This window comes from Grus americana, chromosome 7, assembly GCF_028858705.1.
Source record: "Grus americana isolate bGruAme1 chromosome 7, bGruAme1.mat, whole genome shotgun sequence".
In the NCBI taxonomy this organism is placed as follows: Eukaryota; Metazoa; Chordata; class Aves; order Gruiformes; family Gruidae; genus Grus; species Grus americana.
Window position 1 is genome coordinate 2,220,134 of NC_072858.1, and position 72,089 is coordinate 2,292,222.

The following is a 72,089-nucleotide window of genomic DNA, read 5'->3' on the forward strand; positions in this document are numbered from 1 at the left end:
TGATTTACTTTTACATTGTGCTAGGTTTGTTTAAACTATTCAAGGGTCTCACTCATGGCATACATAGTAATTCTGCCTATAGGCTTGGAAGAGGGAAACCAAAGTCAAACAAGCTTCGTAGCGGAAGTTGTACGACTGGCAAAGGCTGGGCTAGCCGATGTCGTTCTGGCTGTGTAGGTGGAGACTGCAGCAACATTGCGGGTCAGATGCCTAAAGTCTATTTTATACTTGATGAGCTGCAGGAATGAGATCCTAGCATAAGTGTATTGTATTTAGTCATAATGCAATGAGGGATTTTGGAGATAGCGGAATAAACAAATTTCTCTTAATGCAACTGTTTTGATCCCTTCTGCAAACATGCTGGGGTCAAGCTTATGGCTGGATCCTTTTCTGGGGCTCTGATGGGCCGGGCTCCTGTGTTTTGCACCACATTTCTCATAAACAGGCTAGAAAGTCCCTCGAGTGGTCATTTACTATACTGTGGACTATTTCCTTGTGTTTCTTATTGGCGTAGAGGAACATGAGCTGTAGGATGAAAGATCTTGGAGAAAAAAAATTCCCATTGAGCTTCCTGCTAAGAATGATTCAAGTTTTGAGGAGGAAACATTTTTATCCTAGTAGGATCATCCATCCCTGGGGTCTAGTAAATACTTTAGGAATTTCTGGGCCAAGTCATTCTGCTTTCTGGGTATGCATTAAGGTATTAGCTTCTGTTACTGTTGGTATGAATATTCCTTATACATCTTCCTGAAAAATTCCCCTTAAAGAAAATAAATGATGTCTTACATTCAAAGTTCTTAAGTGAGCATGGCTGGCATGACGGATTTAGCTTGTCTTACATGAAAAAAATAGTAGGAAATAAAGTGGTATTCAAAAATGGGATTTGTTTGCCTTCAGAATTGTAGCTCTAGTTTTCTCCAAAGAATCGGAGCTGAGCAGGTGTTGCTTAGGTAGGAAAATTTCACTTAAAGATCTCTGAACTGTCCCAAACTGAAGTCCATTCTCATCCATAACGTAATTTAGCCCTTGACAGATATATAGAGCTCTTGTAGCTTTCTGTTCTTCACAAAATCTCCTGAGCTTCAAGTCTCACTGACCAGATGGGTTGTAATTTGGCCTCTGACATGGTGCAGTCCTGCTGGAGGGTGAAAATTACCTGAACTGGCCAACGCCGAGGTCACACTCCCGTCTCCTTGAAGTCATTTTCTTTTTCTCAGGCTCCTGCCTCACGTTTCCCAGCACGCGGATCTCTGTTTTCTGCATTTTGAATAGTGCACAGTAGCGAGATATGGAATACTTATCCCCTCAGAAGTCAGATATTATATTTAAATGTCTTAAGCCTCTGCTGAATATCAGTCATAGGATTGATTTAGCCTTAGCCATATCTGACTCCACAAGTAAGATGCTGAGATTGCCCTGTGTAGTGTAGATTGAAATACTTTGTAGTATGTCAAGTGTCAGAAACAGCAATGCGTGGCATATAAATGTGCTTAATTAAGGAGAGCCTTGAGTGCTTTTCCAGACTGAGACCTCACGACAGAAAAAAATATTCATGCATATTTTCCATGCCTTAATTTTTTGGGGTAAAATAAAAGTGGAATATAGATATTTTAGAACTCCATCCACTCGCCACCTCCCCTAAAGCTGTTACTTCCTCAGACCCTTATTCCTGAGCAGATGGTGTGAACACACTTAGGATGAAGTGTAGGAAGTTTTACTCTTGTAAATAACAAAAACTACAGAAATTTTTGTGATAGCATTTTGCCTTCCTTCTCTACTTTAATTGAACCATGTTCTCCTTGCTGCTCAGACAGCTATCTGAGCTCCAGAACAAAATGGGGAGGAAAAAATATAATGTGCATCTAATTCTGGGAATTACTGCCTTTTCTTCAGTTGGTTGAGAAGAAAGGATTGCACCTGTTTTCCTCTCCAGGAAAACTTTCTTTGCTGGCTCATCCACACAGCCCCAGCACGATATCCCTGTGGCACGGCTGTACCGATAACCGCCAGGTCAGCAGCATGTCTTGCAATGAACAAAATTTATCCTTTCACCTTCACATCCCCCTCTACTCTTGTACACAGCTTAACTTTTTTTTTTTTCAGCAGAAGTAATTTTTTTCAGGTACAAAAAGGAGCCTTTCGTTTTCCCCATCTTAAGAAAAAAGTTAGAAAAAATACGCTTTCCTTACTGAAAGGCAATATTTTGCTTTTAGCACTACTTTATGTGCAGCGTTTTTTAGCTCCTCTAATCTTAAATTCAGTACATGAATGGATGGATAATTTCCTCCCTGTCAGTTTTTTCATGCTTCTGAATTATTTACTACTCCTGCAACTTGTAGCTGCGAGTCCACTTATTTCTCGTTGAGCTGTAGCCGTGCGAGAAGCTCCCCTTCGCCCGCTGTCCTGGGGGGCTGCCTCTGTGCTGCTGGGGCAGGCGAAACCCGTGGTGCTGGGCGCCCTCAGAGGGGTGCCCAGGCAGGACCCCCCCTCCCCAGCGTCCTGCAGAAGTGAGTCCTTAAGTAACACAGCCTGAATCTGGCTAATTTGTCTTCATCATTCATATCCCCCAAATCCTGAATCATTTTGGTTGCCCTCCACTGCACCTTTTCAATCTCCACAATGTTCTGCCTGTAATATAGTGACCAGAATTGCACACAATATTTCAAATATACTCCAACTAATGTCTTATATAAAGTAGTGCCAGAATAACTTGCACTGATTTATAATCCTTACAAATATATATATTTGTTTAGCTGCTGTTGTTGGTTTTTTTTATTGCTGCCAAACATTGAACATATGTCTGGTGGTCTGAAGGCCTGTTAAAGACAACGAATGAATCACATTTTCTACATGACAAAAGAAAACACCTTTATTTTTTATCATTGTCTAGCTTGAGTGGTGATATAAGATAAATTGAAACAACAAAAGGAAAAGAGAGTTTAGGAAAGTCAAGTAATAAGGTATCAGGTTATAAATGAAGTCTTCCAGTGATTGAAGTTAAAAACTATCCACAGGCACTTCACGCTTCTTAAAAAACAAATAAATCGCCCAAGAGGGTGGTGGTAACAACGTCCTGTTCAAAGTACGGAAGCCTACCCCACCCTTTGGGGACGATGCCAAGAATATGATAGCACGTAAATGGGAATTTTTCGCTGGTTGTGGCTGCAGGAACACACAGTGCAATGTGTGATGCTAATGCACAGAGTGACTCTTTTTTTTTTGGGGTGTTGATGGTGCTCTGTTTGTGATGTTGTTGGGAGCTATGGCTTCTTAATGGAAGTGAATCGCCAGCAGTTGCCTTGCATCTGTCGAGTAAGATTCTGATTTTGGAGTCCTATTATTAATATTCTGAAGTAATGCATTTCAATGGTGTTATTTAGAGTAAGGAAGAATTGTGAGCAAATATTTTAATTTCTGTGGTTCATAGAAGAGGAAGCTGTACATTACCAGACAATCTTACTGTAAAACATGCTAAAACATCTCCCATTCCCAAACAAACCAGACCAAGAATTACCATTTTTTAGAAGATGTGAAAACAAACTTGCAAAAACTGAAAACCAGTAGGGTCAAGGTGAAATTACTCTGAGAGGGTGCTGGGAATGGCAGGCCACAGAAGACCTGCAAGTATTTTCTCTTAATTGATACAGCAAGGTTTGAACTCTGCTTGTTTCCAGTTTAAGAAGAAGTTTTTGATGGCTTCCACCTGAACCAGTCTGCGCTATATAGTGCAGGTGACCTGCATTAATGGCCTCATTTTCCCAAGACAATGCAATGCTATTAATGTATTGTACCAGGTTTTACCTTGGCTAGTGGCCATTATTGCCAATAAATAATGGCTTGTGTTACATCAACTCCTGCTAAGGTCTTGGGACATGAAATTCATGTGTGCTACCAATGTAGATCGAACGTAACCTTGACATTAATCAGACAGGTGGAATTTAAGGCTTCCCCAGGTTTTCCAGTGCCACTCTGGTAACAAATCATGAAGTTCTTCTGCAGTTTGCTGGTGAGGTTCAATATAAAACCCCCCACGCCTTTCTTTTCCCCTTATTGTGTGGGTTTTTTAACATACATTCGGTCTATTAATATGACCATTACAGTGTTTACAAATATCTCTGCGTTCCTAGTGCTCTCCTGCATCCTAAATGGGCTCCTGTTTTCCGAGAGCAAACAACAAATGGAGCAGACCTTTGAAGAAACCCACCCTCGATTAATAGTTAATGATGGCTCAGGAGAAGGAACAAAGCCCGTACGATGTGAACACGGATTAGCCCTTTTATAAACACGGCCAAACAGTTTGTAGGAGCGCCGATGCCCGGGAGCAGCCTGCTGTGCCCTCCTGCTGAGACCAAGGCCGGGCAGCGGGCTCGGCGCAGGGGGCCAGGAGCCCCCGGGGTCTGCGCCCCGTCTGCCCCCCTCTCCCAGAAAGCAAAGAGCTGGTTGGTGCAGGAGCATCCCCTGCCGACCAGCGCCGGGCAATAATTGCCTCTGCCAAGGACCCAGCATTAACCCTCCTTCCTCTCCCTGACCGCAGAAACACCGAGCTTGGCCAAGGCTGATGCCCAGCACGGGGTGCTCAGCCCCACACAGCTCATGGGTTGCATTTGGGTTCATCTTACAAAACCGTTAGTCTGCTTTTCCCCCAAAACACTTGGGTCTCGTCCTCTTGCCTGGCGCCTGGGCACATCTTCCTGATGGTGTTGATGGAGGTCGAAGCAGAGGCAGCGTTTTGGAGGTGAAAAGCTTCACATCCCCCTACCCACTTCCAGAGCCATCCTTTCTCACACAGAATATTTTAACTTTAGGACTTCAAATATTTCTATTAATAAATTACTATGCATCATGTTAAATTAGCATTGCCATTACTAAAAGATTAATAGCGACAATGCGTTGTGGCACTCCATTGCTTCAGGGTAATTTTCTTTTGTTCATGCTTTGGCATAATATTGTATAGCAGAGCGGCAGAACTACGAAGCATAAATTTAGCCACAGCCCCTCAGCAGAAGAGGTAATCCTAATCACAGCAGAGGGTTAGCAATTAGCTCCCGCTGCCGCTCTGCAACGAGCACGCTGCAGCCTTCTGCGAAGGTTGCCTTCAAACTGGGATGCATCAGGGCTAATGCCGACCGATATCCCTCACACTTCGCGGATAACAAGATAGATCCCGACGTTTATATGTTTTTATTTACTAAGTGCTCGGGAGGAATAAACAACGATAATTTGCATGTGAAGCCTTTTTATTTTAGACCGTGAATAATTGGTGGGTTAGCGATGGTGTATACACTTAAGTGTACATCACGCCAACAGCAATCTTCCCTTTCATAAATTCTCCATCCTAACTGGAGTTTACAAGGGAAGAAATTACTCTCATGCTCATGTCCCTTTCCATTGCGCTTGTAAAAAGGAGTAACTTTTTTTCCCTCTGCCTCCTCGGGTAGGGACACGACAACAAAGCAATTAAGCGACGTGTCTTAGTGGATGCAATTTCAGATAAAGGGTGGGAGTATATCATGTGGCATCATTTTGTCTAAAAGATATGCACAAGGATTTCGTACCTGCAGTTTAATGATGGGCAGGGAGTCGAAAAGCATCTAAATCTCATTTTGAGACACAAGCTTTTTTATTTTTTACTGTTTTAACAAATGACTTTCACAAGTGAAATTATTGCGTTATCATCTATTTGACTTCATGCTGAATATATCCAGGAAAACATCTCCATGATGGCTCTGTTTCCTGCTTAAATATCAAGTATTGGTATTTTTAATGTTTTTGTAAACATTATATATTTTAATACTTGAGAAAATGTATCTCATAAATAAGCTTTATTATCTGTCAAAAAGGATGAAAATATAACTTTACATTTCTGTTTTAAAGTAATTTTAGTGCCTATTAGCTATAAAGTAACAGTTATATATAATTTAGAGTATGTAGTCACTCGAAACAACTTGACATTTTCACACAAACACAGAACCTTAATAATAGTCTTGGGATTTCATTGGAAGTATACACCACTACAGGATATTAAAATAACTTATGGTGCACTGTAATTCTTGTTTTGTATTTGTCCAAGTAGTTTTGAAGCATGCTATAAAGTAGAAAAATAAAAACCTAAGCTCCAAAGTCAGCTAAGCTGCATTCTTAAAGTTATAGCAGTCTTTTCATATTAAGTATGATTAAACCAGCTGACATTTCTAGTTGTCATCTTTCTCTTCTTCTTTCCTATTAATATGCTGTGCTTAAAATGTAAATGCTCTGCGCGCTGCATTTTTTATTTAAAGCCCTTTCAATTGTTTGCTTAAAATAATGATGCTGATTGTATGCATTCAGGGATCATAATAATAGCATGAAAACAGTAATTTACTTGTTGATCTCTGCGTAAACTCCAGATTTGTGCAATGAAAGACTTTGCCACACTCACGCACAGCGGAATGCTGCCTTCTGGAACTCAGATAGCTCCAAAAGTCCAGTGACACGTGTGCCTATTGTTCTGCATCCAAGGTCAAATTAAAACCATGATGGCAATGGTTGGAGATTCACCAGTATGACTATTTTTTTCTTGCAATGCTGTGGAAAGAAAAAATATCTGAAAGTTTTTCATAGATTTTTTTTTTTTAAATAACCCTACAGACTTTATTGTGATTAAAATTTGCCCAAGATTTAACTTGTGCTTTTAATTGTAATTGAAGTGGCATGTGGGTAGGGATTAGGTGAGTGTGCAGATGTGCACAAAAATTAATATGAACTTGGAGGAATAGCCTCGTCGCCATAAAAGGGCTGACCAAATGTTCACAGATGGAATTTGAGTGGACCCTTATTGAATAAGCTAGTAGGGCCCACTTGGGTCATTTCTACATCAATCCCGTGTAGTCTCTTTAGAAAAGGCACTGTCCAGGCCTTTTCTACAATAATTATTCTCATGCCTGATCCATTAATTTTTTAATATGGATCGGGGTTGCTCAGTGACAGCACCACCACTACCAACAAGAAAAGAATTTAAAATGCAGTTTGAAGAAGATTGTGTGTGGCTATGTTGAGATTTTTTTTTAACCTTCCTTTCTACGATGTAGTTAGACACAGAAATCAACCATATTAGTCTTTCAGGCAAATGGAATCCAGAAAATCTTGCATATAACTAAATAAAGGTCTTGCACTGTCAAGAAACTTTCAAAACCTGGTGATCACTGGGGAATTTGAAATAAGGAGAGAATCTGGTGATGTGAAAGGAAATAACTTTAAAATACTACCCCATATAATCAGTTTCTTTCTTCCTTTGCCTTCTGTCCCACCCCAATGTTTACCTCATTCTTATTTTGATGTTGCTTTTAAACTGTTGAATTTATATGCATATGAAAAAACCCCAGCCCGTAAGTTTTTCTCTTTATACCGTTCTTCCCAGGAGTCCCACTGAATTTGTACACAGCAGAAGATAGCAGAAATGAAATGTAGTCATTAAACTGTGAAATATGGAAATATTTCTAACAACATAGTAAAGCTGATAAAGACTAATTTCGACAAAACAGGTTTTCAACAATACGTTGGAGTATAGAAGCACCTGTTACATGGATTTAGGATGGATGTCATTACCATGCTTGGGTATAGTCAAGGGAAATTAAGGAACCCTTGAGCCTCCCTGCGCTGCGCTGGGCTCCCATCACCAAAGCCGTGTTTCGTAGAGGTGTATGGGTCACCCTTTCCCATGGAGGGCTCAGACGTCTGAAGTTTTTTGCTAAAGGACTCGTTTCCTCCATGGTCTACCACAACTCTTCTTTGGCCCGACCATAAACATTTCATCTCTGTCATAACACTCGTGTCTGAGGCCTCACCTAAGCCTTGAGAGCTTCCTGAGCTTCCTAAGGGTTAATATGAGTCTGTGTATAGAATAAAAGCAAACAGTAACTGCTCCGAAGAGTTCCTGTCAGTTAGTGTAAAGCCTTGTTTGGGATTTTCAAAACCAGGTTGTCCTGGCTTGTCTCTGCTACCATATAGGTTCTACTGCTGAATCAGTCATCACTTCTTTCTTCAGCTGATTAGAGCTGGAGCCCTTTATTTCAAATTGTCTTATTGCTTGAATTTGTTAGTTTGAATAAAATATTGTTGTGGTCCAGAGCAATTCTGACATGGACTCTGGCCCATTTCTAGTTCTGTAGAATTTAATCTCACTGCTGTATGTTTCCATAAATTGAAAGGGTCTGGTCAAATTAACAAGAAGATTGGCTAATAATAATGTATATATTTGATAGAGATGCGGTGCTTTTTGCGTTGTTACATCCCCAAAGACTCCTGCAAGCTACTGCATCTCTAGGAGTCCTTTCACCCATTCCCCAGGTGGGAGCCAGCCGTGGTCCAGCCATGCAGAGCCACACAACAGAACCACTTGGGAAAAGAAATGAAGAGAGTTTCTGGACCCTGTTGAAACTGCATGGGAGGTTTGGACAAGCAGAAGGTGTGTGCCTTCCCAGACACTTGGTGCCAGGGAACCGTACCGCTCTGTCACGTGAAATCTGCATGGGCTCCTCCAATGACCTGAAGATGGCAATTCTTATCGTACAGCCTAGGACGTGGCGTCAGCACGCAGGGCATGGTGTTGCCAGCCAGCGCTGTGAGGGAGGGAGAAGAGGTTCCTGCTGCATAAAAAGCATGATTTGCTGAAATGCTTTGTATCTTCTTCGTGATTTTTCTATTGAGACTCGTTACGCTAAATCTTATAAAGACATCCAGTCCCCTTCTGCTTTCTTTTTGATCATTGGTTTCTCCTCAACCTCTGTTTCTGCACCTTCTCCCTTCATTTGCTGATGTACTTGCAACAGCCTTCTCTGTATTAGCATGAGTAGTGGATGAACAAAGTAACTCAAGTTCTGAGTTTGAAGGGGATAACAGGACATGTGTGGTTAAGTGTCTCTCAAACAGGTGGTGGAGAAGAGGTTGTGCAGAAGAAATGGACTGTAAGAAGGCCACAGCTGAGGATTAACAGTTGCTTGAAGTAAATGGCTAAAGATCCTTCCTGTTAAATTTCATTGGCTTGATTTCCATGTTATTTGTGCAAACATCTTTCGGTTGAGTTCAGTAAAGTTAGCTTTGATTTATATTTCTGCAAGCAGGATTCAGTGTCATATTTCGTGCAGAGTTTCTGTGTCCTCCTGTGTGCATCCATTCTGTAAAACCAGAAAAGAAACTCGTTGCAAGAGGACCAGACAGGTATTTTGTCTCAGCAGTGAGCTTTCTTTCGTACAGTAATAAAGCCGATGGCTAATTTACTGTACAGAGTTGTGTGCACTTTTGCCATCCCACACCTTGGATATCGTGTGGGTTTGGTAGCAAGGTAAGATTTTGGCAAGAAGAATAACCATTGTTTTAAATGTGCCCAGCTTTTGTTTGTTTGCTTGTTTTTCATGGCCTTCATAGATTTAGAAGTAGAATTAGATTTATTTAAGAAGAAGAAACTTTAGTGTTGGTAATGCCAGTTGTTTGGTTCAGATTGGGAGATTCACTTAATCAGGTCAACTTGAGAATACCAGGTAACAGCTGGAAGAACAAAAACGGGACTCCGTATGACATTGCAACAATTTACCTCCCTGAAAGTCAGAAATTGCCCATTTGCTGTGGCAGGGGAGAAGAGATGGATACTTCCCTTTCTGACTCCCTAGGCTATTTTTTTTTTTTTTTCTTGCTAATCTTACTGATGATGTGGAGGGAGGAGTGGTATTTGTGTTATCAAGGATTGGGTTAGATTTTTGAAGGTCTAGGTGTTTGGTATAGCCCACCAAACTCTGTGAGAGCTACAGGCACCCAGTATTTCTGAAATAGCAGCTCCTGGTTGCATTTTATGGGGAATGTGTGGTAATATTATCTATTAAAGTTCAGGTTCTGGTACCGTAACTCAGATTGACTGGTACCATTCTATAGAGGTAGTATCATAAATAGCAATCTAGCTAGTGAAATTTGGATGCAACTCAGTACTGATTTTTTTCTTTTGCTTTGCTTCACTCCTTTTCTTTACTTCATGCCTTTTTTATAGCTTATAGTTGAGTTTTTATGGTATTGTTGGGCATTTTTACATGCTCAAATATGTGGAAATTTATAAATAAATAAAGCAATTCTGGAATTGAAAAACACAATAATATGAATCACCTGGCTGTGAAAAAGGTATGTAATCAAAAACTTGCTTTGCCTCTATCTGTCTGGGGTGTAATTTCAAAATGTTTAAAAAACATTTTTTATTTTTTTTTAACTGGGTCTCATCTAAATAGCTGAGCAGGAGGGAAAAGCATTAGAATATTGATCAAATAAATAGGCAGAAGGAATAGAAAATTAAAGTGCCGAATGTCAGCAGGAGCGTGATAAGAGAGCCCATGTCTCTGTAGCTAGGGTTTTGTAGCTCCTAAAGGCAGCAGGTAGATAAAGGAGCGCGTGGAACCAGGAGGAGTTCCCCGTGGGACTGCAGATGACATTGTAACAGATGACTCCAGATGACAATGTAAGAGGAGGAATGGAAAGAAATTATATTAACAAACTGTTGTCGATGGTTATAATAAGATTTGAACTGCTGAATAACCGAACCTGAAAGACCAACATATTTTTCAAGATGGTTTAGAAGGATCCCACGATTGAGTATGTCAAAAGCTGCAATTATGTCAAGAAGTATTACAAAGGATGGATTCCCAACATCAGATACAATAAGTGTATTATTACAAATCCTGATGAGCAGATGAAAAAAACCGCTGATGAAAAAAAACCCCACAAAACTGCAGTGAAACTTTTATAATAAATTATATCCTTAAAATGTGTTTCTTATGACTCTTCCTCTCTCCTAATAGTGATAGAAAAAATAGAATTAGACCTGCTTTACTGATTACTAGAACATACAGGGATTAAAAAAATCCATTTAATAGAGTTACTTTTTTATAGTTTTCGATAGTCATAGTGGATAATAATACCTTTATCATATTTTCCCTATGTGAACCTAGCAGAGGAAAGATTTTCTCAGAAAACTATCAGATATTGGCTCCAAGGGGTGTGCTGTTGGATAAGGATTTTGTTTCCCAAATTCTAAGACTGAGAGAGAAGCACATGAAACCATGGATTTTTTTTTTTTTTTTTTGGTGGGAAGAGGTTCTATAATAAGCCTATCAGTTTTCTGGCATAAATTTGTCAGGGGAATAAATGTGTCTAATACATATTTTTGATGATTGATAATGGTATTCCAAGTGTGCTAAATAAGGAAGCAAGACATTTTCTTTCTATGTTTAAATGATGGGAAAAATAGCCTGAGTGCTATAAAATGACAAAGACATTACTAGTCCAGAGATTTTTGAAGTTCTGAAAATTTTAGGTACATTTAATAGACTTGCTAGTTTTGTCAACAAAGACATCAATGTGCTTAATATTAGTAAATAATTTTTTTCTTTGTGTGACTCACACTTGCCATATGTAAATACTAAGAGGTTCAAACACGAAACCTCCACAACTCCATTCCCAAAGTGAAATAGAAAAGCCAGTTCTAAACCATCATAAATCCGATATTCGGGTCTTGTTTTGCCAAACACGCATGTTGTTTACGTGGTTGGGTTTGCTGCCACGTGCACTTTGCTGCTCCTCCTCCACACCTTCCAGTAGGGAGCAAGGGGCTGGAAAAGTCTGTTCGAGGTCCAAAGGAGTGCCTGTGGCTAGAAATGGGGAAAGGTTTTGTTTTGAAACTGTTTGGTGGGTTTTTCAGAAGTAGCTTAGCGCCATGCTAATGAAAATGGTTTCATGAAAAATGAAAGTTAGGTGTGCGATCACTGCTGAAGATATGCCGAACACCTACTGGCAATGTGCATCTTTAAATACCGTCAGACCCTTGCTTTATTTGTCCCTTAATTTATCATATGTGTTGGTCCCCCTTTTGCCCCTTTTGTTTGAAAATATCTTTCTGCTGAACTTGCAGCTTTCGTGGCTGTTTTGACAGTCGCAGTACTTGAAGCAGCTCCAATAAATAAAATTTGCAAGAGCACTGGATGAAAAAAAATCTATCTTAATTAGATGCTTATTGAAATCTAGCACAAACTGTATATGAAACACAATTTCAAAACTGAAACAAATATTTTTATATTTATATATACTCACTAATATATATACCTAATGCCAATGTCATGCACAGCTTTTCTAAAGCAAATGGAAAAATGGAGATTGCTGCTGACCTCAGAGCTTTTATACAATAAGTTTCTCAGATGATTGTAAAAATCTATAGTAGAGTCATTTTGCAGCAGCGCATAACTTTTTGTTCATTGAACTTTGTGTGCAAAGAATGACGGTGTAGAGGAGGGGGACATCTGCACGGATACAGGAATGTGCTCACTGTTTGCAGTCTTCTATTTTTGTCGCTGGTGTCCTGTTTTATGCAGCAAGATTCTTTTTCTTAGTGTCTGATATGATGTGATATGCAATATAATATTCAGTATTGAATTCCAAGACTTGGTGTTCATATTGTTTGTCATCCATGTTCTTATCCTGTGAAGAATCTAATAAGGGAAAAGGCCTGAAAACTTCATATTTTACATCTTAAAAAAATCAGATTCTGATGTGGAAGAAGAGAAACTGGGTCTGAAAAATAATTTATTATTATCTGAAAAATGCCAAAATGTGGTAGAGGAAAAATGGGAGCATTAACCTTGAGAAACTTCATTTCTTCTGTGTTTTCATCTTCCTGTCTGGTTTGGTTGTCACTGATTGTATCCCATGCCACACTAAGCAGTCTTTCCAAGCACGTGTGCCTGCTACCATGCCAAAATCTTTTGCTTTACCTACGTTTTCCCTTTGCACGCCCAGCCGGGAGGGTCGTCTCTGGGGCTGGCTCCTGCAGAGGCACCCGTCCCTGTCGACCCCCTCCATCCCCACTTTGCTCTCCCCAGCATGCATCGACGGGGAAATGAGTAAATAACGTTGGGTTTATATGTGGAGGAAGCTATCCCCTGTGAGCATGGAGGGTCCCTCCCAGGGCACAGCATCCTGGGTGGGGGGACTCTCCAAATCCCTCCTGAGGGCTCCTTCCCAGGGGCGACGGCTGCCGCTGAAGCTGTCTGTGCAGGATGGGTGCTTGGGCTTCCCCTCTCCTCCGCTCTGAGCTCTCACTCCCAGGAATACAGCAGAGAGACAGAGAGCCTTTCATGTATGCAAATTTCAGAAGTTATTATTTTTTACTTTCATGGAGACAGAAAAAAAAAAAAAAAAGAAATCACAGGAACAGTGCGGCTTCCCCACAAATCTCCAACTAACCCTTGCACTCAATTAATCTTCGTGACCTTCTAATGCCCCGTGCCATGAATTGTACCTTGAGGTTAGGAAATAGGTCTCATAGTAGTTCCCAGTGACTCCTATATGGCTTATGTGTTCCGAGCCTTCAGATGTTGTTGATTTGAATTTGAAATTTCTTTCATGCATAATGTCTTGATCTGATAGAGCTTTTGCTTTTAAACTGAACTTTAATTTGTTTAATCTGGCATATTCTTAATTATACGAGCTGTAAATTTTATTGTATTGTAAAGCCCTGAAATACACGCATAAAGATGCAGTGCCGAGGTACGATTGATTAACGGGACGGTCTTGCTCTTGGGTGCGACAGTAAGATGCATGGGGGAAGACGGGGGGTGTCTGGAAGAAAATCCCGGTGCAGAAACACCGTCCTACAAATGCTTGTGAATCCGTGCAGCTAACTTTGCAATAGCTGCACATGGGCCCCAGGCTCATCTGGGATAAATAGCGCCCACGTTTCTACCCACAGAGTTTTAGGAAACAGCATAAAGTAGGAAAGGGTGAGCCAAAATTAAAAAACAAACAAACAAACAAACAAGACACAACAAAACGAAATGGCTGAAATATCTTCCCGATGTCTTGCTGAGAGATTGACTTCAGCCCCCTTGTCATTCATTACTACAAGTTGCCGGACAGCGCTGCCAGGACTGGCGCTACACGATGTTCATCCCTCGGTAGGTATTGCCTGTGCCGATGTTACCTCGGTGCAAACGGGAACAGCAGCAGCACTAGCAGAGATGGCAACATGCTAGAGCAATGAGTGAGGACACACAATTATTTCATTATTCATGCATGGGATCTCAGGAGACTTGCTATGAAATTTCAGCTTCAGAAACACCAGCTTCTTTCTGGTGAGCCAAAGAAACTGCTCTGCTAGCTTAGCCAGTGGAAGTAATCTAGCAAGGCTTGGTGTTTGAGACAATCAGGTCAGAAGAAGGCAACCACACAAAAGGTCTTTTATTTTAAAGCGGGACATGGAGTTATGCTCTGCTCCCTGAGCAAAGCTGTAGTACCGTTTCTGATGCATCAAGGTGGAGCTCTGCGAGCAGTTATCCCTGTTCTGTGCAGAAGGGATGGCGTTACCCACACAGTCTGCTTTCCTTTCAGCCCTGTCTTCCAGGTGGTGGCAGGAATCGCCAGTGCCTGAATTTTCCAAAAAGCTGGTCATTGTCAGTGGTCCCTGGGGAGACACGGAGGGGAAGGTCTGTATAGTTTCCATTCACCCGTCTCTCCCTATATCATTGTTTTGGGGGCTGCTCAAAGTGGTGCCAAGTTTTTTGTGCTGTAACTTCGGTTGCGCGCTGCCTTTCATCAGGAGCTCTGCACGGTCTGTCTAGCAGGCGCAGATAGTCGGCAGTCATCTGTTACCTCCAGATAAAGATGGGACAGTTTGTTAAGTGACTGATGGCTTTTGCTAAGTCTTCTAAGTATGATTAATGTGTAAAAATGTCTAGCCTGGTGATAGGTAAATAGGAAAAACAGAGGCACTCTCCTCAAGCCAGTTTTTGCATGTCCATTCCATGTGCTTTGATCAGAAGGAAAGGTTATAGGAGCTTGCTGATAGCTCGAATGCTGACTAAGAGAAAACAGACGTACTCAAGACATGTCAAAGTCCCAGGTCCTAGAGGTGTACGAGTACACAAAAGTCCCTTCTTCTAGAGAAAAATAAGACTACAGCCTTAGTGATTGAAGAGAAGATGCTGTAAAATTCGACTCATTCTGTAAAAACTTGTACAATCCAAAGCAGGTACATTCATATCTCCTGCAATTACATGATTTGGGGAATCTGATTCATGACTTTTCAATAGTGAGAGATGGGAATACCATAGTAGGAATGATTAAAAATTCAGCAAAATATGCCTTGCTTTTGATTGCATAATTGCTGCAGTGCTGTAAAAGAATAGTCTCATTATTCGTATGTTGTACGGAGGACTTCAGCACATCCTACTGATTTGTTAACGGTGCTTCATTGGGGTAGAAGACCATTTTGGGGTAGAAGACCATATCTGGCTACCTGACTGTTTTTGTTTAGGAACAGGTTGCATTAGTGGATGTAATTACTCTGCACTCAGCATAATGTATAGCCAGAGTCTGACACATACGTAGTGACTTTTAGTCAACTGGTATTTCAGTACTTACATTGCAACGGCATTTCTTAGTCCTCCAGTCTTTAAATGTGCGTGTGCATAGTTTCAGGTTATCTGGCTCTGAAGGCTCTTCATGGTCCAGTAGGCTAATTTAGTTCACCAATGGTAAATTAATTACTCTGTAGACTGCTATTTATTTTGATGCACACAACAGAAAAGTATCATAGTTAGGCAGCGTGCATTGCTACTGACCTGGCAGGTAAGGGCTCAACTTCTGGGTGTCCTGGATGTCCACAACTCGCTTCACAGCCAGCAGCTCTCCAAGGGCTTGCTGGTTCCAGGAGCTGCTTGCTACCATAGAGCCAAGCCCTTGACACACCAAAACCAATTTAAAAGTCCTGTGGATGCTTTCCTCTTCCTTGCACTGAAATATATCTTGCTTCTGTCTAAAGGGTTCGAGTCCCTTTTCATCTGTTTGAATCACTGGGGGACGTGTCATTGACTTAGGAAAATGGATCACATGCATACTGCAGGATGTGTCACGCAATATTTCGAGCACAGCAATTCCCTAAAATAATCAGAGGATTGTTTTGGCCAGTTATGGTTTTGCAGATAACCCTTCAATTTTATCTACCTACCTACTGCTTAAAGGCTAATATACTGTTTGCTGCTGCTGCTGCAGGTTTGTTTCGAAACCAGCTATCATTTTTGTACTTTCATGCATATCTTTGGAAAATGATGAAAATATTTCATTGCAAACCAGAAAGAAAAAAAAAAATATCAACCAGTAAACTTGTGTACAGTGAGATAAAAATCAGTGTTTCATTACTTATTTATTTATTCATTTATTTAAAAATCTTTAACCAGAAAAATTCATTAAGATGCAATATCTCATGTACAATGATGGCCTAGGGACGGGAGATGGATTAAAAAATGTAAATACTATTGGGTCTAATGTGCGTACCATTAACACAAATATGAAATTAATGTAAAAGTTTCTGACAGTACAAACTTAGTTTTAACTCTTTAAATATATGTTTAAAATAGTGCAGAATGGTGGTAGGCTTTGGCAGATGATAGATGCAGTAAACAAGTGTGTCTCAAAAGAGACAAAATGTCAGCAAAATAATTGCCTAGCAGTACTTCATATCAATTAATTCATTTGTATTTAATTAAAAGGAGTCATAACAATTGGCTGCTGTATAAAAGCCCCTTAGCTCTGGAGTCTTCTATGCCTTTTCTTAGTTTTCTGGGGCTGGATATTGTTAGCCTTTTTGAATAATTCAACCCAGATCTATTTCCTAAACAGAAAATCTATCTTTGAGTTATTCCCTTTTCTGCAGGGAAGTAGCAATAAACAGTAGCTTTGTGCGTCTTATAAATGACAATGAGGGAGACTAGGGATGGGATTTTGAAAAGTACTTGAAACCAAAAATGTTGAGGTTCCTAAATCAGTTAGGTGCTTCTAAAGATGCGCATTATCCAAGATGATTCCAGCGAATCCACGTAGATTCTCTCTCTATATATATCTATATATATCTATCTCTGTTCCTATACATGGCCAGGTCTGCAAGCCCTTCCAGTGTCCTAGTGTACTCACTCAGAGCTATTTATGTATAAACGTGATCCATAAGTCCAGTTTAAACACCCCTGGTTGGGAATACACGTGTGCAAACCACCCAAATCACTCTGTGGAACAAACCCCATCAAAAAAAGGGTTTGGTGGCTGCCCTTAGACGTGCCAGCAGTGGTGGTCCATGTGCTACCTCCCACCGCAACCCTGCACTCCTGGCCACCTCCGTCCGCACGCCCGAGCAGAGCACCAGTGTGGTCTTCTTTTCCTCGTCAGCAACTATGTCTCTAGAAAGCAGCAGTGAAGATGGTAGCTTTTGATTTATCTGGTTTTCTCTGTCCAGAGGTAGAATAAGCTGCTGTTGTAAACTAAACGATACTTGCTGAAAGAGAGGGCCAAATTACTTTGTTCAGAGTTTTATCTGCGACTGTTTTCATTGTTTGATCATTTCCTAGCTAAGTTCACAAAATCTGATAACCTGTGGTGCCTCTCAGTCATTAGCGCAAATTAACAAAGTTTGTTGTTAAACAAAAAGTAAATACTATATCACCTTCCATCACGTGCTATGAGGTATCATCTGTTACTACAATACCTCTGGAGATGCTCGTTTCTCCGGTGCAGGACGGCTGGCCTGGGGAAACACTGTGATTTTAAGAATAAAAAATGATGGATTTGGAGCTGCTTCCTAGGTGGAGGTTGTCAGCTGCTCTGGGAGCAGCCCAACATGTGCAAGTATGTGTTTCAGGAGAGTCCCAGCCACGGACATTTTGCCAGTAAATCATTATGTCCAGGAAAATATTCATCACTTGAATGTAAATACCAAAGTGGCACAGATGTTAGTGCAGCAAACTGTTATTGCGGGTCACGTCTTCCAAAGCCCAGGCTGACCTACCACCACAGATCTTCCATTTTGAGGGGAAGATTGCAACGTTTGCTGCCGTTAGTTGCAATGTGTCTCCAACGGCGTTTGGTCGATGCTGTCCGTACACTTACTGACATGGTTCCCTCCCGGCTTTGGCATAAAACGGAGGTAGCGTTTGCTGATGGGGTGGGGTTAAAGGTGTCTAAACATCACCCCAGAGGGGTGAGAGAGTGGCAGGAGTCTGTCCCTGGGGTCTGCTGCGCCTTGGGTTGCCTGTGCTGGAGGAACCCCCCCACTTCAGGAGGAGTTCCCCGTGTGGATTGACGATTCCCATCATTTCTTCCCATTTTTGGTCTCCCCAGAGAGGGAAGGTCTCTCTTGCCTTGCGTGGCGGTGGTGGTGTGGAAGGGTTAACCCCTGTCGGCTCCCCCCTCTGCCTGCTGAAGTGCCTTGTTTGCAAAGGATTGATAGAGTACCCTTGAGAGAAAGATTCGCATTTTCACTGTTCCGTGTCAGGGAATGAGGTTGTGTGATTTTTGTGTCATTTTGCACTACCATATTTCTTCCATTAGGAATTCTAATATTTCACAACCTCTGTCAAGGAAACTGCTACTCCTAATGCATAAGGCGAATGCATTCCAGATGGCCTCGTAATCCAGTTCAGGTTTTTCACATACATTATTTCAGTTCCACTGCGGGTCCAGGCTCAGGTTTGCCAAAGCTGGTTTCATGATTCATTTGCGACTGCAACAAGTTAATCCCAGAGCGAATAGCTATGTCCACTTCAGGTGAATTCTTCTTGCATGCTGGCTCCAGACACTGGCTGGTAAGAGGTGCTTCCAAAATAGCAATTTATATTCAGCATCCTCGTGCCAAATTCTTCCTCTCCGTATCCATGGCCAATGGATCACGGAGATGTTTCTAAAACAAGAGGTTCCTTAATTTATGAATAGTATTAGCTAGCCATTGAAACTGGTCCAGTTCAATGAATGCATTTTAAAGCATCAAGAAAAATATTTAAAAAGGGAAAGCCCAATGAGCTGTGCACATAGAATATTAAAATTTGAAATAATTCCATGGATTGAATCATGATTAGAGCTCATCTTCATTAATTCTCAGTCCAACAAGAAAAGCAGCAGCAAATAAGCAAAGTACGACTTTATGCACCTTCCCTGAGGTTCATAGGGTCAGCCTTGTTTTCTGTTTGTTTCCTTCTATATATTCTTCTATTTTTTTTTTTTTTTTACAGAGCTTTTGTGTTGCATTTCTTTACACTGTTGTCTGGTGGGAATTTCCATAAGGCCATGCTGGATATTAAATACAATTTTCTATTTACATTTTGATAGTGAAACATTTTAGGAAACATCACCCTAGTTCTACTCATCTGTGGTTCCCTTATTGCAGCCGCGGAGAAGCCCAGCTCGAGACAAAGCTGTCTCCATCCCTTTTGGTCTCCTTTTGTCTCCGCCACATTTGGCTCCATCACGCCAGCTGAAATGAAATGATATTTCCTGAGCACTGACCTCTTCGACACTTATGTGGACTCAGCATCTTAATTGCTCTTAGTGTGAATCATCTAAAGCTGGTGCGTAATTTCTCGAGACATTTATAGGAGATCTACAGTAGACATTGACTCTAAATAACAAAAATAAAGAAATCCATAAATCCCATGAAACTTTCCCCTACTTCATTTTAAGTTGTTTATACAAGGAACTTCATGTCGTAATAACACTTTTTGGCCTTTGTTTGATTGGAAATTTCTATTAAACTGTTATGAGAAAATAACTTTATGCTTCAGGTTTTATGTTTCAATTTGATTAACAACAGGCTTTTACAAGGACTCTAGCACTGCTGCCTATACTGTACGCATCCAACGTTATTGCACTAGCTGGTTTTCCGTATGGAGTGGACTTTATCAAGAAAATTATATTTCCTGCATATGACATTTTGGAAACGTATTGTATGTCATATCCCTGTCTTAAACGCTGTTAGTGCGAATCATCTGACGCTCGTTTATAATCTTTGTACTATATTTATAGCAGACCGTTGCTCTGTAGTGTTCTAAATTTCCTGCTTATGATGCAATGGCAAAAGTCATTAAACATTAGCAGTAATAGTATTTTCACTGTAATAAAGTGTTAATTACTTCCACATGTTAATCGAGTTGGGGGGGCAGAGAGATTTTTGCTATTGTTACTGTGCCTAAAATAATTTCCATGTGATAATTTTCCAGGATATCAAAAACTGAATAATTATGCACTAATTAAGAAAGTAGAGCCTGCTCTGGAGTTAAGACTGCATTAATTTTAATGTTTTTACAGTCCTTTAATTGGGGAAAGGGCTGTAAATTGCGAGCTGACGCACTCTCCTACCATAAGCAGGCCTGCCTTTGCAATCTGCCTCCTATATACTGCAACCCAAGGTCAACACAAGTTTGCAAAATCCCTCTGCTCTTCATACGAAATGTATTGGTGGTGAAGCGTGCATCTATCACTCTGACAAGCATTTAACTCTCCAAGAGCACATGCTCTCACTTCTTAAATTATTAATTGCATTAAATACATTTTCATATCGTGGACTGTTTGCTACAAACTGTTCCTGGGCAGGGAGAGGCGGTCCCCCCACAGTATGAGACAGTTTGCCTTCTGTTGTTTCGGCTGGGAAGGGCTCGGTTTTGGGAGGCTGCGGTTGAAGGGCTTGCGAATGAAACGCGCTGCACTACCGAAAATTGCTGAAAAAGTCACCCTTGCAAAGTCTTTTTTTTTTTTTTTTAATGTTGATCAGTTGGCTTTGATTTTCCCCCTCTCTTTTGTTCTGCACTAATGTCTATAAGTCCGTATTGTTTTGGTTTGTTTATACCTTTACACTTATCAGCTCGTGCAGTTTTCCAGGGTATTCTCCCTGTCACACCATTATCACAGGCAATGGCATCATCATCCGCTTCATTATCATCTCTGGGTCATTCCAGCCCAGAATGGCTTCGTGTTACAACTAAAAGGAGGAATCTGGCAAATGGATCATATTATCTCCCTCTCTCACTCCAGCATTTGAATGCATTATACACGACACAGTCTTTATATTAACAGGCATCATGACCTTTGCCTATAACATGTTTATTTTAGCAATACTTGCTAGTGCTGCTGGAGTTCGGCTCCTGCCAGCTCCTGATGCTATTGTAAGCCCTGTGTTTATACCTCGCTCATGCCAAATCAGCTCCCAGACTGCAGAGGATATGTTGAGGCCCAGGTGGGAAAGTGGAGCTGGGGAGGCAGCTTGCATCCCTCCTTGCATCCTTCCCTCCTTGCATCCCTCCTTGCATCCCTGCTGGGTGCCCTGGCCCCCGGGGCTCTGTCCTGGGGGGCTGCTCCCAGCCCTGCCTCGGGCAGCGGTGCCAGCTGCTGAGGGACCCCGTCCTGGCATCAGTGTGCAGGCTCAGACCTGGGGGTGTCGAGGGCTTGTTGAGGGCAGAACATCCAGGTTCACTGGATCAGTATTTGCAATTGGCTCTTGAAAGGTCACACCCAGATTCTAATGGGAGCATCTGATGGTAATCAAAGTTTGGCGCAGGCAGGATACTCCAGGTCATGGAAGAATGAGGGATTCACATTGTTTTAAAGCAAAGATGGCTTTAAACCAACAGTGAGTCAGGGGAACACTTGCTGGGAATGTGTTTGGGGTGTGGGTCCCCAGATTAAGATGTGGTCAGAAACAGCGAAGCCTTTTTGCTCACTGCAAGGATGAAGTACCCACGGGAACCTTCAGCAGGCTTTGACGTTTGAGTCTGAGCTCACCTGTGCAGGTTTGAATCTCAGACCTTCTTCTTGGTACCCCCTCTCTTCACTTCCATCTGGTCCCTAAGGAAAACACCTCAGGAATTAATAGAAAAAAATGAATATTTTACTAGCACGCATGTGTATACTTGGTTTACTTGCAATGTTCTTATAGTTTAGTTACAGTTCTACTTGAACTTCTCATCCACAGGAAAAGTTTTGTAAAACAATAAGAAACCCATCACTTTCTTAACATTTTTACGGTACCCTCTTGGTACCTCAGGCAGATGTAGGCATGGCTGGGAAATGGGAGCCTGTCTCCATGTGGCCCTTGCTGGAGACCTCGTTGGACAAACTCTGTCTAGGGGTCCTTTTAAAATTTCCTCAACTTTCTGCTTTTGTGCATTTCCTGATAGCAATATTTTAATGGCATTACTGGTGTCAAGATCAATGTATGGCATCATTTCAAAGAAGTAGGTGTAAATATCTTGATAGTAGGCATAAACGTAGATTGCCTCGAGCCTCCCCCATGTCATTTCGACAATAAATATTGAGAAAATGGTGGACACTTGCTGGTACTGCAGGACAAAGTAAATTCAAGGTGCTTTTAGAGGTGTTTCCAAAGTGTGTTGATGCATTTTGATGCATTTCCCTCTGTAACAACGTGAGGCGACATAAGCTAAAATCGAGTGGCCTGGAAGCATCTTTGCAGTTTACTGCTCTGCGCTAAAACAGCACAGAGAAGTAACCCCTGCCTTCTGGAGGTGATGGTTTGAAATGCAGAGTGCGTGAAAGTCAAAGTTAAATGTCTCCTTGTCCTGCATCCTTCGTACTGGCCACGGTTTGCTTTGCAGGATGGGCACGGAGCGGTGGCAAACTCGCGGATGGGATTGCAGCCCAAAGTGCAGATCTCTCAGCTGTTTTTGAATAATAGTTCCTACATCGTTTTAATGGCACGTTCCTTCGGGGCAACGTAAAGAACTTCGTGCTACAGTCGGTGCTTTGATTGTGCCTGTTCAATGGTTCAGGTGGAAGAAGTCATATTTTTCAATGGCCAGCACACTTCTGTCCAGTTGGAAAACTGTGAAACATCTCTGCAGAGATCGGTCTACCTGCTGTTTAAGAGGGAAAGATTGTAGGAAAGTTAACAAAGACAAATCATAGGAAGGGCAGGAGAAACATTTTTCACTCAACTTTTTTTTTTTTTTCTTTCTTCTGCTCCAGTTTCTCTATTACCATTGCATTAATTAGAAATTTAGGTAAATGACATAAGTGCCCTAATTTTTTATTTCTGCCAGGAGAACAATTAGGCCATTAGGAGTAACAAATGGTCTGGACTCATGTTGCCTGTTGAAAATTTCAAGCTGCATTATTTCTGACATGAAAAAAACAAATAATAGTTGTTTTGGCCAATTTTTACCATAAGCAATGTCAGCTTTAGCAGATGCAGTGTACCATTGGCTTTTTTTTTTTCCTATTGTCATGGCTCATTAAAGTATGCTGACTCTTGTGGATTCCCATTTCCTTTAGGTAAATAGTTATTTACATGAACTGTGACATTTTTCTTTGGTGACAATTTCTAATTGTTCAGGCAACCAAGGGTGATATATTAACCACTCTGAATAAAGCCTCACCTATGAAATAAATTACTTTAAATTAACTATCCTTTCAAAAGAGGCAAAATTTCCAAATGGACAAATTAGACCCTTCTTAGCCACATATGGTAAGTGTTTTAAGCATTTCCCCACTGGTAGTTACTCTAGAGAACAATTCTTCATGATGGAGTGGAAGACTTCTTAACTCATTTGGGGTCCTTTTTGTGCCAGCACTTGCCAGCGGTGTGCTCTGAAGGGCTCGCTCTGTGCTGAGCACCGCACAGGCTGCGTTATGGGCGGCTTTAATAACTTTCTGCTCTTGCATTTTTAACTCTTGCCATGCTATATCGGAGACCAGCGGCAGAAAAGCCTCCACCCTGGTGCATGTTTTAGTTACTCTCCTTTCTAAGTGAAAATTTCCAGCTTCAGCCTTTCTAAACAACGTGCAAGTACATCCATACACCACAACCTTTGGGCTAATCGCAACAGCCAAGAGCACCTATATGTCTTCAGTTTGTGTTTCTTAGCTTACAACTTCTGTTAAGAGACCCGATTCTGCTTTTCCTCATGCAACTAAACTGGGAGCGATCCCACCAGAGTCAGCGGGCTTACGCTGGTGCGAAACAGTTCACCTGAGTGGATATTAGATTTATTCCAAAGACTGGTACTTTTTAAAACATCTGTAGCCCTATATGCAGAGTAGACGTGAATGGGACGTCGTTTCCTTCAGGTCAGAATTATAAAACCACTTAAATGAATTTGAAAATGCCCGTATACCTTTTATTTTTAGGCACTTAGGCAGCTTTGCACATTTGTAAACCCTTACAAACTCATGTCCTCTGGAATTCTGAGTACCTAAGTCCCATTTCAACGTAACCTGGGGCAAAGCCACTTAGGCGCTTTTGGAAACGTTACTGACATAACTCTTTCCCCAGTGTCTGAGTCGTGCCAAATATTGCAAGATAGAAACCTAAGAAAACATGTTTTTCTAATTTAAGTCATAACTTGACCACATTTCAATGTCCACATTTTGTATTTAGAAACTAAGAACTTCTTACAAGGAAGCATCCAATCAGTTTAAATTATGCTTAGTTTGTTTTTATGGTTTCCCATGACTTTTTTAGGCCAGTGTAGTTTCCCGTTTCCCACACATTAGAAGTCAGTATGTCAATACATTGGAATGTATTAGGCTGTTTAGCATAATTTGAGCACACTTTTGAAATGTTTTCTACTACAAAAGACCTCGATATTGTACATCCATTTTACAAAAATAGCAAATTAAAAGAAGATTGTGCTTTTCTGTTTGTATGGGGAAAATTTAATTAAGAGTTATTTTGGTACTAATATTTACTCTACAAGAGTAATTAAAATAGAGAGATCAGTAAAATGGGTGTAGCTCTAAACACATGTTCTTGCTTTGTTTAATTATGTTGATTAGGTTTAAACCCCAATTTGGCATCACCTCCCTTGTCTTAATATGTTGTTGATGAAACCATGTGGAGACCTGACCTTAATATAATCGTGACAAACCTCATTTGATTACCTTTAGCTAATTAAAACATACATTATATGTACCATAATATTATTATTATTCATCTTGCACTCCTCTCACTCTACGTCGTTATGCTGGAAAGCAAATCTTATTGTGAGATTTCTGTCTCTTAAGGACCTCGTGCCTTTCGTATAATTGGGAGAGGTGTTTATTTCATGGGCCAGTTATAATAACAGTAATTATCATATAAAAGCTCTGTGAATTTTTAAATTGCGACTTGGTGTTAAGTTTACTGTGGGTCTGTGTTTGTGCGTGCGGGGAGCAGCCTGCGGCGTGCACGGGACAGCTGTGGGGCTTGTCGTGTCCCCCACCCCGTCCTTCTTTCCCTTTCTCTTCCATTTTCTGACCAGTTTGCAGCTTCTTTCCCCAGTCTTGGTTGCACATGTTGCAGTCCGATATCCCTGCTGTCCTGCTTAACATTAACACCCAAGATCTGGCCCTAGGCTTTGGCGAGACTTTATTTAAGATACCGGGTTCTTGCCCAGAGCAGTTTCTTTGGGTACCGCAAGCTTGCGTGTGCTTTTGGTGCTGATGCATCATACAGCTAGGTATGACCTAGAAACGCCTTCGGGGAATCTCCCTGCCCACCCTGGGGGCTGTATCTTGTCCTCGGCAGGATTCTGCTGCAATAACTGCCTTGCTCGTGTCTCGGCCGTGTGTGAGGCTCGGCAAAACCCCACTGCAGAAATGGTTGTGTTAACCGCCTGCCATCACGGGCTTTTTCTTTCCTAACAAAATAACAACATTAATTATATTTGACTAAAATATAGCATCTGTTACTGTGATGCCAGGGACATCATCACAGCCCTTAATTTCACATTGGTCTTGTGAGTCTGGCAGTGCCAGCATCCCCAGCTTGTACCTGCAAGAAACTGCAATACAAATAAAGCAAGAAAAAATAAATTTAGAAGATCTTTAAATGGAGATGGATGACCACTTCGGAAGTGATCAGATCCGAGGCTTTCCACGAGCATGTCGTAAAAAAAGAAATTTGAACCTTAGCCATTGAAGTACCAGGTCAGTGCCTACCCCACTGGCCCATTTTTCTTTTAAGGTGGTTTGAAGAAAGCATAGCTGCTGCTAGTATACAATCGGTGCAGAAAATTACCTTCCAAAATATATCTAGAAATCTTCCTGCTTACATAACAGACATGATGCAGGAACTGACTTCATCTGTCAGTCCCAGCTGACAGCATGGCACCAAGGCAGGAAACCCAGTAGGGCTGCCAAGCCATGGTGTGTTAATCTGCCGTGCAAAAACCTCACTCGAGCCAGCAGCCTGATACTGCACAGTCAGAGGATGGTGGCCCCATCATCTACGTTCTCATTCTTGGCTGTAGGCTTCAGCTCCTCGCACCCACAAACAGTGGCGGAGTGATTCCCCCGTCTCTTGGTAAATCTCTCGGCTGTTGCCACCGTCCCCATGTTCCCGAACTCACTGTGAAGAAGAAGTACTGGTGTTTGACCACTAGTGGGTTGAGGAGACTAAATTTTAATGCTTCCATCTTCCCACCAATGCACCTCGCGAAAAATAAATAAATAATGGTTTTAAAAATGTACAAAATCTAATTTAAAATGACATTGGGGTTTTATTTAAAGTCATGGAAGCTGGTTAATTCCAAAATGCTCTCATTAACTCACATCATTTAACAAGTTTCTATTCATTTAGCTCTCTCTCTCCAGAGCCTCTCAGCTGCTCTACCTCAACACATTGACAGCCTTCTGTGCTTCTGCTTCCCAGGGGGACCTAAGGTGACTTTAAACTACCTTTTCATTCTCCCAGCGTTAGGGTGCAGAAACGAAACGGTGCAACTCAGCCGGCTCTGGAAGTCTGTCTGAATTACGGCGGGTTCCCCGGGCTGCCCGCCGAGCCGAGCGTTGATGCGCGCTGCCCTCCTCCCCAGCACTGCGCCAGCCCGGCTTCCCCTCCGCGTCCCCCTTCCCAGCTATTTCTACAGCGTCCTCGGCTCCTGCGTGGGGGATATTTCCCATGGCTGGTCTATAATTACTGAGCCATCACAGGCCTTGCAATGAGTGTGAAAGGGCTGGAGTATAAATGAGGTTGTCACCCCACTTGTTCACTATGGGCTCTGAATCGTCCCCCTCTGTGGGTCTACTTTTCTGTCCTTTGTATTTCAGTTTCAGCCCTGCCTGGCTTATTATCTCCCCCATGTCATGATATCTAGGGTTATTGGGGTTTTGTTCGATTTTGTCTTTGCCATTAGCAGCAGCTTGTTCCATACTCCCTGCTAAAATGACTCCCTAAAACTCCTTTGGTATGCTTCTGCTTTTCTTTTGTTTTCAATGGAGACTTCTAGTAGAGGAGATGATGAAAAGTATCCCTTTTCTCTCCCTCGCTTCCTTTTTCTTTTTCTTTTTCTTTTTCTTTTTCTTTTTCTTTTTCTTTTTCTTTTTCTTTTTCTTTTTCTTTTTCTTTTTCTTTTTCTTTTTCTTTTTCTTTTTCTTTTTCTTTTTCTTTTTCTTTTTCTTTTTCTTTTTCTTTTTCTTTTTCTTTTTCTTTTTCTTTTTCTTTTTCTTTTTCCTTTCTTCCTCCTGGAATTTGAAAATTTTATTTCCAAAAGTGATTACCGACATAAAATTAGTAGATTTTTGGAAGCTTGGATTTGAGACAGAGCGTTTTGAGTGACTGCTGAGCAGACACCTTTCAGTAACAGAGCCCCCTTTCAGATGTCTCAGGCTCAGAACATCCAAAATTCTTAGTTACTTCTGAAAATATGAAGCTTTGATTTTTTTCCTCTGGTTCTACAGCCAGAGTCTGCTACCATCTGCATACCTGAAATCCGATGGTGGGTATTCAGCCCTTGACTTTGATTTTCTTATAAAATTCTATAGATACTGGATCCCGCAGCCTATCTTAGGTACATTGCTTTACCATTGTGTATTTTTTTCTATAGGCAAGTGACAGTTCGTGTGAGACATAGACATAAGAGATGGGCATGAGCAACGTTTCTGTTGTCTAACCCTACCAACAGCAATGCACATGCCTTAATCTGGAAGAAATGCTGTTTTTCAGGGCTTTAGGGGGTGAAATCCATTCATTATGCTGATAAATTCATTCCAGGTATCGGTTTGAAAAACACATTAGCTTTCTTCCAGAAAAAGCAAAATATTTTCTAGCTCTGGAGAAGGTGCACATTCATGAATAAATGATCCTTTCTGAGCACGAAACCCTGCGGTGGCTGCGTTCTTCAGACTGCAGTGGGCGGTCTGAGCGGAGCGTGTCCTCGGTAAGGTTTTGTCCTCCTGACCCTGACATGACAAATTCATGTTCACGTTGCGGATGGTCCCGCAGCTGAGCCTGGCTCCTGTGCTAACCTCCGTTTGAAGAGGCAGCATCCCTCTCCGGCCAGCCCCCAAGGCATCTCCTGGCATTGGCTTTGCTTGCCATGAAGTTTCTTAGTTCAGGAGTAAAGGACAGGAGGAAAGGCAAATTTTTGTGGAAAAACCAGCAAGAAAAAATCCCATGGTAGTGCAAGGGCGAGGCTGGTCTCTGCGCTGGAGGCTGGAGATGCCCCACGGCTGGGGGTGGGGACCGCTGCTGGTGGGTGGGTGTCTTTGGCTTTTCTGTGGGCTTTTTTGCCTGTCTCCAAAAAACTTCGGACCAAGCCCAGCAATTTCAGGTGCGACACTGAGCGGTCACCAGCCCTTGCAGCTGCAATTTCAGGCCACCACCGCGCCAGGCTTTACTCCAGCCCTGACCTGGAGGTGACGGGCACAACATTCCTTTACCGGTTGCCATTTAATTCTCATTTTAACTAATTAAAAGCCTTCTGAGTTTTTTATTTTGATAGTAATTTGATGCTTTATGTTAGTTTTACACTGACCACTTAGGTTGGGTAAGCATTTTTATTCCTGAGAACTTATTTAATTGCATTTTACTTAACCCCCCCCCAATTATTTTAAAGAAAAATAATTAAAAACATCAGTTTACTCTTGATCATATGGGGATTAAAAACTATATTTAATCATGCAATGGATTTTTATTATTTTTATTCTTGTGTTATAGCCAGTGTACGGTGGTTTTATCTCCTCTTTGTACTTGCAATAACATATTATTTGACCATGAATCACTTTAATGGATTGAAACATAAGCATGTGAATTGAAAAATAGATACATTAGTCAAATCAATAAATAAATATGAAAATATATTTCTACTATGAAAAACCATCTTGGCTACTGTGTCCTCCAACTTGGACAGAGAAAGCTGAAATATATAGCTGTAAAATATGGCTTGCCGTGTCAACTAGCCAGTGCCTGCAGCCTAAAAGGAATTTTGAGCACTGGGTAAGTAGTATTTCATCAACAAAATCATAAAATAAAGACATTAAAATGAAGGAATGATTGAGTGCTGCAGGACGTTTGTAAAATCACCCTTCAGTCTGGGGCTGGAGTAGTTTAGTATTAGACATTGCATACTTTTCATATAAATTTGCTTACAAATAGCATGCCTTAACAAGCAATATTGCCAGACTGCCCCTGTAGCAAATATTTTTTCACTCTGTTGCTAAACAAACTCTACTCATGTATTCTATGGCATGGCTACAGTAGGTATAAATAATACATCTTTAATATTATAAAAGGAATACAGTGTAAACGTTCACACAGCGTATTAAGACCTTGTAATGAGCTAAGACAGGTTTCGAGCGACTGGAAAGTCTTTTTCACGTCTTTGTCACTGCGAAGGTCCAGCCGCGTGGTTCTGCTTTATAGCACGTTGGGGTAAATCCAAGGTTTCATTTATCTCAGTGAGTCTTGCTTGGATTTACACCATTCTAACAGCAGAATATGGCCTTTTGGGTTTGCATCCATGTGACCTTTATTCTAACAGGACTATGTCTTCGTTTTCAACTTTGGGAGCCGATAAACAATCTTTACGGCTATGGATCAGCGTAAGCAGTTCAATAAAATGGATATGTTAATTGTTCTTCTCACATGGTCTAGAAATAAGCAGGCTTCAGTGTCTTTTTTTAGCTGACATACAGTTCAGAGAAGAGGAGCTTTCAATTTCCTTTCAAGTTGCTAATTAGCTATATAAGAGAATGACAAAAATACAGACTTTACCAAAGTTTATTTGCATTTTTCTACCTTGACATATTATGCAAATATTAAGTTGTCATTTGCATATGACAAGAATATCTGATATTATTTTACTTCAAGTCCCTTCAAATGCTGATATAAAGTAAAAATGTGAATCAACGTATGATACGTTTTATGTGTTTTATGGGCTGCATCGTTACTTTTTGACTGATACATATTGCATGTGAACTAGACATGGTATGTAGCCATCCCAGATACCCTTGCTGAAATGTCTTTGGTGTGAAATTTGAATGTTGAGTATGCTTAGCACTACCAGTAAGCTGAAGTGGGTTGAAACTTCAGATAAAAAACCCCCAACAACAAAAACAGTGATTGTGAACTGAGGAGCAACAGTTTTTGCTTTGGTTGTGGCATAAAAATTGCAAAATATTCACCAAAACAGCAATTGGAAGATGTCAGAAGGCGGCAAAATACTGTTAAAAAAATTCCTTAAAAAAAATTTCCAGGACCAGACCTGATTGCAATTAATTTGTCCTAATGATATCGCATCTTCTTGCTGGGGCACCCTCAGAGGTCCCTCGTGGTGCGGCGTGCCCCCGGGGAAGCGCTGAGCATCCCGCCTTGCGAGGGAGGTAGGGCTGAGGAAACCTCCCAGGATCGGGCCCCAAACACAAATGTCTCCTGAATCTCTGCAAACAATCACACTTCAAATTATTGTGCAGCTTTATTGTATTTTCAGCAATGTGCTTTGCTGGCAGTAGAGAGACAACTTCAGAGGTAATACCCTGGAATCTCTTCCTGTTATAGATGGCTGTAGCTCATATATATAATGTGATTATTTCTTTCATTAAAGGAACTAAATAATGTTATTAGATTTTGCTTTTTTTTTTTAGTGCATCAAATGGTTTATTTTACTGAGGCTGGAATTATTCTTTTCCAGAAATCCAGAGGTCATTTATTATACAAAGCACCTTGCGTTTACAGAAAAGAAAGACAGCAGCTTTAGCTGTATTTCTTGTGTCTGCTTCCTCATTGCCTGAGTGTGAAAACTTTATTGCTCATTATCTACTGGGCTGTGATGAAGTGACAGATGATTTATTGGGAGCCAAAAACTGTGTTTCAATGGTGAACATTTTTATCCTTTTGTGTTGCAGCCTGCCAACCCCTCTAACTGCTGAGGCAACAAATAAAGAAAACTCACTGCTGGAGGGCCCTGCGACTATCACTCATAAATGTCCACATTTCAGATCCCACTCTGTTTCTAATTTGATTCAATTCCCTTTTGTTGCTTAAAAATTCAATTTGTTTAATTGAGCTGTTTGACAGTAAAATCTGAATTCCATGCATTTTAACCATTCATATTAAATTTCCCTCCACATAGTACTTTTATTAATGTGCTTTAAAAGAGGTCACTTTAATTTAAATTTGGTGACCTTACAAGCTTATAAAAAGATCTATATGCTATCCTTCTCAAACTGAAATTAAATTGAATAAATGTAAGATAATGTTACAGTAGATATTTCTGACTGAGTTTTGAGTTCTGCAGAAATGAAATCTGCACCGAGATGCTGGGAAGCGTCCGCACCCTTCCCAGCCCGTTTTCCACGGAAACAGCGGTGATGGAGCAAGGAACTTCCCGTGATGGGTCAAATGAACCATTAAAATTCGTGTACAACTTAATACTGAAGCTGCGGGAGAGTTTTGTTGCCGTGTGTCTTTGTTTAATAAGTACCCTGTCCCTGGCTTGGGTTGTTTCTTTTTATTTTTAAAGAGGGCTACATAGTTTTTGACATTTAAATAGCTGAGCATCTTTTCCTTCAGGATTAATAAGAAATATTGGAACCGGTGCAAGACTTTAAGATTTCGTAAACTTTAATCTGTAAAATTTAATAGCAATATCCAAGTCATTATGAGTATATAGGATGCCGTATGGCTTTACAAACACTTTTAAGCAATGAGTTATGGTACAAGAATGGGTTTGCTGTGTATCATTACGTCCAGGTAAATGCCAGGATGATGACATAATTGGTAGTTGGGAGTAAAATACAACCTCTGTAAAATGTTACTAAGGTAAATGTAGCAGGATTGTAATTCATTATACATAAACATGACTAGTAGTTATTTATCATTTTATGAAATATAGAATAACCTGAGCTCGCCGCGTTTTGCTGTTTCTTCATTACTTTATGTGAAATCGTAATGACGCTCTCATCACAAGGCGCTCTCTTTTATTTCCCTTTAACGATTTACCAATACCGTAGCCCCGAATTCACGTGAGGTTGCCTCCCGCCTCCCTCTCCGATGGTACTCTTGATATACAAAGTCCTAAAAACTAGCCTCATTAGGAATGATATCCTGCCAGTTTCAGACACTGACAAATTTACGGCTTTGGATTAAAGGTCATATGGGCATTTCAGCCATTAAACCAGTCCCATTTCATAATACCTGAAACCGTAAGGAAATACATTTTTGCACACAGATGCCCGTTATGTTAGTTTCTGCTAAAGACATACAGTAATAGTTTGAAAGCAACAAAAGCCTATTTTGTACCTGTTCAGCTTGCAAGTGTGTTAGCCCTAGGCTACTGTTTAACTTTTAACCCTCTTGTTCACACAGCGTACATGCATAAAACTACAATGTACCACATAATGAAGCAAAGCTAGCAACATTTGTTTTATACTGTTTGCTATAGGACACGCTTCTCTCTGGTTTTAAAGTCAGTGTGGAAAACAAAACCAAAATGAAGGCATCTTTCTGTGAAATGAGGGATTATGCTGGTTTTTTCGCACACGTTTAATAGCAGACCTGCGATGCTTTCTGTATATTAACAGGGCTTTCAAGTAAAAAAGAAATAATTCAGCACAAAATGATTTTGAAGAAGAATTTCTTTTGCAATTCTTTTTCGGTGTCTGATTTTAAAACATTTTATCAAGCTTCCACTGTATGTGCCAAACACTCTCTTGTCAGGTGTAGGATGAACTACAGTATAACTGTGAGATATTTCTTTCCCTCATAACAATCTTGAGCCATAGCCCATGATGAATTATTTGTACCATCACAAGGAAATTCCCCTCTTCTGCACTTAAACCCAGCAAAATTACACACAATTGTAGCAGAGAAAACATCTGATGTGACAGCTGTATAGCACACGGAGATCCATTGGTCCATTGGTTAATCAGCAGATTTTAATGGTGCTGGGGAATATGTGGTAGCAGTGTCCTGAATTAGAAATGGCTCCGTGTTCTCACTAATAGGACAAATCTTCTACCTGTAGATGAAGGATTCCCGCTGTTTTAATGCTTCAAATGTTTAAAATTAAAAAAAAAAAAAAAAAAAAAGAATGTGGAAAATCTGCCATAATTCAGAACACAAAAAGGAAATCCTGCGGATGAGTCAATTATATGGTTCCTAATGATGCTTCAGCCTGGAGGCCTTCTGCGAGGAGTGGAGGAAACAGGGGAAGATTAACTTGGTTAACCTTCTTCGATTTCCCCCTGCCAGGCAGGTACTTTACCTACCGTATTCCCTCCTCTGTAGCCCATGCTCTTATTTCCCACTTTAGTGGGGGACAGCTTGAATTTCTACAAGTCTTCCCCAAATTTCACTTATATTTGCTCTTTTCTTTGCTTTTTATACTAATAGTTAAGATGGTAAAAAGAGTCCAACGTTCTGTTGGAAAGTAGGATTTATGGGGTTGGGTCGTTTCTACCTGTCATCATTAATGTATTTCATCATATGCTCAGGAAAATTAAGATCACAGTTTTCTTAGGCAGCTCATTATTAGGGATATATCCTGGAAATTAGAAATCTCCCCAAGATTAAAATCTCAGAGGCCTCTGAAGACAGCAGTATCTTTAGTGAGCTAAAGGCCTGGCCAAGTGCAATAATGCTAATGATAAATAACCATCATTTATTTTTATATGTGCCCGTATCATTTAGGACCTCATAGTGCTCCACAATAAAATCAAAGAAACATTAACTTGAAGTAAACAAATGACAAAACAAACATTAGCAGATGGGCAAATCAACAACAAAAATAAACAAATCAGCAGGTCAGAGGCTCGAACGTGGGGATGAACGAACGCGTTTGGAGCAGGGACTTTGATGGAAGCCACAAGAAAGGCCGAACGAAGACTGAAAAACTGCTCGTCCCCCAACGTCCCGGTGTGCACGGCACCCTCGGACACCTTCGGATAACGTTATGGTGCCATTAACGAAGTGGCTTCCTGTATTCTAAATTTCCAATTAGAGCTACATGTTTGCAACATTGCCTTTTTCTTCCCTGCCCGTGAAGCTCCTGAAACACCTCCTGGAAGCCTTGTCTACAGTCGCAACTGGACGGAGACGCCGTGCATGTTAGACTGGGATGGTCAGTGGCAAACTGCAAAAATCTGGGCTCTGCTGATGCTTTTTTGACCTACCTTCATTATGGATGCCCTGAGTTAAAGAGAATAAAAAAGAAAAAGGGAAACCTTATGAATCCTTTTGGATCTTTGGTGTGGTGAACGGGGCTGGTGCGTCTGCATATACCAGAGGCTGTGAAACTCTCACATGCCCGATTCCCAGTAAATTCATGGTCCGTAGGTGGGCTATGGTCAGCATAAGCATTTTTTTGTCAAGGCAAGTAGGATCTTGCTGCTCTGTGGAGATTATTATTACTATTTACTGCTATTGCTGATACTTGTTGTATAGTTGGACCTAAAACTTTATTACACTAAGCATCAAATAAATGCTTACTGGAAAATTCCCTGTTCTGAAATTATGGAAAAATGTCTTGATAACCCATTTAATGAAAGAAATTAATTGCAATTCATTATTCTCACTGTATGGTAGCAACCCCTATTGCTAAATACGAGAGACTGTACAAATCTGGCATGCCAACAGACATAAAACCCATTGACCTGTGATAGCAGATGATTTTGAGCATAACCTTTTTCCTTTGTTTTTATTTAAAGCCTGTGAAGAGGTTGTAGAGGCAGGGAGGTACTTTCACCTAAGCCTTGTTTAGTCTCAAAACACTAAGAAGCATGAATGCTCGTGGGAGTGCTGCCGTTTGCTCCTCATGCCGTCCTCTTTGTGTTCATTTGTATTTAAGAAGAGCTTACTTTTGGTATGTGATGATCATCTGCTGATGATTTAGCCAGAGACTGCAAATGAGGATTTTGCTTTCTTTTAAAAATACTATTCACAGACTATATAAGGGCAGATTTTAGGTGAGGTTTTAGATTGATATGTGCAAGGCCAGTATTTCAAACTCATTCTGCATCGAGATACACCCAAAATACGACATATATAATTAGAAGCCACTTGGAAACTTTAACTCTGTGCAACAGAAATGTATAATTAAAATTGCCATCTTCAAATACTGTTGCTGTTGCTTCCTTCCTTGCTGAAGAATGATTTGTGCTTGCAATTTTAGCTTTAACAACTTTTCATGTATCTGAAAAAAAAAAAAAAAAAAAGGAAATGTGGGAAAAGTGTGTATTGGCTTGTCTTTGGATGTTATTTGTCCTTACTGGTATGGGTACTGGGAGTGAGGATCTCACTGCGCGATGTGTTGTGAATGCTGACAGTGAAGGCAGAGCCCTGCTTCTGAACAACATGCAAACCTGAGCGTTGGGCAAACAGATACAAAACCTGGATAGAGGAAGCAAAAAAGTAGCAACCATTGCCCATTGTGAGCAGGATAAGCAGCACTAACAGTACAACAGCTTTTTAACCATCGCAGGTTTTTCTTCTGGTGTCAGCATCATAACAGAGGTTATTTTTAAGGTGGAATATGAAGCATGCGGGATGGAAGGAGAAGAAAAATAAATAGCAAAACCGATGCTGTTCATAATTAGACAAGTAACATTAGGATGAATGTTGACAAAAAGCACAAAGCATTTTTTATGCTTTTTATAAGCATAAAAAAAAATATGCATAAGCGTATTTAAGCCTTTGTCTTTTGCCTAATTTGTATGGGGCCAGGCCACAGTGACGAGGTCAGCAGGAGAGGAGGCAGGACCGAGCCTGGGCGGCTGTGCCACACCACGCCTGGGCTTCCCCGCGGAAAGCGCCGCACCCGCGCAGCTCCAAGGAAACGATAACTGGGTATCGTGAGCCTGACCATCAATCTATAGTCGCCACGTTTAGGTTATTTAACACCACAAAAGTAAATAAGTGATGATTGGCAAATGGACAAATCTAATGCGCTTTGATGCACTGGAGAAGCCATAAAGCATGACTTCTCCCCGAGCTCATGACAGTAACTTTCCTTTGCGACTTTGGACACTGTAAGACTAAGAAATGCTGTTGACAGACATGTTCCAGGTCATAGAACAAGATTGCATGATCAATAACGTTGAAAGCAAACTTCAGGACCAGAAATACAACTCCCGACATCGACATGACAGAAGGATGCCACTAAGCATCTCAGTGCGGGGACACCGCTAATGCTGTGCTGTGAGGTCTGCAGGGCTGTGCCTTGCTCTGCACGCTTTGGTTTCATTTCAGAGTTGGCTTTGTACGTCCTTGTGATACAATGCAGAGGCGAAGTGTATGTATGGGGAACGGTGCCCTCAGAAATAGAAGGTAAAGTGCCGTCTGACCACGCCACTCTCCTGAGTGTCCGTGTTTACTTCACCAAGATGTTTTGGAGATGTCAGCTCACAGCCAGGAGAAGAAATGCTGCAGCTTTGTACAATGCATGTTTAACACGAAGGCATTAGAACATTTTTGCTTTTATTCATAGCCTTTAGATGTAGATAAGTGATCAAAAAGGGGAAAATAATCAGGAAAAAAATAAATCATGCCTTTGGACGTCCATATTTTAAATTTCTCAATGAGATTATTTTGAATGATGCAATACATTTCACAGTCTGTCTTCAAAAGGCTTCGCTTGGCAAATATGAAGATGACGCTAAAACTGGCATCAGAGGTGGCAGAGTTTCATAGTTTGCAGAGAGACACGTGAAGGTATGAAAGACCATGTCCGTCTGTTGATGAAATTTGTGTGAATTGCTTGAGTGTTGCTTGGAGAGCTGTGGCTTGACTCATCTCTCTTTTCCATCCATTGTATGCACGCTTTGCTTTGCTGAGTTTGTGGGCACAGGTGGTCCCTAACTCCACGCTTGAGAAAGCATTTTGATAGACAGTAAATAAGCAAGAAGTGGAAATGCTTTATTCCAGTGTTTTAGCCTGAACAAAGAGATGGAGCTCAGCATTACTAGATATAACCTTACCTCGTTAAACACCGTGTGTAGGAAGAGAACGTCTGAAAATTGGGAATGTATCCTGGAAAAAATTGGAGCCTGCCTGGAGGATGAGTGCTACAGCAGCCCCATTCATGCAGTGGCTCATAGGAGTGCTTCTGTTACAAAGATTTATCTTCCATGGTGTGTAACTTGAAAAAAAAAAAAAAAATCACTCCACACTCAGACTTGGCATTCAAGATCTCAATCTGTATGTAAATGTTTTATAGATTTAAAATAAAAAATAAGAAATTGTGCTGCTCCTAAATTGCAGAGGGGGGGAAAAAAAAAAGATTGTTTTCTCCTTGCCTTTTGGTGCTCCTTGCCCTTCTCTCACTGAGACCTTAATCTACAGGGAGCCCTGTACAGGCAGCCCCTCTGCTTGCAGGCAGCTGCCTGCTAGAGAGGACCCTTCATGGTTTAAGACCAAGTGAAGTTTGGGTGACCAAGAGTGGCCTCGTTATTAAAACATTGCTCAGTATTAAAACAAGAACCAGTAGCAAAATTCGGCTTAAGCTCTAAATTCAGGTTCTTATATTTTCTCAGAGTTTGGGGTGGTCAAACCTGAGGTTTTGGGTTGAATCCAACCCAATAATAAGTGCTATGTTTTATTTTTAAGTTGGTAAACTACTATATATGTTTATGCTTCTTAGTATGCTGAGACTTTATAAAAGACAATATCCTTCCCACCACTTGACTTTAATATAGAGTTTTCCTAAAAAGCATACAGCATTTTAGGCTATATTTAAAAAAAAAAAAATCCCACTAAAATTGTGCCAGTGTTGTTTAGCATGTAAAATGTTGATTGCACTGGAACACTTCAGACGTGCAAAACCACGTGCGCGTGCCCATCGGCCCGTGGGAGCAGGTGGCCACGCACAGCCCCCTGCTACCCACCCCGCTGAATTTTAGCTTTCCGAAAGCCGTTTTCTCAGCAGAACAAACCTCCAAGCTCTGAAATCTCCTTAAGCCCCAGACCTTGTCAAGGCTTATGCAGGTGCTTAGTCGTAAGCACCGGGTCATCCTGAAGCCGTCTGTGGTTATGTCCATATTTCCAGGCATCCCCAGCAGTGCTTTAACTGGGAGGGCTGACGGTGGCAGCGGTGGCCGTGGAAGGTCCACCCGCAAGGACACAGAGCTGCAAAGGCTTGTCCCTGCCTGTCCCTGGCAGCAGGGCTTGCTTCTGCAAAATGTTTTTTGTGCTGGCCTGGCCCCCCCGAAAGGGGAGAAACCCTTTGGTGTCACGCTTTGCGATCACTCGTACCCTTTTCTCATTTGTGCCTTCTAAACAAGCGCTGTCGTAGGAGAGTTGGGGGGAAGAAAATCCTGACTCATTTCAAAGGTGAAGCTATTGCGAGAAAAACAGTTGTCAGGTAAAAAACATCTGAGTGGTCACCCATAGCTCTTATAGCTCACAAAAGGGATTGAAATTATACAAACAGAGCGGCAAAATGTTTACTATGCGCCTGCACAGCTCAGAGGTTGTCCACACTCCTGATACTGCTTATATCATTTCAATCATTAAAGCATCTTTGGGTGCCTAAAGGCTTAAAACCGTTTTTTTTCTAAAGGTAACTTGGGTACGTTCACGGTCTCCTTCCCGGAAAGCGCTCTGGGACTGTAGTTATTATCCAGGTATTATTATCCCCATTTGCTCACAGACAGAAAAATCAAGGTAAAAAGAAACGAAGGCAGCACCGCACGTGGGGTTAATCCGTACGAGCCGTTCTCTTGAACAGGCTCGCCCAACGCAGGCTTAGCTGCTTGGCGGGATCAGGCCACTGCGGCAGGGCTGCCCTGGCCCCGGCTCTCCCCAGGAACCCCCGAGTGCTCCCGCCACCTCTCCTCTCCCTTCCCTCGGCCGCCTTTATGTCCCCGGCATAAATCCTCTTTACTCGGGCTTTGTGTCTGGGGGCCGGCAGCGGCGTTTGTTCCCAGACGAGGTGCAGTGCCGAGGCGGAGGGGAAACCGCGAGAGGGGGAATACATGCATATATATATATTTATACAGGTATAAATACATTAATATAAAATATATGCACCCCCTAACCACGCATAGACACGGAGGGAGATTTTAACTCCAAATTGTCAGGCTTTAATAGATTTAAATCAGGCTCTTAACGCTATTTTAACATATTTTTTTGTGCGTGTTTAGTAACAACAGTCATCTTAAATTGTAGTGGCACATGGCCAGAGGGAAGAGAGGTGTTAATGAGACTCACTATAAATGGAAGGAGCTCGGGAGTGACAGTTTTCCGGAGCACTGTTGGCATCGGATCGAAGAGACAGGTGGTGGCACAGGGCTGACCGATCACCTCAGATAATGATGAAAGAGGAGTGACAGGGGTGAAAGATTCAAGGACCACTGAAGAATGGCGCGGGGGAAGGCAGGGGCCATCAGCCAGCCCCGACAGGCACGGCCGACTCCCCGCGCGCCGCTCGCGCCGGTGAAATATGAGAGGGGCTGATAAGGGGGAAGCAGAGTATTATCGATATCAGATGTGGAAATGAGTGGACTTAGTAACCTATCTACCATTTGGAGTAAGTATTTACGGTTTCCATGACCAGAATCAATCAGGTTTGAAATTCATTCTTATTTGGCAGAGGAAATGTGCACTTAACCTTTACATTCGGGGTCTGCTGATGAATATTGACCCAGAAAAATATCCCAAAGGTGTTCGGTCCGACGAAAAGTTATTTAATAATTCTGTAAATGATTGCCGTACTGCGGGGACTAAATATTTAGATCGGAAATCCTAACTTTAGATGGGTGCCGGACCGGGGTGCAGATTATTGCTACACTGAGAGCCCTCCAACCTCTCATCAACCAGCCATAAATCAGGGGGATGGAGGAGTTCAGACAGAGCAAATTCTGGTGACAGCCACGTGATGGACTCACAGGGGAGAAAATGAAAATTCATTCCCTGACAACCTGCTACAGGCTGCAGGTATGGCAAGGGGGAGAAGCTGAATAGATCTGTATCAGCTGCGAGGATGGCAGACCCCCATCATATGGAAATGCACGAGGAGGGTAGGTGAAACCCGAAGCCGCACACAAAATGCTAAAACGTCAGAGCGGCTGAATCACCTGAGCAAAGATTATATAAAAATGTAAATTGCCTGTTCCTGACCCAATCGCGTTTAAAAATGAAGGGACAAAGAGTGACAGGAAAGGTGCTATTATTACAGATTCAGGGTGATGCACAGTCACCGCTCAGATTCCTCTTCGGCAGCGGCTGGGAGGCAAGCGCAGGCACTGCGAATAATTTTCCTGCAACTGCCCTCTCCTATTTATACACCCGATCCGAAGGCTTTGGGGATGAAGAGAAACGATCCGGTGGATTTTAACGGGCTTCTGAGCAGGATCCATGCAAATCTGCTCTACGTGGGGATTTCGGTCCCTGATTTTTTTTTTTAATCCAACTGAACTTACTCAAGATTTTCAGTGTGCAGTTAAATATTAAATTCACTTTAAGAAAGATTATTTTATAAAGCTGTTCTCGCTTATGTGAGAGTAATGATCTCAAAGACGAGCAGGAATTGCTCTGAAATGCACAGACTGCTTGGCGTTACAAAAGATCTCACTAATGGGCTAGATCAAGTATTGTTATCCCTAAAATTAAATGCCAGTGTTTAAAACTCCATTTTTATAAGAAGAACTTGCCATTAATAATTTTTAAGGCTCTTGATTAAATAACTAAAAGTGCATTATTATTGGGCTAATAATTATTTTAGATATGTTCAGATTTTGGTCATTTTCCCTGCATTATTATGGCACAGAGGCAAAATTTCACTCATATATTTGACTTAAATGACAGTCTTTTGGGATTTGCAACAGAAATTATAACTTCTGCTGCAATTTACATGTTAAGTTCTGTAACCCCGTGATAGTTCAACCATTTGTAAAAGAACAGTAGGTGGCCTAGTGGTCTAATATTCAATGAATAATTTTATCTTACATCAAGCACAAGGTCCAGTTTAATGTTTCATTACATTAAAATTGCACTGGGTGACATAAACTTTGTAATTAAAAAAGCATAACTTTTCCAAAACGGTATAGATGACTCTCATGAAAAATCAGCATGTTTAATCAAGCCATTACATCGTTATAAACCGAGCCTGGTTTGGTGTGCACGAGGTGCTACCTGTTGAAAATAAGTCGTGTTTATTGCCACTGTCTGTCTACAGCGCTTGGGGATTTAATTCCATATATTTTACATCCAAGAAGTCACACTGTGGCACAGCGCCTGCTGGAAAAAAACCCAGAAAAAACTCTCACAACAGAGAAAGCAAGGTGCCATCGCTGCTGGATGCTGACTTCCCTGGGCACAGCGGTGGATGCGTCTTGGTGCAGTTGGACATCTCGGGCTGGGTTTGCCTTTGGCGGAGCCGGTGAGGTGCCATGGCCTGGCTGTGCTCCGCTGTGGCACTGACTGGCACAGCTGGAGGGGCTCTGGAGAGCGTGTCCTCCTCCGGAGCTGCACGGCGGGTGAGCTGCCCCTGGGCCCCGGGGGTTCGGAGATGCGCCGCATCCCTGGGAGCAACCCCCAGGGCACATCAATCTCCACTTCGAATTGCTTCTTAATGGCCCGAGAGCTTTCCAAAGGGATCTGCACCACAGTATGGTTTTGCATTAGCTTTTATTTGTCTTTCTAGATATTACCATTAGTCATCGTTAGTTATGAGGCAATGGCAGATATCAATTAGAAGATGAAGTATGACCGAAGTCACGTGCAGGTGGTAATGGAGCTGCTGCAGAATTAGCTCCTGGCGGCACCGTGACGCCGTGTCTCTGCGATCCACCCTCTGCTGTGGGCATTTTGGGTTTGTTGAGCTCGCGCAGCTGACTTTTGCTTTGTTTCATTACGCTTTCCGGTGTTTCATTGGAGTGGGCTGAATCAATGAACGCGTCCTTGTTGAGCCAGAACATTTTTGGACTTAATAGACCAAAGGTATGGCATACCCATCTGTGCTTAGATCCTTGCTCTCTTTCACCCCAAATTAATTTCTTTCCCATTTAAAATTAAAATACTTAATTAGTCCACAGGTATAAACAAGAGCAGAAGACTGCTGGGGGAAATGTTGGTCCTGGAATAAAAACCGTACTAAAAGAGCTGGAAGACACTCTTTAATGTCTCAAGATGGTTCCAGTCGTTGCTTCCTAAATCGTGGTCTCTGAGCTGATGTTCAGAGAGCGCTTTGAAGGGCAGGTAGGTAATGGGAGTTTCATTGCACAGATACGCTTATTGTCATAATAGAAAAAACAGAGTAATTGCAACGGGTACAGGAGACCCGATATATCTCAGTTCTCGTGTCAGATATGGTTCACTAGAAGCAGCATTAATTGATGCATTATGTAGCATTTGTTAAGATGCATTACCTAGCTATTTTTTATTGTTCATTGAGATAAAGGGTTGTATTAACCCAAGATTTTCTGTTGATCCCCTTTTTTTTTTTTTTTTTTTTTTTCCTATGAGGCCTAATGATACAAGGGTTGCATGAGACAGAGAAACAGAAAGCAGATTTTAAAGGTATGGAAAAAACACCTCAAGACACTGATGCCTACAGAAAAAGGTAATTTTTGAAAATGCCGCAACACCCACCTCTACTCCACCTGCCTGGATTCCTAGGCACCCAGATACCTTCCCAAACCCCTTCCTCTTTTACCGGCCCCAGGTTTGCAGAGCCCAGGATTGAGCCCAGGGGGCTGGACCCCAGTCTGGTTTCCCAGCTGGGTGTGGGGCTGAGTTACATCTCTCCCTCTGTGCACGGGGTGCGAGCTGCAAATGTGCTGCATGTTCTAAAAATAAAAGCCTGGATTCAAACATGATGTATCTCCTTTGATTTCCATACAGATACACCAGGAATGAATGTATCTATTATGTCAGGGTCTGCTGGAATGTTAATTTTGAAAGTAATTTCTCTCAATCTATAATTATATCTTCTTTGTCAGAAAGTAGGAATTTCTTAGAGCAAAAGGGATTAATCTCAGTCACTGTTTTCAAACAGTTTGAGTTAGGTAGTTTCTGTAAGACTATAATTTCTTTTCTTTTAAGCCAGTTAAATTTTGCCTGAGGCTAACATTTATACCCAGAGTAAATCTTACTAAAATTAAGAAACAGAACATACAGCTGCCCTTATTCCTGGCCCACAGATGTTACCAAAATCTGATTAAAAAACCCTTAATCTTCTGCTGCACCTTTTCATTAGTGTAATAATCATTTTTGCCAAATATCTGGCAGAAGAGGGTGGAAAAAAAGTGAAAAATATGAGGTTTTGATGATCAGCATCTTTGAAAAGACTCGTTGAACCTAGTGGGAGAAATGAGGACTTGGGGTAATCCATGTGCTGAAATATTTTTGCTTCTTTTTCTAGAAAATGTGCAATTTGGTCAGGCAGAAAAAATTGAACAGAGCCTTCCAAGCAATAAATCACTGGATTGCTGGTGACATTCATACAATGCGGATATAGTGTTAACTGTATGAGTCAGACAGCCCTTACTGCACTCAGCCTGTTCCTAGGAGGTGACCTTGCCACGGTGTAGTAATCAATCATTCTGGCACAGGACACACTGTTTTTGTTTAATATTACACTATTGGAATATATAGTAAACAAAGTGCAAAGGAAATTTCGAAAGCAAGCACTATATAAGGTGTGCTGTAATATTTTGCAGCCTGAGGAGTGCCAACAGCATACTCTGTGCTGTATGTGTGCCTCCAGATTACTAACTTCAGGCTGTTAGCAGCAGCAAAGCATATGTGACTATACTCAAATACTTCAACTGTCTGCACAGCTCGAGAGGAACAATTCAATGGAAATATGAAGTTAGGATTACAAAAAAGATTTACTACCAGAGACACTGCAGTCTAACATTTCTTATTTTGGCACTTTTATACAGTGTATACATCACGATTTTCCCAGCCAAATGACAGAATAGCAACATCCCGAACTGCCTGAAAAAAATTAAGCAAACAAATCTTAATTAACTAGTAAAAATTCTTTTAGTGTACGATAAGCGAAGTGTTACTGCTTATAGCCAAGAGGTTATATTGGATTTCCATGCATGAGTTATACCATGAGCCAGTTAATTCATGAAGTTTGCTGTCAGTGAATAGAGTAAAGGAAGACAAAGGCAAACTCTTCTGAATGAAGGAACTGTAAGTGAAATATATTTGGTTCTTACTGTTTTCACATAGAGTAGAGATGAAAGATAATGCAGTGGTAATTGAGTATATAAAACTACCTTGTCAGAGAGGTAGCATTAATGTCGAGTTTGTTCTGGATTTTCGCGAGTGCGAACCTCTGTGTACGCGCTGCAAAGAGGTGAAGAATCAAGTCTGTTATGCCTAAGATTTTGTTAGGTATAAATGTGGGCATACATCACTTTTTCAATACTGCAGCCTACTTTTATTTTCTTATGGTCCTGGAGCCACCGGTGAGCCATATGACATTGAGAAGCGGTTTGGGACACTGCTTGGGGTGACTACACGCACCCATGTGCTCTCACACGTACAAAAAGCCAAACGGAAGCAGTGAGCACACAAAGTTTTGGCCCCAGATTGCAGAGGGAGACAGTTGTGGTGACACTTTCCAAGGTGATCTGTAGGTTTTCTTCAAAAGGAATTGATACTCTTTCAACTTTAAACAGTTGAGAAACGCTGCTCTAAAGTGTCCATCACCGGGAGATGAATTGTGCTTTCATAGCAGGGTCGGGGCTGCCTGCGCACGGCAGCGGGGCTGCACCGCTGCCCACCCCTCCTCGGCTGGCCAAAACATTCATATTTTCCATTTTTCCGTAGCGTTTGGGAGATGGAAACCATTTGGATAATGCTCACACTTTACTCAATTTTTAAGCAGTTCCTAGGGGAGTGTGATGAGTCCCGCTCAGCAGAACCACGGTCCAGCCCTTGGAGGTGAGTGAGATGGGCAGAGCTGACCCCAAACCATCGGCAAGAACCAGGCATGAGAAGCCCTTGCCATAATTGACTTTGAGTTTTAAAAGCAGTGCCAACATCCACAGGTCTGGCAGGCTCCACATCCTCACTTCTTGCCCGCAAATGCCTCGAGAGTGATTCTGGGTTGCACAGCCTGTGAGTTACAATGCCACATATGTGCGGGAGGACAGAGTTGCACATAGTTATGGTTATTTCATGCCTGGGCAAAAATGAAGTTGCAGCCTGATGTTTCAGCCAGTGCCATGGGTTTATGTTGTATTTGCTTGCACATCGGAGCTGAATTAATTTCTCCCCAGACCGCTGTACTATGGGCAGGTTGTGGCTGCTTGCAATGAATTTGGTGACCAGCCCTATCAGTTGACCCACAGAACGTGAATGTGCCATTATTATAGGTCTATGTATTTCATATTGTAATTATTGATTGTCCTTCTGAAGGAGTTAGAAGGTCTTAGCATCACACGTGGCTGGTGGTTTTCAAGGAAAAATTCGCATTGCACCGAGCAGATGAATGTGGGATGCAGGAAGCGTGCTCAATTTCTGAATTCTGTCTTTTCATCTAGTGTTCATATTTCTGAATTTCAGCCAAGAAGGGGAAGAAAGGGGAAAGAAGTATCTAAGTGCTGTCTCAATTTGTCCATGAGCTCATAGGTTTCTTTAGTTTCAATATATATGCAACAGAAAGTAAGAAAACCCAGCCTTCTAGTAAAACCTCAAGTAAGCGTAGGTTTACATGGGTGTACCTGAAAGGAGATCTTGGCATAGTATTAGGGAAAGCAGCAAATTAAATATGTTTCCCAGGACATTTAATTTTGCAATAAAGTTCTTGGCAACAACATTTTTGTTTATCTGCCATCGATGTTGAAAAACAGGCTGATGTTATTTTCCTGGAAGAAAGTATTGCAGAAATACGCATCAGTTCTATTAAAAAATGTATTTTGAAACTTTCAGTATATTAGTTTCAAATAGGTGTTATGGTTCTTTGCGGTAAATATTAAATTACTATAAAGATGCTCGCTGTTAGATGCCGACTGCTAATGTTGATTTTATCTTAGTTGTTTAATCATTCTGCAAATAAATGTATCCAGTCAAAACGGTAATGTTTTATGTTATGTGAGTGTTAGCTATACGTTATTAGCCTTTACATGAATAATGAGAAGTTATTATAACACACTCAACAAAGACTTAAAATAATAAAGTTCTGCTCAAACTTAAACCACCCGTTCTCCGGGTTAATGAAAACAAGGAAGCCCAGGGAAACGCACTGGCAGGTTAACCTGGATTCAGCGTACAAACACTATAAACCCCGGCGCAGGTTCCCTCCCAGAATCGCATTACATACCTATCGCAATGCCTCAAATCAGTTGGGAATGATCATTTTCGCTCCAGTACCGCTACGGTGTCCCACCTCCTATAGCAGTAATGGGTGTCAGGTACTGTTTGGACTAGAAAGGATTAAGCTATCACCCCCCTGCTGTGTGTTAATTTATTGCTTCAGACATTTTCATATCTGATTCATTTTCGCCCTCTCCGCTGCCGCTTGGCGAAGTTGCGCGTCTCGGCGGCCGGAGCTGCCAGCAGCCGGCACCGTGAAATGGCTTTGGTCTGGGGGGCACGGCGCCGGCATCGCCCAGGGAGAGAGCAGCCGCGCCGGCCCCGCGCGGGCACAGCCAGGCAATCTGTCGAGGTGCGACACGGGAGCCAAACCGCCAGCTCCTTAGGAAACAAGAAAGGAGATTGCGATGCCGTTCGAGATCCCAGTGCTAGACATCTCTCCATAATAGTGTTATTTCCTCAAGAAAATAAAGGGTCACCGCCGCACACAAACTACATAAAAAATGTTGTGTCGAGGGTGGGTTTTTGTGTTGTGGGTTTTTTTTTTTTCTCCCCTGGTTTTGTTTAGTGATTATGTAGAACCTGCCGAAAAGGTGTTTATTTCTGTTTGTAAATTGAATGCGCTGGGTGTTTTTCTCCAGCTTTGCCCCAGGCTCTGTTGGATGTGATGATGGAGCTGGAAGCTGAGGCAGACACCGGAGGAGCGTACGCGGAGGGAATCCAGCTGGAAAACAAAGCCCTGTTTTGTCATTTCATGCCTCTCAAAAGTCCCACTCCATGCAGGCAAACTGTGAGTTAATATACGTTAAACAAGACAAGTGAAGTGAAAAAGAAATGTGTAAAACCAAACAGCAACCTCACTGGAAGCACCGGGGCCATCCCCAGCGTGCGGGTGCAATGGGGCCACCAGACGGAGAGCAGAATCGGCCCCAAAGAAACCACCCCAGTCCTGACCCCCCGCTCCGTCCCCTCTCACCTCCCAAAGTCAGCCATCTGGGATAGTTTTCCCGAATCCCTTTTCTACCCCATTTGCGATACGTGGGTGATGCAGAACCTCACCCTGTCGTGCGCGTGTTGCACACGGACACCTCGGCTGGTTTAATTTCACACATATCTATTGCACATGCACAAATAAATTCTCCCATAGCATTTTATTGAATTTCTAGTAAGTTGGCAGACTAAAGTGATTTTTAACACTTCTCAATTGGATTTATGATTTCTATGTCATCCACCCTGCTTCTGACATTAGGAAATGTTCAACATGAGGGAATCATTCACTGGTTCTTTTAACTACACTATAAAACATTTTAGTCTCCTTTCCTTCAGAAATCCATAAATGGCTAATTTAATCACAGCCTTACAGCAGAAACCCTCAGTTTCTTCTGCTAATTATGTGGCTGAGTTTTGGTGCTTAAATCATTATGATATGGTGGGGACAGGTAGGGAGCGGACTGTCAGGACTCAGTCACCAAAGGCCAGATCGTGACTTGGTTTCCAAAGCTTTGAGGATAACCTGGGCTCGGCTCCTCTCCGTAGGGTATGCAGCACGGCATCCCAAAATGGTGTTTTTCAGGAGATCCAGACAAACCCGTGAGCTTCCTGTGGTATACTTTTTCAAAGCTGAGATTTTCCAGCTCTCTGGAGCAGGACTCTTCCCCCTACCTGACCTACTTTGTTTTCCTGACGAATTAGGACTAAGCCAACCACAAAAAAAAGCTTTACAAGCCACATGCACTGTGGTGTTGACTGAGCTTTCCTTCCTCCAATGTCCGTCCAGCTGAAGCATGTTTGAATTTCAAAGGTACACTGAGCTGGGTGGTGAGAGGGCTGATGGCTGTGTGAAAGTACGCACACCACTGCTTTGCAAAAACTCCAGATAATTACAACTGTTAAACTTTTTGCTCGTCTGGCCTCCTGAAACTTGAGCTTGTAGTGTTTTGTGCTTTTCTAGGAGGTTACTCGCCGAAGCAGGCATAGCTTTTCCATTGCGTGCACCACGTACACCTTGGAGCAAGTGCTGCAACCTCATTCCTCCCTTGTAAACTACAAGTTGGAGCTAATGCCGTTGTCCTCATCGTTCCTGAATTGGGTGGTTTGAAGCCTGGATCAGGCTGAACCCTTTTGAGGGTCCCAGTGGTTAGATGTCATGTGTTGGTCCCTCTCGTTGCAGAGATGGGCTGGGTCCAGAGTTACAGCCGCTTGTGAGTTGGGCGGCGTGTGCAAATAACTCTCTGAATGTAATATTGAAGGAAATTTTGGAGGCAAGCTGTGCAAGGTTCTTGGGGTTCAGGGAGCTGCTGCACCTCCTGACTGCTCTGCATACAGGTTATCAGGGATCTCTGGTAAAAATCTTTGGGTTATAAAATAAATAAGAAAAAAGAAGTTGATGGCTGCATTAAAATTAATACCTACAGGAAAGCTTTTAAAACTGTTTCAGCAGTTTTATTTGCATAGATAAATGCCTAAACCTTTGGACTCTACATATGGTTTTATTGAAACTCATTTGATCTGGTAATTGCCAAGATCCACTGTTCTTACAATTTTTTTCATGTTCTGTGGTTTATGTAGTGACTAATTTATTATACAAACATTATTTCTACATTCTGGCCAAAACCAGGAAATAAACCCAAATATCCCTCAAAACCTAGATCTTTGACTTCTTCTACATATCATGTCTTAATTCACACCAGCAGCTTTATCTCTTTCTAGCAAAGATATACATATGATAATTGGATATGCTGTGATAATGAAGGATATAATGGGGAGGGGTGGGGAGAAAGTATCTTCTATGTTGGACTTGTGCCTGTAACTTTGAACAGCACTGAGCTTTTTGGCCCCTCAAACTTGTTAACCTGCCTGTGCAGGTCTCGCAGGCATGCGTCCTCCTCTGCCTTCCCTGGGACATCCCAAGCCCTGGTGGTCTCTGGAGCGCGACCTGCCTTAATATCACTCTTTGGATAGTTTTAAATATATTTTCCACTTTTTTAAGGAAAACAGCATCTGTTACATAGAGACTGTAGCTCACCCTGGCATGATCTCAGCCCACCTCTGCACACTTTGGTCCATTTGCCCCATCACCTCTCATACTTGTTGCTCTCTCCCCTCCCATCCTCAGACTCATTCCCTGCTCCTTCCCCCCTTCCCTGCTCATCTCTTTTGGAAGGGTTTCCTGCAACGGTTCCCATTTCCTTCCTCTTTCCTGGTGCTCTTCCATGCACCCCGGCAGCACACGTGGTGCCGCGCTGACATGGCACCTGATGGAGAATCCCGATTTGCAGATGTCACCGCATACACCAGCGATATTCCATCCCGAAACTTATCTTAATCTGTAATAATCAATATCAGCATGCAGAACCATATGCACCATTAACTACAATTTACATTTGATAATATACTGTTTTTCTTCATTAGGATACTGCTCCCGTCACGACGTGCTTACTTGGGGAAATGCTCGGTGACGGAAAGCCGTTGTCCAGCTTGTTTCTCCTTGAGTCCAAACCCCAACCTATGTCCTCGTGCCTGGGCGCGGATGGCAAGCAGGACTGATTTTCTTCTTGAATGACCAGAAGTCATTTTTCAGTCAAGTTGCTGCTGATTACCTGGGGGTAAATGAGACTCGTGATTTCTGGGAAAATGATGAGAAAGGAGCTGGCTAACTGGCAGTCATCACCAACTTCACTTCAAGAAGCAATAGGTGTTTGGGGAGCAAAGGTTAAGTGAGGATAGTGAAAATACAGTGAGAATAGTTAATAAAATACACTGAGAAGTGTTATTCCTTAACTCGTTTAATTCTCAAGGGTTAAAAAAAGCGTAGGTGTGTAACGGTGTGGAAATGGAAGCGATTGTCGGAGCCATGCGCTCAAGTACATCCAGGCATAATTTTGTATCTCTAGTTCAAAGACTTTTAGAAAATGCACACAAACAATATTCCACGAGAGTGAGGGGCAAACCCAAGACTGGTGTGTGATTACAATTTACTAAAATCTGATTGCTAATACGTAGATTTTGGTGCGTTTTCCCAGTAGAAAAGCATGGTTACAGCAAACTTGCTATCCCACTCTTGCTTTACCTTTCTGAGATGTTCCTGGTAGCTGGACCTGACTTGCTGCATTTTTGACCCGTGCACAGTCCATGCTAACGCTGATTTTACTGCAGTACGTGCAGAGCCGCCCCAGCAGCGGTGTACTCAAGGCGTTTGCTCAGCCCCAGGTCCTGGTTTAGCTGTTCCGCGGACCCCTGCAATGGCAGGGAGCAGCAAAGAGCCTCCAAACGCCTGTCCTAGGAGTGGGGAGCGCGTAGCACCGCTGTGTCCGCAGCCTTCAAGAGCAGGGAAAGGACATTCTTGATCCTCCATTTGGGGAACAATTTTCCTCTAGTAGCTGGAAATTTTTAATAAGGAAGCTTTATATCACGGTGCAAGGTGCACTTAAGGGAATGTGACACGGTGTGACAGCGCTGAGATGCTGCACAGATTTTGGCGCTTTGGACAGAATTACAAATTCTGCTGGTGTGGCTGCGGATGGGTGCAGTATAGTATAAATTAACATATAACTAATAACTATACCGGCATTATAGCGAGTATCTCATGGTGATAAGCTTCGTGATTCTCTTCAACTCAGTGAAGTTGAAGGAAGAGCAAAGGCCTTTTCGAGCTTACTTTATCTTCTTGCTTCTTAAGTGAGACTAATCAAGTTTATATCCTTTTAGCTTATTATTAGCCCAGCAGAGCTTCTGGCACTCTTTACAGCTTTTTTGACATGAAAGTTAGTTACACCTACTGTACTTAGTATGACTTCACTTTTCTTGTGATAAATCCTGAAAATTAATATACTGTATCCTCCAGATTACAAAATGAAAATGTCCTAGACATTGTGAATACTCTGGCTGTGGAATGCTGCCAGTAAAAGAAAAACTGATGTCTTAATGATCTTTGTTAATAAAAAGAAGAGACTCAGTAGTAAATTTTCTTGGTTAAAATGTCAGGCTTTTCCCTTTTTTCTTTTTCTTACCCTAAACTCGAACCAATGCATATTTCAAAATTTGTTGCAAAGTAGAAGAATCCTGGAAAATAAAATGCATTGGCCACAAAATAATAATAACGAAAACTCCTACGAGTGCAGCGAGTCCTGCGTTACTTGCGCAGCCACAGCTCCCGCTGACTTTAATAGGAAGTTTGGCTGCAGGAGGAATGCAAGCCTGGGCCCTGAGCACTGAACATAGGTTAAATTCTTTCTTAAATTAAATGAAGGGTAATAATGAAATCTTTTGTTAAATTATTTGCTGACTGGGCTTCCTGATTTGGTAAATTAAGAGAAAGTCGAGCTCGGAAACAAGTAGCCATTCTTGCTACAAGGGGTAGCACTGGTGGCACTGGTGTCTTATTGAACACAGATCTGCTTAATTACAGTTCCCACTGTTTGTTAAGATAACGAGTGCCAGCTGTTTGATAGCGGTGGAGCCTGCAGAAGGAAAAACTGGCTATCTGCGTCGTTTCCATTTAGGCCCTGGATCAGGCTTGCGTATCTATAAAATCGTGCGGGGAGCAAAATAGCTGAGAAGTGCACTCGCAATGTGTTCCGCAAATTTGGGCAGAGCATTTGCCGGTGCACACGGAGCTCTACCATCTATATCTAAAGCAACTCACCATTGGGAATATAAAGTCGAAGCAGAAAAATTGAGCATTTAATGGTCTACCATTATTGTTGAAATCACAATGACAGGCCATGATCTTCAAGTACAATTTTGATCCTTATGCAGTAACTGAAATTACAGCATTTCATACTCTGACTATATTATAGGGAATAAAACATCTGTCTAAATATTGGAGGTATAAAATCCTCAAAATAAAGATATTTGAGAATATCTTGCACAGAGCACCTTTCCACCTGCTTGCTTAGTATAATGCAGTCATTATGGCAATAAATGTTTCTAATAAAGTATGAAAATGGATTGTTTGCTTTGCTGCTTGTATGAACTCTCATTTCTCTTTTTATTATATTGAATCTGACATTTGCTTACCCTTTATCAGTAGAATATTTAATCAACTCCAATCTGTAAGAAGCAAGAGGAATTTCTATTTTATTTAAAACCTGTCCCACATGAAAAAGGACTGGGAAATAGGTCACGCAGTGTATGGGAAGTGTGAAAAGTGTTAGAGTTACAATGCTGAATATTTATCTAGTCTACAAAAGAGACGGTTCTAAACTTGTACAGTAACACGCAAGTCTGCTCCTATTGTTTAAAGTACTAGTGAAATGATTTAACGGCTTAGTGTTTCTAATTTTTATCCACAGTACAGGATCTACAGAATTAAACCTCTGTCAGCTTTATTTATTTTCTCTGTCAGAGTATTTTCTTGCACTTTTTGCTACATAACTCTTAAGAAATGCTATATCCATATCGATTGTAATTTCTTTGGGCTCTTGTCCAAAATACTCAACGTAAACAGTCTGTGTTTCCTCTCCATCTGTATTTTGGCTAATCCTCTGTTTTAGACAATCTAATGACAAGCGCTAGTTATCTGGAGGTACACGGTTTTCAAACCGGCACACTATGATTTATGGTTCTTGTTTTACAGAAAGTATCACAAGCTCACAGAAGTGAAAGCTTCCAAATAAGCACCTAACTTTTGTAATAAATGCAGCTAACAACATGTCTGCAAATATATAGCAAACAGAGTGAGTGATGTCTTATTATGCAGGCCACAGTTTGACTTGGTCTGGTTTTATTTATGAATATGTCTTGCATCTGTTTCAAATTTCAGACCCGTTCAGTTTCTCAAATGCTCTCCCAAACAAGCTTGTGCTGAACGTTGTTAATTATCCTAATAAAATATTTGTATCAATTTTACTAAAGATCCGCAATGCTTCTGCTACAAGCAGAAATTTTTTTAATAACTGAATTAAGAGAAATAATTATAGCCAGCACTGGAATGGTCGGAGATGTCCAGATTATATAAAAAAAAAAAAAAAAAAAATAAGGGCAGGGGGGAATGGGTAGAGTACAGCTAACTGTACAAGAGCAAAGGGACATATGATTAAATTAAAGGGCAATGCTTTGTGAACAAACAAAAGGAAATCCTTCTTCATACAATACATAGTCAGTCTGCCGAATTCACTACCACAGGGGGTCATTGAAACAAATGCTGTGGCCGGGTTTCTGAGCGGACTGGATAATTTTATGACTGTTATTAAAATACGTAGCCCTGGAAGCTCAGATAACGATAAGGGTAATCAAACCCCGAGCTGCAGCCTGTGAGGTGATCGTCGGAGGCATGGGAAAGGAGCCTTGCCCTCTGTGCCTCCCCGAACGAGCAGGACGGGGCCTTACGGGGGGCTTCACCTTCCTCTGAAGAGGCGGGTGCTGCCCACCAGCGCGGCGTGGGCTCCATCACTGATCTCCTCCGGTGTGACAACTCCTTGCTTCCCACTAAAAATAAAACATGAGACCCTAGTGTGAATTTCTAAGCATTCCCCCGCCTTGCCACCGGTTCCTTGGCACCGAGTGATCTTTGAGGGTCGTGATTGCCTTGGCTTATTTTTTTCCATGCAACTAAATACTTTATGCAGGGACGGGCTGATGTAAGGACCGCTGTGTGCATTGCTCCCGGGCGCAAAAGGTGCAGGGTCTGCCTGCTGCTCCAAGGAGCGGGACACAGGCGGGCAGAGAAGCTCTCGGCCAGCATGACAAGTATTTAACTCTCTACCGGAGAGTAAAGCTTTAAATGTCTTTTTCTGCCATGAAGTCTTTTGGTTTGCTCTCGGTGAGCCTGTGCTGAACCAAACGAGACCTTGCCCCTTGCTTTGGCTGGGAGCTGGGAATTTCATTGTCTGTATTTCACCCACTTGTTACAATACCTGTTATCCAGGGATGTGTCTCCTGCGATCTTACGAGAACATGGGACGTATTCTGCACACCTCGGTGAATATACCCCTATATAATGTTGGTATATGATTGGTATATGATATTGCTATATGCTATTGGTAGCCATGTAAAAAAAAAAGAAGAAAAAAAAAGTATCTTACAAAAAAAATTAAAAAAATAATGAAACAATGAGCTGATCTACAGGATATGAAGAGCACTGAGCTGAGGGGAGACACTCCAAAGGGTGCCCAGCCTGCCCCCGGGGGTGGCTCCAGCTGTGTCCAGCTGTGTCCAGCCACCTCTCAGGGGTCCCTGGGTGTTCCTTGGGAAGGGGGGGTTGCCCTCCTGCCAGTTCGATTGCACTGATACCATGAAAACCAAGGCGACAGTTGGCATTTATTTGTACCCCTTGTTAGCACCCAGCGCAGAGAAATCCGAGACTGAAAATGGACAGTGTGTCTCCGATCAGGGAGGCTGTCAGCGCGATTTATGGAAGTCTGATTTCTTATTTCACTTCTGTGCAGGAGAAAAAGTGACAACTTCGCCTTTCAGTATTGTCAGTCTCACGCTTTTCCCAGGCTGTTCACATGCCTGAAAGTGGACTGCAGGAAGGGAGGGAGCCTGAATGTCTGCATCCCTCAGTGGCGGACGATGAGGAGATGCTTAATTGGCATTTGGTGCTAAGCACCATAGCAGGTCGGAGCGGCCGGAGTCTGCTTCATCCCAAGTGACTTTACCCAGATCTTCCCTTAAATTTTTAGAGCCCTCATCCCCAAAGTCGGAGGCGTGGTGTGATATTCTTAGCTCGGCTGTTCTTCACCGAGATCTTTGTGTCCATCATTTGTTTTTGCTGGAATTGACTGAGTTAGAAGCTAATTTTAAGATGCTAAAATCAATGAAATAAATGTACTCCCCTTGCCAGTTATTTTGGTTGTTGCCCTAAACTTTGTTGCTTGGGTTGCCGTTGCTAGCATGTAATAATAGTGTATCATCATCTGCAAAAAATTTCCCACTCTCAAATGTTTTCTTTTCCAGTTGAAATAGACCCAGGCCAGTATGCTGCTTTACATGGACAAGCCACTGTCACCAGCACGTGGGCGAACGCTGCCAGGATTAACTGTACCGATTTTCTAGCAGAGCATAGCTAGTTCCAGCATGTTTGTAAAAATTAAATAAATAAGTATATGAATAAATTTGGTCAGTCCCAAGTAAACCAAAGACTGGAGTCCTTGTTGGGAAGTCCTTGCAACCTGGCCCTACCTTTCGAGGTAGAACACATAAACCACTTCGTCTCAGCTCCCACCATGTCTTATTTCCTTCTGGTTTTGTGACAATGGTGGGGTCTTATACTATTTTTCACTTTAATCTTCAGGGAAAAATGGTTAAAATTGCAGGACACACTTTCGAAAAGGAGCAGTGAACTGCAGCTGCACCCTGACCAAAGCGGTGGCCTCTGCTTACCAGCCCCTTCTTTTCCTTGGGAAGAAATTTTCAGTACGTTGTGTGAAATAGAAAATATCCTGTATAGGAATTAATGAGATCATTAGGAAAATAAAGTGTCTTTTTTTTTTTTTTTTTCTACATAAAAGTTTGTGTGGAGCTTGATAGGTTAAAATGACTTTGGGAGAAGAGCGGTGCTCGGGCAACGCTCTCCTGCTCAGCAGATGCGTGGCATAATGGCAGGAATATGTACTGCTTTTTGTATTTCTTTGTTAAATGACATTTGAGTTATGATCATACCCTTAAATTGCGAAGGCGAATGTATGATTCTTGTGACTGTATTTCTTGATCTTGAAGAAATGCCAGATAATCATGATAATCTCTTTGTATACCTGTCTAAGGATCAAGTTTTCAAAAGCAGCCCGTAGAAGGGTGCATACTAAATATGTGCATGTTCTCATCTCATCTCATCACCTCTCCATGTGCAAGACCATGTGCACATTCAGACTAGATAATTACCTATCTGGTTTACTCCTGCACGGGCTGTTGTTTAATGTAGGCACAAAGATGACAATTTGCATACATAAGTAGACAGCGAGCTCCGGTTCTTCGTGCTCGGTTTTTCCTATGATCACAGCAACTGGAGATGAATAAGATCTACTACGTTCCCTATACCTTACCTTCCCAGAAAGAGTGCTCCCTGATGGATAATTACCACTGTTTTGTCTCTGGTTTTAAATGTCCCAAGCAGTGGTTCCTCCACCGTGTCCCTGGAGAACCCCTTCCACTTTTGAGGCCACTTTTGAAAATTTGGCCTCACCGGAGTGCTAGAGCTGAGAAATTCCCGGTGGCCCGAAGAGCTGAGACATCTGCTGAATTCATAATTGAATTGTTGACTGAATTCAGCAGGGTAAGAGCTGGGGATTGACCAGCTGTGCTGGTACTGGCATTTTATTGAAATCGATGGGAATGGCTGTATTGAAGGAAGGCGTGCGCTATCTACCCGGGTTGTGTAAAGAACAGAAACCGCCCAGCATGAGAGTTAAACTTATTTTTCTGGACCTGAACAAGTGAGGGAGACTGGATTTTAAAGCACTGTTCAGCTGTGATTAGCGTCTGCTCCTGGAGATAGAAAATTGCCTGTGAACAGACCAGGAAATTTTGGTGGGAAGGACATAGATTACACGATTTTTATTTTTTCATTTCAATTTCTGGCTTCTCTTACAGGGTCAATGAGAAATTGCCAGTAAAAAAGGGCAAAATTCTGATAGAAGGTAATTGCAACCCTCTTCCAGGGTTTAAGTCATCTTGAAGAAGTAATTTAACCATACTGTTCTGGCTGCCATTTGTAAATTGTTAATTAACAAGAGAGCAAATAATAATTACTGATGGAGCCATTCAATTAAAAGATGCTGCTTTCCAAACTTTGTTCACACGGTCTATATTACTAACATCCTGTCTAGAAATATGCCACAAATGCTGGCAAAAGAGCAAAACCCAAGTATTTCCCCATCATTACACAGCAGCACATGTCTTTTTAGCATTTTTTATTATTTTGATTCTTAAAGCTTGCGGTCTCCTAGTTCATGTGGATAAGGAATATGTCTCTCTGTGGTTTTGCTAACAGAGTACTTTGAGAATAAGGCACTGAAAAAATAACAAACAAACATTCCTTACAAGAAAATGCTGCCCTCCTATATAACATGCCTAGGAAACGTTTGCATTTTGACTTGCTGTGAGACAGTAGAGAAAATGGAGAACAAATGCATGTGCCTGGTCTGGATAACCTAAAGTTAACTCCACATGTCAAACTGATTGCCTGACACAAGGCAGGCATATTCTGTGATGACAAACAAATAGCACCTCCATCCTGCAGACATCCCCTAATTATAAAAGAGAAATTATTTCCCATTTTCATTGCCAGCAAATGTATGTTACTCTGGTGCACCATAATTTCAGTCTAAGTACTGTATCAAAGTTTGCTGAATGTGAAGCACAAAGTATGTTAGACGTTAAACTGTAATTACAGAAGGGAGTGGATTTCTAGAGTATTATGTTTTTTGGTAATATTTTATTTTATTGGTTTTCAAATATACTTAGACTGCCAGACTAAGCAGGCAGAATAACAGCAACACAGAATTCCAGAATAACATATGACTTTAATAAAATAAAGCAGGATGGCTTGCTTTACTTGTATTGCTGAAAAGAATTGAAACCATCACGGTGCCCTCAGCCGCAGTGCCATCCAGACCTGCCTGGACGGAGACTCACGAGACCAGGCGCCCCGGCACGGATGTCACTGTGGGCAACTCACGCCCATCCCCACATTTCCCCCCCAGCCCCCCGGGTTTGTTCGCCTTCGAGGCAGCAGTCGGCTCCTGCGATGGGGCTGAACCAGCATTTGGCACAGTGGAGCTTTGATCCCAGCTCCAAGCTCTCGTGCTGTGGAAGTATAGATAATAACCAATGGTATAAGTGGTGATTGCAGGGGAAGATGCACATGGATGCAAACACAGAGGGGTATATTCAGTCCCCATTTAGTTTTTGTTGGCTTACGCTTTCCCTTGTCCCCTTAATTTTCAGTTCAGAGGTGATGAACCTAAAAAGTAAGCAGACATGTTCAGAGGTCAAATCAAAAGTGGGATCAATGATGAATTATCAGATGAGTTTCCTTCCGTAAGTTGTGCAGGATCGTTCAAAGCTGTGGATCAGACGAGTGGCGTCCCCGCTGTCACACTCCCAGCTTTCCATTACGGCACTATCACTCACCGTTTCGCCCTTTGTGGTTCCTGTAATGATCTACACTCATTCTGTCTCTCCGCGTGTCCACCTTCCCCCACGACAGGCGCCGCAAGCCGACTCCTGAAAACAGCGAGGAGTGTGGTGCTTAATACGTGACCGGCTTTGCTGGGGATAATTTTCTACTTGGCTGAGAATGTGCACGTGCAGTCTATAGGACTGAAGCATATAGCCTGTGCCTTGTAGTCCTCGACCAGATGCATTTCTGACATGGTTCCTCAGGAAGGCATACTCTTCCGGAGATGATATTAACACTATTTCAGCATGACTCTTCTTGCTCTGATTTATCACTGTCTGCTTTTTTTGGGGAAGATCGGTGTCCTCCAGAAGAGCTGTCATGGCCAGGGGGAAGTGCAAGGGTTGTTGGAGTTCCAGTGGGAAGGGAGATGACGACCCGTGCTGTGCCCTCCCTTGGCTTAGGGAGCAAGCGCTGCCCACGAGCTGGCATTTTATATGCAATCCATTTTCAGCAGTGAAACTGTCAACCGAATTTAGTTTGATTTTTGGTGGCACGGTGTGCCATGGCAGTGGTGCATCCAGATGAAAGAATCTTTTAAAACATGTCTACTTCCCTGCCCTCCTCATCTTTATTTGGTCACTGGAGACAACGCATTCAGGAGCCATTTATGACAATTCTTTCTCTAGATTTATACATTTTTCCCCCTTGTTCTTTACAAGGAAATCTTTGGATAGTGCTCATAGCTTGATAACAGATAGTGTACTTATCTCAGGCTTTTACAATAGCATTGCAACAGAGAGAAACAAGCACTTTTTGGTTCACTTCTTCTCTATTGTATCAATTAAGTTATCCTTAACTTTCTGACCTTCACAGCTACCGATTATCTTGACCAAATGAGCACCAAGTAAAATGTCACCACATCGGCTCGTTTTCTAGGGACATTAATTTCTCATCAGCAAGAAAAAATATCTTTTGGGGTTTTTTTTCATCATCTTGACTTGCCTTTAATGCGTATCAGCTTTTAATACTTGTGGAAAAGCTTTGAATGACAGACTAAACCATTCCATTTATATGCAGAAAATGGCTGGGCGGGGGGAAGGCTTTGCTCTCCCGGAGTTGCCTTTGGATGCATTGCCTCTACAACTGATAAATGCTTTGCAGAGTTTGGTCCACGTGCCTGTTCAGTCTCTGGCACCTCCTCCAAGACGCCCACATTTGCATGTTTTGTAAAACCTCTAACGTCTGATCTGCTCTTTCAGCCTAAAATCTTATCGGCAGCATTTAGCATGTAAAATCAGCTGATTTTCAGGTGTACGAGCAGAACATTAAAGTACTCCTGCTGTTTACACCAAGAAAACATGGCCTTGCTTCCTGACAGTGATTTATGCTCTGAAATCTCAAAATGTCTTTATTGGCTCTCTTTTCTGATAGTGCAGGCAGAGCTATTGTGCTCTCAGCCAGGGCTATTTAATACGCTGATACTGAGTGCCCCTTTCCATACTGGTGAAGACCACTTACACCACACGTGGTTTTTCTCTCCATAAATAAAGAAGGTGTTAATGAAAAAAGCTTTTGTTCCTCCATCCCCCATGAAATCCAATGTGACCCCCAGCGGCTGCATGTTTTGAGAAGCTTCGTGGTTGGCAGGAACTCTCTGGAGAGGAAGGGACAAGGAACCCGGACAGGAGAGCTCCTCCTCCTCCTCACCCATCCCATCTCACAGTGGGGACAGAGGTTTTCCCACACAGTTTTGTCTGAGAGAGGTTCACCTCACCCTTGCTAACCTCACTCATGTGAAGTTGCCCCCGAATTCATGTCCAAACACACTCTGAGATGCCAGGTTTTGTGCAAAAGCTGAAGCACCCATCCCTCCTGTGCTTCGGCAGCATCCCTGCCCTCTCACCTCGCCTCGGGCTGGGGGAAGCGTGCCTGGAGCCAGACGGAGCTGGGCATCCTTAACCGCCAGCATGTACTTTGCATGTGGTGGACCCCCATGCGTTGACCCCATTCTGGGTGATATGGTCTGTTTGTCGATACTGTTTGTTTATTAATTAGCCTAAAGGAAGAGAGGCACTTCACACGCACAGAGAGTCCTTGTCCGGAAGAGCTGGGAGTAATACTTTTGCCTAAGAGTTGCCTAATGCAGCTACTGAAACACTGCCAAAGGTTTGCTTTCAGAGAGTTCCTATGGGCAATATTTTTATAATATCTTATATCCCAAATGGGCTTTATACGTTTCCTAGAAGCCTGATTTTTTGGAAAGAGCAAATATCCCCAAACCTTTTATGTTTTCCCTTCTCCATCCTTCAGGTACTTTCAGTTTGCTACCCGATACTTGATGCCACGAAACCAATCTGAAGAGGGCTGATTTTGGAAAGGAGAGTATGGCAGAGCAAGGCAGGTTGTCCATCTACTGCTGTCGTAGCTTGGCATCCCTGACCTAGCGAAGCTGGCACGCCGACCTGCCGCAGGCACCAAGCCATGCGAGCAGATGGGCGCGAGCGTGGCCAGAGAGGAGGCCGTGTAGGAGCATTTAGTCTGTTAGCAAAGGGCAGAATTCCTGGACAGACGTTTTAAGCCCGGGCTGTTATTTAGGGGATATGCCCCTGATGCACGCTACGTTGTGTTGCAGTGCAATAGACACAAAATTATACAAGAAGGAGGAAAGATTTGAAAATTTCTATTTCGTGATGGCATCCTGCCAAGGAATCCTACGGGGATTGCTTAGCGGTGATGTTGCTGGATGACTGTAGATGGTGTAGGTACTTAGATACAGCTGCCATGACAAAAGCTGTACTATTTTCAGGTATATAACTGCTTTTATTTTTTTATACCCTTATTTTTAGTTGATTGCTGAATATTGTACAGATGGCTGAGGTTGAAACTGAAAGTCTTGATTTTTAAACTGTGGCTTATTTGACTGTACTGGCCTGGGACTTGTACTTTTGGGTGCAGAAATGGTGCGTTCAGATAAAAGGACAGATGCAAAATTAAGACCTGTATATCCTGGATGTGCCTCTTAAGCTCTGTGTTAGGGGTTGACTCCCATTCAAGATACATGATCCCATATACAAAGAAGCCCTGAGAAGCTGGTGGGGTGGAGGGGATGTTAAACTGGATCCCGTGCTGGAAGATACCCATGTCCAGGTTGATTCCAGCTAATTTCAGCAAGTAGAAGAGGACTGCAGTCACCTCTGGCTCTGCAGTACATAGAAATTATCACCTCTGCCCTTAAAATGGCCCATCAGAGGTTCCCAGGACGGTCAGTTAGACTAACCAGAGTTAGGTGTCTCTCCCATCAGGCAAGATGGATCTGGGCCCTTTTCCTTCTGTGCCCTGGACCTGGACCAACTAAAATTACATGAGTGTTGGCAGATGTAAGTCTAATCTGTTCTTAAAAATTGCCAGTGAGTTTCACAACCTCCCTTGGTAATTTGCTCCAGTGCCTAATTATCCTTTCAGATAGAAAACCTCCCTTCCTGCAAGTTAAAACCTGTTACTTCTTGTCCAGCCCTGTTTGGACATGGAAAAAAAGTGCTTGTCACCTTCTTTAAAATAGTGTTTTACATCTATATGCTTTCATACATACATACATAAATATATTTAAAATAAAACCAGAATTGAGTGTCCCCTTTGTCTAAGGTTCCCACAAAAAAGACTAAGCAAGCTCATCAGAGCTTCTCTAAATTGTTTATAATTTCCTATTATTTTCCTGTGCACTTTTTTCCACTTTTCTTCATCTCTTTTTTAAAGACTAATGCCAAGAAATGGATATTTTATTTTTGCTAAGGCTTTAATGGTGCTCCGCAGAGATCCCAGAAAGTTATTTGCCTTTTTGTAACAGCACTGCGTTTGTTGACTCATAAACACTTTGAGGTCTTCTGTAGCCTCCAGGTCACTTTCTGCATACTTCTACTATTGTATTTGTGTGGATTTCATTTTTCTTCCTATATATAGTGCCTTACACTCATCTGTATTAAATGTCAAATTAGGATGCTTGCTCCAAAATAATTTGGAATTTTAATACTTGCGATCTTTCCCAGTTTGGTGTCATCCAAAGTATACTCTCTAGTCTGTCATCCAAGTTGTTAATGAAATATTGAATAGCATCGGATCCAGGACAGACCCAGCTGGGACCCTGCATGGTATGTTCTCCAGCGCTGACAAAGAAAGGAATTTCTGTGTTTCATTTAGAGCCCTGAATGATCTAATCCATTGGATTAGATGGCAGCTACAAGAAACAATGCAAAAAAAAAAAAAAAAAATCCCAAACTCCCTTTTTATAAGTACTAATTTCTGGAGCGGTATTATATAGCTTTTCCATCTCATATCTTGAAGTCCTCTCAACATAACTTTGTTATATTTTAAGCCATTGGTTTTCTTTCTGAAGGAGAAAAAAAATCCTACTGCCTTCTCTAAATAGTCCCACAAGATTTTGAAGTTCAACCCTGAATTAGTGAAATAGAGAAACAGAATAGTTAAATTCAACTTTTTGTGCTATTTGGCAGATTTGTAATTATTTTTTCCAGCAACAGACTAAAACACATCAACACATCCTTACCGTGACAACTCTGATTTCGCAATGGAAAGAAGGTAAAAATCAACAGAAAGAAGGCAAAAAAATCAACTTTTTATATAAAACTCCAGCTTTTTTAGGCTAAGCTAGGTATTTTAAAAAATTAAGTCTTCTAAACTTGCATATTTCTTCTTTCCCTTGCTTAGAAGAAGGCTGCTTGGATTTGATTGAAACATCCTTATGCCATTTGTGGAAATTGTCTGGGAAGAAGCAGGACATCACCTTGCCCAGGCCAATCTGAACGAATGTGCATTAAATCAGAAAAAATGGCAAGGTATCATTAGGATTTGAGAAAAATTTTAAAGGCTATGGAGGTTAAAGATTAGTTTCAGTCATGATGGCTTTTTTATATATTTCATTTTTCTTCTTCCTTCAATCCATGCAATTCATACTCTGTAATGATTTTATCAGTGGAGTTCAAACTTCAGCCATGTTTGACAGACACAACAGATCCAAAGTGTTCAATCATTCCTGGTTATACAGCCTGGCTTCCTACACACCACAGGTCAAAGAACATTACCTGGTTATTTCTGCACCTTGGTCTTACTCGCTCTAACCTCGTCCAAGGCATCAGCACGTGGACACGTGAAATATGGTTAGACAGATTCACGGTCAGAGAAAAAGAATTGGTTAAATGCTTTTGCAATGACATAGGATGGATTTGTTCTCGAATACTTTTTCCCCCCCCCTCCAATTTTAAGAGATAATTAATTTTCAGAGTTTGGCAAGATAAAGCATCTGGGAGAATCTGGAGCAAGTAGAAAGTGGACTATACAGCCCTGTGCAGGGCAGGATTGTTCAATACAACTGACTGTATAATCTTGCATCAGAACAATCTGTGCCCGTACCTTGTAGGAGGGCCCTGGGGCAGCAGGATCCATGGGGACCACTGCCTCAGGGGCATCCCTGTCCCTATGCCACTCCTCCCCAAACTTGTCTGCCTTGCCAATGGTGTAGGTGGTGTAACCTCCTCGTCTCTGATCTCGCAGTCCAGCTAACTTCATGCCTTGGTGTTTAATAACATTTCCTTTTTTTCACTAGGAAATCTAAACTTACATGACTTTATTTGTCTTTCCATTTAATTTGAAATGAATCAACTTGATCTGAAGTTATTTTCTGTGACTAGTTCTGTAAAGTCTTTAACCATCTATCAAGGAGAAATTTATATTCGTGCCACCTCCTGTTGTTTCACCCTCTATTTAGTGAGGAACTCTTTCACTTACAACATCTGTTAGTTGTAGTATTTCTTTTTGAGCCAGGAATGTAAAGGTTCCCACAAAAATCGCTCACAGTAATGTTTCTCTGTCATCATTAAACTGTTGAATCCTTACCTGAATCTGATCGCAGGGCCTGCAGCAAGTAAACCCAGTGGTCCCTTCCCTGATTGTCTTCTGGTTTGTACAAGGTCCACCACAACATTTGTCATCTTGTCTGCTGCTCTTTTATCTCTTTATCTGTGTTCTCCTTCCTCACTTTCTTTTTCCTGTTTATTAAGCTAACATGTGATTATTATGCCAGTCCCTCATAATCTCCTCTATGCTAGTGTAAACCTCTTAAGAGCTACAGCAGCCTGTGTCCCAGAAGGCGAGTACTTTTTGTTACTTTTGTGGAGCCTGTTCATGGAAAAGAGTCTTTTCATATTGCCCCACTCAGCACTTGCACCAGTATTTGACTTGCAGATTATAATGGGATAGGAGAAATAAAACAGGTTATTAAAAAATACTGTATTCAACCTCTCCCTCCTGACAGATAAGTTGATCAACTTCCATATGTGCAAAAGTGATTCTCTTTTCTATATTTTTTTTTTTCCAGTTGCAAGAGTAGGATCCTAAAGCTGTCAACGTTAACTCAGGAATCATAGTATGAAAGTCAGAATTTTGCAACAGACTTGTTTGGTGAACCAAGCTCATTTATTTACCTTCCCAGCTAGAAAAGACTCATCTAGGTAAGTAGCCAAGAACAGGAGGGTACAAATGGAGAACTGGAAACAGAGTTTGGCTCAGGTTATATTGACTTTGGCAAAAACAAGATATGAAAAATTATACCTCAGATAAAAATAAATTATAATCTGCAAGCATTTGAATTCGAGGAGTTCTTCATGTAAACTTAATAAATGAATGTTAATTCAGTTACCAATTTGTAGCTATGAAACATAACTAGTGATGTTATTCTTTGGAACTTGTTTTGGAAAAGATTGCATAACCCATGAAGCAATTCTTCACAAAGTGCATAAAAGTGTCAGCTTATGTATAATTTATGCAGCTAATGTTAGTTATGGTCTGTTTAATAGTACTTAATGCTGCTGTATGACATCATTTTTTCATTTACCAATAGAAAAAATAAAAAGACTAATCAAAAACATTTTAAAGATTAAGAGATATATGCATTAGTTTTGATTTTTTGTTTAAATTGTGCAAGTCAATAATTGTCACTAGTTTGTAAAGGATTTTTAAAAGGAGCAAATGTCATATAGTCTACATATTTACTATTTAGTTAGTTTGTTTAATTACAATTTGCTCACTGTGTATGTGTTAACTAATATACCGTTAATGTGCCTTGAGCAATTCATTTTGCCGACAGCATAGTAACTGGCTGTATGTGCTTGCCCCTTTATTAGTGGCAATTATTAAATCCAATTTTACTTGTACTTACTACATTTCCTCCGCTGCCTACAGGGCATCCCTACGGGAGCGTTATGACTTAGTGCTTCTGTTTTCAGTCTTTAGGTCCTTTTACCCAGCCCCTGCCCTGGGGAGAGGCAGCCGGAGCTGGGGAAGAGTAGGGTCAGGGTGGGTCAGTGCACCCACAGGAAGGCACAGGGACACCGCTCCTTGCCTTCACAGAAGAGGCAATGAGTCCATGTAGAGCATCCAGCAGCAAAAATCCCTTTCCTTAGGTATGGAAAGGACTGGGCTTCTCTTTTACCAGGCATTAGGCACAGAGGGACTAGATACCTCCAAAATATAGAAGCCCTTAACTTCCTTGTGGCGCCCGGACTTATTGAGGTCATCAAGGTTGCTATTCGGGAAGGTGAACAAAGGGCGTTACTCAGTTTGAGATACTTGATACAAACTTTTTGCCCACTGCAAGTCAATGTGTCTGGCTTATTAGAATATTGGGACAAAAGTGTCTTTTGGTGAACTCCCCATAGATGGTCAACGGACAAATGGATTGGTTTATTAATATCCTCTGTTCTCACTGAATAATCGTCTCACTAGATGTCTTTTTTGAGGGCAGCAATGCTGTCCTGTGGTTTACAGACCACATTTCCTAATTTGTTGTGCTGGCTTCTGCTCTCATGACAAAAATTGAGTTTGTAATGTTCCTAGCAGGCGAGCTGGCCCGACGTCGCAATTACCACCACCTGCCTGTTACGCCAACTGTAAGATCTCCACTTGGCACGGCTGGTGAAACCTGGGCTACAGTTAAATGGGTGGAAACTGCTCATTTTGCAAGTGGTGATCTCAGTCTCTCATACACTTTGTAAATTTTCTTTCCAAATATTCCAAGCAATGCCACTTCAGTGGTCCTGAGGCAGTTTTTTGGTTTACCAGATCCCAATGGCTTCCACAAAAGATGAAGAATTAACACATGTCATTGTTGATCTTGGTCCATGATTGTGTCTATCAGAAAAAATTACTGTGGTCCCTTAGAGGAGGCATGGCAATTTTTTGCAACAAATGTTGTAAGTGATTTGCAGCAAAAGTGATTCCAGGGCCCCTAAATGTCCACAGGGACATAGATGGATAAATTTAAAGAACATGGCAGGCTTAAATCTTGAAAATTCTTAAATTATGAGTTGAACTGTGAAATGTAGATTCTATGAGCAAAGAAAGCACCATCTGATTGGCGTAAATGAGGTATGTAAACTTTTGTGGTTGGAAACCTTCACCAGGCTTTTCTGTTACTAGCCCTGCTTAGAAAACTCCCATCCCAAATTTAGATCCTGATGCAAAGAGCAGTGAAACCAGCAGGAGTCTTTCTTTTGGCTTTATCCAGATGGGACCAGGCCCCCCCTTTACACTTCAAGGCAGCTGGCGTCTCCCTGGCTTCGCTGGAGCAAAACTGCTGGGTACGTGGTCTGAAAAAGTCCACCACCATTACCAGGCTGAACGGTACCGGTGGTTTGAGCATTAGGCTATTGGTAGCCTCAGGGCTAATGAAAGACCCCCTTGTTTAACCTTCTGTTTAAATACAGCCTACTTGCCACAACCGGTTTTCATATGAAAGCAATCCAACCAGCAGCTCTTGGGGCTGTGGTAGTGTGAAAATACAGAATTCTTCATGAAAACCTTTGAAACAACAGGAAATTCTCTGTCCCACTTCTAATACAAATTACTTTGGATTACACCCAAGAGTAAATAACGTTGTTGTGTATATGCTGTTCTTTCCATGCACTAAATTTCTCAGCCAAAATAAAGGGTAGTTCTGAAAGATTTTTTTTATTTGAAACATATAATTTTCCATGTGTGTACTTAAGCATATTCATCAAATATGCATTATTAAGACAAGATTTGACTTAAATCAAAGACAATAATATGCAGAATGTTACAATTTCTAGTTACGAAATCTATCTTAAAAATTGCCACACTTTTATAGTTTGATCACATGCAAATTTAATATTCTTGGTGACACAGAAACTCTATATCACTTCTTGATAATAACATGAAAATTGTGCTTTCTGTTCTTGTTCCTGGAGATGCTGTTCTCAGATGGGGAAACGTACAGCGCTAACAACATATTTGCAATTACCTGCAAGACTTAACCAAGGAAGTAGTCAGTTTATAGTTACCTTCAATATGTAAACTACAAATTATTAGTGCATGAAAATGGCATCTAAGTTCTGTTGCTGGGGTCTAGTAATTTTGGATATTTTCCATGCTATTACTGCCTGCTCCATATACCTTTACTGGTTCTTTTTGAAATTAACTTAATGGCACTCTACAGAAATGGACTGCCTACTGAGAATGAAAGCCTGCTTGCAAAGATGGACTAACTTCCTACTGGGAAGCACTGATTTGGCACAAACAAAGAAATGCTTTAGCATTAATTTACTTCGGTATCAAAATATTTAGAATAAATTATTTAAAATATTTAAGAACTGAATGGTCAATATTTGCTGTTAATAAATTGGACTTGTGTACAAATATTTGATACTGAAAATTCCTCCGGTATCTCCCAGCTATATTACAGAGATAATGCATTCTCAACTAGCCAGGAGTGTTTTGGGTTTTTTTTTTTCTTTTTTTCCTCCAGGCAACCAGGGACACATTCTCGAATTGGGGCTTACACTTGTGTGCACCCACATTTGTGCACCTATTCTCTCGTGAATTGAGCTCTGCTCACATTAGTACAGGTAATATCGCTGCGTTTTTTCGTGTGCTTTCACCAAACAAAGATGAAGGTAAGCTGAATGCAGATGGGTTCCTAGTCACTACCTTCCCATGTGAAAGTTCCCAAAAATTATTTGTTTGACTTGCTAAATTGCCAAGTCCTTTGAAATAGGTCTCTACCAGCATCCCTTCTCTGGCCTGAGACTACAGAAACCAATACTCTTATGGCATCTGCTTCTTATTCTCCTGCAGCCCTGTATTCCAACACCTTTCCTTATCCACTGATATTGCCCTACTCCCACTAGTGGGTCACTTCCTTAAATACGGTAACGCAGGGTGTGAGTTTTCTACTCACCTGTGACTCATCTGAGTCACACCTTCATCTTTTTCCTCGTGGCTGGAATCAGGATCACATCATAACTGTTGTAGCTCTCCTGATGAGCTGTTAGGATAAATAATTAAGATCTCTGCTCTTACCACACACCTATTGCAATATTACTCAAAGCACTCTAATTTGCATCTTTCTAATTTTATGTCTAGAAATAAGTAACTTTGCAGAGAGTATCTGTTGCACCGATTATGGACTTCTAAAATATATTTTGCAAAGTTGTGTATATTTAAAGCTTTTTCTTTAACATATAACAAGTAACACTGAAAAACTGGAAACCAAACTGATCACTAATTTATCTGGAGAGGTCCAAGCTCAGAGCACCCAAAGCACCAGGAGACAGATGCATTAGTCGAGCCCTGTGGAGAAGCCAAGCACTCCTCAGCACTGACCGCTTGCACTAATGTTACTGGTTTCTTTTCTTGATATTTTTTAACAGAGTTTCCTTTCCTTTCCTTTCCTTTCCTTTCCTTTCCTGTCCTTTCCTTTCCTTTCCTTTCCTTTCCTTTCCTTTCCTTTCCTTTCCTTTCCTTTCCTTTCCTTTCCTTTCCTTTCCTTTCCTTTCCTTTCCTTTCCTTTCCTTTCCTTTCCTTTCCTTTCCTTTCCTTTCCTTTCCTTTCCTTTCCTTTCCTTTCCTTTCCTTTCCTTTCCTTTCCTTTCCTTTCCTTTCCCTTCCCTTCCCTTCCCTTCCCTTCCCTTCCCTTCCCTTCCCTTCCCTTCCCTTCCCTTCCCTTCCCTTCCCTTCCCTTCCCTTCCCTTCCCTTCCCTTCCCTTCCCTTCCCTTCCCTTCCCTTCCCTCCCCTCCCCTCCCCTCCCCTCCCCTCCCCTCCCCTCCCCTCCCCTCCCCTTCCCCTCCCCTCCCCTCCCCTCCCCTCCCCTTCCCCTTCCCCTTCCCCTTCCCCTTCCCCTTCCCCTTCCCCTTCCCCTTCCCCTTCCCCTTCCCCTTCCCTTCCCCTTCCCCTTCCCCTTCCCCTTCCCTTCCCTTTCTCCCTCAGATATTCCTCTATTCAGGACAAATCAGAGCCATTACACGTTAAAATAAGCAATTTTGCCCGCCCTGAAGAGAACGGTGCACTTGCGCATGTGTGCCCTCCTTGGCAGCCCGCAGCCACGGCAGGGTAGCAGTGACTGGAGAATAGACCGTGTGCTCTTCCATTTCGCTTCAGAAGTTAAGCATATTAGGCATGGATTTAATTTCCAGCCTGTTCCGTGCAACATCACAAGCCACGCTGAAAGCGGAGTTGTACGCAGTAATCGCAACACAAAACACAAACTTGGATGTCGCTGCTGTTGTGAGTTCTCGGTGCTTTGAACGCTGATTTCAATGCATGAAGTATGTTTAATTTAACAGCAGAACCTTTTCTTCCCAGTAATGTTTTAAACTCTGGTAAATTGGGGATTACTTAATTTCAAAATCATTTCAAGTGACAAAAACCTGTCATTTTGCTGTCATCACAATCCAATGATAAGAGAAATAGAACTTTTTCTTAGAAAAGTGGTGCTGCAGGTCTTGCCCATAAAGAAAAATGTTTTCTGCCATAGCCCCTCATCGACTACCAGGCACACTTACGCTGTCTGCATCTCACACTAATAATGTTGCAATGTATTTAAATAGTTTGTTTTTCTTAATAATTTTGAGTTTGATCGTGGCCTTGGATGGTGCTGGAGATTAGGAGGGGCCACGTGGCAGGCTGGCCAGAGCACCCTGTGCCAACGGAGTGTTGCTGCAGAAGGACTAAGCACAATTTAGCCATTAACGAGCAAGTATGGGAAGCAATTTTCAAGTGTCCATAAATCAGTCATTTTGTTTCCTCTAATATAAGGCTTAGGATTCATTCCACGCCAAATTTCAGCTTTTAAGCCTCAACACTTTTGCTGGTAGGAGCATTAATAAAAAAGGCATTTTTGTGTCCCCCACCTTTTATTGAATTGGATAATTGCACTCCCTTTCACCTCCCCATTTTCTGCACAGTCACACAGCTGAAGCTTTTTTGTTGATTGTTTTTTTCCTCTCCCTAAATTCTTCAAAGAATTCAGTTTCAAGCTAAGGGTTGAGCTTCATCTGAGCAGAGATAGGAATGGCAAGCTGGAAAACAGTTGAAAACGAGGAGTTACATTCTGAGATTTTAATTATGAAGGCCCCCTTTCCAGCTTTTATAATATTTAATAAATTCTGATCCTTTGCCCAACAGCCAGTGGGGTAGGAACGGGTGGCTGAACCTTAAATTTGCAATGGCAAAGAACCAAAGGAAACCAAGGCTTCTGCCTGTGACTGCTGATATCTTCTGCTGTTGGTTTAAGCATTTTACATTTTTCTTCTTTTAACTTAATCAAAGCTGTTTTGATGGCTATCAGACTGGTTTAGCCAGTACATTCAGACAAAGGGAGTGTATTACCAACTCCAGTGCTATGGATTTTGCTTTGGCCTGTGTCACAGGGATATTATCTCTCACAGTAATATGCCCCAAGGAGCACATTAATGTTATTGCTGACCTGAAAAAAATCAAAATATAAAAAAGAAAAAAAGTTATTTTAAAAAAAAGAAAATAGGGGGGAAAAAAAAAAAGATGAGGAGACCTTTGTCATTTCCTAAAAAATGCTATAAATAGCTTTAAAAAATTCCACATAGAAGTGAGCACAGCACCAAGCAAGTCAGAGACGGCTCCAGTCTCGCCGTGGACAGGCAGGAGCTGTGTGGAGCCTGGAGCCGGCACTGCTGGACAACGCGAATATCAGCAAAACCCTCCTGCTTTATCACCTATTACATGGATTAAGGCTTGAGGCACTCCAGTCCTGTCACTCCATAAATGCGTTAAATGAGTCGGGGATTTTGATCATATTGTGATTCTCATTAGTAAATCTGAATACAAATAGGTTTTAGCCTAAATAAATATTGTTTTGTCCACGTTGCATACCCAACATGTTACATTAGGAAAAGTTAATTTTATATGACTAAATATAATCAGAAACACAACATGAGGCCTGTCAAGTTGACATGGTATGATGGGTACCTTAACACTTCTCAGCAGGTAACGTTGTTTGCACACTGCTTAAACTTGTTCATCAATGACTTCTTGCATGATAACCAGAATATTAACAATACATTGAAGGTGGCACCGGGCTCCTGACACGTACAAACGCATTTTACCAGAGAGATATACTTGCACAGGAAGATCTGCAGATCGCTTCGGTATTTCTTCCTCCTCTTTTTCCCTCTTTATTTGTTGATGTGTGTGTTATACCAAGATCAAGCCCCTACTGCTCCCTTCATGCAGATGGGATGTAAAAACAAACACAGAACTCGACAAAAGAGCTTACAGACAAAAATAAGGTACAAATGAGTGTAAAGATCAGTGGTGACAAGAAAGGGAAGATAAGCAAAAGGTGTTGAAAAAGTAAAGTTGCACAGGCATACAACTGTGCGCAAG